General features: G+C 48.6%; 1 protein-coding gene and 3 long non-coding RNA genes across 6 annotated transcripts in view; all 4 read left to right on the top strand.

Moving 5' to 3' along the window:
• LOC111932376 (uncharacterized) overlaps positions 1 to 294 on the top strand; it is a 954-nt gene extending 660 nt beyond the window's left edge. Inside the window, exon 3 of the long non-coding RNA XR_002866115.2 lies at positions 256 to 294. This is a non-coding gene — a long non-coding RNA (uncharacterized LOC111932376). The remainder of the gene's footprint in view (positions 1 to 255) is intronic.
• A 14,096-nt stretch (positions 295 to 14,390) lies between these two features.
• On the top strand, positions 14,391 to 19,178 carry LOC111932377 (uncharacterized). The gene is made up of 4 exons (XR_015289309.1): positions 14,391 to 14,915; positions 15,038 to 15,259; positions 15,357 to 15,456; positions 15,650 to 19,178. It is a non-coding gene; the product is annotated as an uncharacterized LOC111932377 (long non-coding RNA).
• Positions 19,179 to 35,114: 15,936 nt separating this feature from the next.
• RND3 (Rho family GTPase 3) lies at positions 35,115 to 47,708 on the top strand. The gene is made up of 5 exons (XM_023931427.2): positions 35,115 to 35,502; positions 35,591 to 35,678; positions 42,142 to 42,251; positions 43,653 to 43,787; positions 45,701 to 47,708. Exons 1-5 carry the CDS (start codon positions 35,353 to 35,355, stop codon positions 45,950 to 45,952), a joined length of 735 nt encoding a protein of 244 aa, XP_023787195.2. The 5' UTR covers positions 35,115 to 35,352; the 3' UTR covers positions 45,953 to 47,708.
• Positions 47,709 to 57,093: 9,385 nt separating this feature from the next.
• On the top strand, positions 57,094 to 63,733 carry LOC111932378 (uncharacterized). Of its 3 annotated transcripts, XR_002866117.2 has the most exons (5): positions 57,094 to 57,205; positions 59,792 to 60,157; positions 60,704 to 62,276; positions 62,485 to 62,704; positions 63,387 to 63,733. It is a non-coding gene; the product is annotated as an uncharacterized LOC111932378 (long non-coding RNA). The 3 variants fall into 3 exon arrangements; XR_015289390.1 differs by lacking the exons at positions 57,094 to 57,205; positions 62,485 to 62,704; positions 63,387 to 63,733 and adding an exon at positions 59,433 to 59,658 and having other exon boundaries at positions 59,792 to 60,929; XR_015289391.1 differs by lacking the exons at positions 57,094 to 57,205; positions 62,485 to 62,704; positions 63,387 to 63,733 and adding an exon at positions 59,433 to 59,658 and having other exon boundaries at positions 59,741 to 60,929.
• Positions 63,734 to 69,848: the final 6,115 nt, after the last annotated feature.

Here is a 69,848-nt window from a genome sequence, read left to right as displayed (position 1 = left end):
TTATTATTATTATTGTTGTTGTTGTTGTTGTTGTTGTTGTTGTTGTTGTTGTTGTTGTTAATGTTATTATTGTTATTATTGTTATTATTATTATTATCATTATCATCATTATCATTATCATCATTATCATTATCAATATAAAAATTTAAATTTAAATTTAAATTTAAATTTAAATAAAAATAAAAATAAAAATAAAATAAAAATTAATCCCATCCCTCAGGATGTGTCTTCTGTATTTTGCTCTTTGATTCACAGCATCCTGCAATATCCTGATTTGGAATTGGATCCCACAAGGATCAAGTTCAACTCTTCCACCTTCGTGGGACTGCACCAAGAATCCTTCCATGTTTAATTCATGTTTTCCCACCCAAATCCTGCCCTTCCCTTTCCTGCATGTCCTGCTTCCCATGAGGCAGCTTTTCCCAACATCCCATCCCAGGAAAAGCTGCACCCTTAACCTATTTAACTTCATTTTCTGCTGGAATTCTCTCTATCTAAGCTGGGACATGAGGTAATATAACCCAGTTATTAACGTAATTACCCAGATAATTAAGTCCCAGTTGGAATTTGGGGTTTTTTTGGGGGTCACTCCATAGGATCAAACACATGGGGCTGTTCAGGGGATGATTTTGAGTGACTGTGAGGGAAAGAACCCCTGGATATCCCATGGGATATGGAATGAAACTTCTGGCTGGGGGAGGAAGAGCTTCTTCCTCTTCCTCTTCCTCTCTGCATAACATCTGGCCACAGCTGTAGGATGAAAACAAATAATTTGTGGGGTTTTTTTTATTGAGCAGATCAATAGAACAGCAATGAATTCATGTCTTGAACCCCCCTGTGAACGCCCTCACCACAAGATTCCCAAAGACACAGAATTTGGGCAAATCACATCTCTGCTTCCATGGCAAGCCCAAAATAATGATCATTTCAGTGCAAAAAATAATCTTATTTCCCCTCTGCACCTGGGATCACTGGTCTTTCCTCCAAAGGTAGCAGATCCTCTTTAGACAGAAACTGGTTTTAAATAAAGGTGGGCAAAGATCTTTTCAAAGTCATTTGTGCAAAGCCTGGTGTTCCTTTACTCCTGGTCAAACCTCATGAACTCATTTCTGTGTATCAGTGCTCCTGACTTGGGAAAAACAGAACAAATAAGCAAAGAAAATTTAAAAAAATAGAAAAATGAGAGAAATGAGAAGAATTTTCACCTCTGATGAGGTGTGGGAAGAAAATGAGCTGGAAAATAAGTGTGTGGTGTCCCAGATTATGCTCAGTGCCCGTGCCAGGATCCATCCTCTGCCTCTGACCCTGCTGGCTGGGGAAACATCGGGGTTAAACCCACCCTGCCTGTGTTTTCTTCCCTTTCCTAAGGGTAATTCCTGGTTCTGCTGGGGTTGAGAAGCAGCCAGTAGCAAACAGCAGCTATAAATAAAAGTGAGGCAAAGCAGATCGTTCTTACATGTGGCCCTGGAAAAAAAACCTCCCAGGCTGGGGCTGGAGGAGCAAAGGAAGAGCTGTGCTATATTTAAACTTGGCTTAATTAGACTGAAGTGCATCAAAAACAACAACAGAGGGCTTGGAATGTGCTGGGAAAGGTGAATGGATGCTTGGGATGGATCCTAAACCCCCTTGGTGGGGGCTTTCCTTCTGGTGCTCATCCAAAGCAGTTTGTGATGGATTTTCACTTGAGGAGAAGTTTGCCAGCTGTGCCAGGAGGGGTTTAGGCCTGAGTTTAGGGAAAGATTTTTGCCCCAGAGGGTGCTGGGCGCTGCCCAGGCTCCCCAGGGAATGGTGACATACCCAAGGCTGCTGGAGCTCCAGGGATGCCCAGGGTGGGATTGTTGGGGTGTCTGTGCAGGGCCAGGGGTTGGATTTATGATCCTGTGGGTTTTTTCCAGCTCAGGATATTCTGTGGTTGTTTGTAATGCTCAACCAGCCTGGAATGGAGCAGGGAATCCCTCATGGATCCCTCAGGATGTGTCAAATCCAGCCCTGGCCCTCTGGAGCAGGACACAGGGACCTGACCCTCCAGCAGGCTCTGGGCACAAGCAGCAGCTCCAAGGACTTTCCTTCACCCTGCTCCAAGCTCAGGATTTAAAAATAAACGAGAGCAGCAAGCAGCACAGTCAGATGGACTCAAGATCACCATCAAACTTGTTTTGTTCTTTTTTTCTCTCTTCTTAACTTTAACCCCTGGGTTCTGCAAACAGCACTGACAAAATGGATGGCTCCTCTAAGCTGCTGTCTTTTATTTTTAGGGTAAAAATAGTGGTTTAATGTCCTTTTGAACCAGAGGAACATCTGGCTCATCTCTGTGACGCCTTGAGCCAGGTTTTTTTTTTTTGGATGGGGCAAGTGCCTGCCTGGATTTTATTCCTGGTCTACGTGGGAAGCTCTCCCGTGTGATATTGCAGCTCCAGCTCGTTGCCATCTCCTCACCCCTCTGGAGTCTGGACAGAGCTGAGCTCCAGCCACGTGATTTATCCTCCCTGGTGCTTGCTTTGACAAAGCTAATCTTTCAGAAATGTTTGAGCAATCAAACAGTCTGGGGCTCATGTTCTTCCCCGGCTCCAAACCTCTTCGGTTTCCAGCTGCTGCCAGGGGTCTCCGGGCCAGCTGGAGAGAACTTAAAGGAAAACAAGCAAAAAAAAAAAAAAAAAAGAAAAAAAAAATTAAAAAAAAATCCCTCCTCTGTGTCTGGGTCATTTACAGTTATAATATTTCTTAATAAATGTTTTTCTTTGCTCCAGGCTGCGCTCCCCAGTGCTGCTGCACCTTCCCTCCTCTTTCCGTGCTCTCCAGGCAGGGCCTGTCCTGGCTCCAGGTGGGGGAATTCCTGCTCATTCCCTCCATTCATCCCACCTTCTGTCACAGGAGCTGGACACGTCCCAGCTGTGTCCTCTGGCACCCAGAATCCCCCAAATCCTGGGCTGATCCTGGTGTGGGCAGCAGGAAAGGGGAGATTCTGCTGCTCTGCCCCCTCAGCTGAGACCCCACCTGCAGAGCTGCCCCAGCTCAGGGATCCCAGCACCTCCAGGAAGGACCTGGAGCTGCTGGAATGAATCCAGAGGAGCCACAGAGCTGGAGCCCCTCTGGAGCCAGGCTGGGAGAGCTGGGAATGTTCCCCTGGAGAAGGGAAGGATCCAGGGAGAGCTGGGAATGTTCCCCTGGAGAAGGGAAGGATCCAGGGAGAGCTGGGAATGTTCCCCTGGAGAAGGGAAGGATCCAGGGAGAGCTGGGAATGTTCCCCTGGAGAAGGGAAGGATCCAGGGAGAGCTGGGAATGTTCCCCTGGAGAAGGGAAGGATCCAGGGAGAGCTCAGAGCCTTTCCAGGGCCTGAAGGGGCTCCAGGAGAGCTGGAGAGGGACTGGGGACAAGGGATGGAGGGACAGGAGCCAGGGAATGGCTCCCAGTGCCAGAGGGCAGGGATGGGTGGGATATTGGGAATTGGGAATTCCTGGCTGGGAGGGTGGGGAGGCTCTGGCAGAGGGTGCCCAGAGCAGCTTCTCCACATCTCCAGAAAAAATTAATCCCATTTTTCTGTGTTCTTCATTCACACACCTCTGAGCCGGCTGGTTCTGAGGGTTTGGATTCCAAAAGAAGCTGAGGGAAACCCCTCCCTGGAGTGCACAGCCTCTAAAAACCCCGATGGAAGAGGGGAATTATTTGGGACAATCATCAGCATCCCCTAAACACAACTCGGAGCTTTCACACCCACTCATCTCTTTTCTTTTTTATTCCCACCCTTTATTATTATTTTTTTTTTTTTTACAACGTGGCTTTTCTCCCCTTCTCTGTTTGTTATTGTTTTCCTTTCCCAGCCTTTAATGTTCCCTCACACCCTGACTCCAGCCCAGCTGTGGAAGAGGGATCTGACACCTTCCCCCAGCTGTGGTGAAGTGTGAACTCCTCATTATCCCAGATTCCAGCCCAGGAAAGGGGGAACAGGAGTTCCTATCCCTAAATCTCCCTGACTCCCTGGCCCGGCTCTCTGGGTAAGGAGAGCACAGGAAATCGTTGATTTTAGTGCTCTCTTGAAAAATGTAAACTTTGGGTCTTCTCCTGGCTGCTTGGCGGGGGAGAAGCGATGTGAGGTCTGGGGAGGGAGGTTGGAGGGAAATGAAAAGGAGTTTAGTGCCGTGGAGCTCTCGGACAGCCTGGAAAAAAGGATTCCTGGGAGACCCAGTTCCTCGGGCCACGCAGCCATCCTGGCCCCACAGCCCCATCCCAGGGGCACACGGGACACAGGATGGTCCCCAAATCCTCACAGACCGACAGCTGAGCATGGAACACAGCCTGGAAAAATATCCAGAGCCATTCCCAGCGATCCTGGGCTCCTGCCAGGCTGAACAGATCCAGGGAACTCAGCTCCACCGTGTCCCTGCAGGAGGATCTTCATCCCCTCTTGACCTTCCCATCCTCAGGCTGAGCTCCCTGTGTTTATCACCAGCTCTAAAGAGATAAAAATTATTAATGAATCCTCACATTTTACAAATTAAATTGGGTAAAAGGGCCACAATAAAAACTGAGGAGTGATCAGGAGGTGTAAGAGAAGCGAATGCATCTGTGGGAGTTTGTCCATGGAGGTGCTCAGAGGCTTTCTCAACAACAAATTCATCTCCAGGAGTCAAATCTGACTGCAGGGGAAAAAATGGGCAGAATAATAGATGGAATTTGTACATAAAAAATACCAAAATTAGGAGAAGGAGAAGGAGAAGGAGAAGGAGAAGGAGAAGGAGAAGGAGAAGGAGAAGGAGAAGGAGAAGGAGAAGGAACAGAAGAAAAAGAAAAAGTTCAAATATAACATTTTCCCTATGGAATTGTGGACAAGGCCATGGAGATAAGAGCACCTCTTCTCTCCAGAGAATAAATGTGGAGTGAAAAACCTACAGAGCTCAGTTTAACTAGGCTTGGCTCAAAGGCTGGACCTCCAGCAGTTTCCTGGAGCTGATTTAAGGATCTCTGTACTTTCTGTTGCCTGATCTCAGGGTTATTTCACCCAAAGTCAGTATTTTGCATTGTCCATTACACCTGGAATGTTGTTAATTATGATAATCCCAGTAAATGAAATAATTTTCAGGTTTTGGCTTTCTCCAGCCCCTGGTGGCCATTGACTTGTGTTGACACCAGGTTCTGAGGTGGGGGGATGTCCAAGCCCTGAAGCCACGTTTCCATTGGACTTCCCATGTGTGCATGAAGAATCCCAGGATGGCAGAGGCTGGAAAAGCCCTCCAAGGTCATCGAGTCCAAGCTGTTCCCGATCCCCACCTTGTCACCAGCGCCACGTCCAGTGGTTCCTTGGACGCCTCCAGGGATGGGGACTCCAAACCTCCCTGGGCAGTTCCAATCCCTGCTCATCCTTTCCATGAAGAAATTCCACCTGAGAAGGGAGGGAGCAGGATCTGGATCTTCGCCTTTCCCTGCTTTCTGTCACTTGTCTTCAGCACACAGAGCAAACCCCAAATGGTTAAAAGTTCATTTGGAGTGGAAAACAAACCCCTCTTCCCAAAGGCTGGGGAAGCAGCTCCACAGCCACCCCAGGGATTCCTGGCCCCGCTCAGAATCCCAGCAGCTCCCAGGCAACATCTGCAACCCATAATTCTGTCAGGGCAGCCTCCAGCTGCGGGATGTTTCGCTGACCTGCCAGTTGGACCATTCCGACGACTTCCTATTAAAAAAAAAAATTAAAAAAAAAATAAATTAAAAAGTGAGTTAAGGTCAAAGCTGAGTGAACTCCGTTTATTTGCTGGAAAAGGAGCTGGCTGGGCAGGGAATGCAGCCCAGGGGGTTGGATGGGCTCCCACTTCCCCCAGCCTTGGGTGGGGATCCCATTGCAACATCGTTGTGTAACATCTCCCTTCGTTTTCCTAAACTTCAGGAATGTTATTGAATCGCAGCGTTCATGATCTAGAGCTCTTCTGTTTGGTAGAGCACGAAAAAAAATATTAAATATTGAATTTAATCTTTTCATACACTCCTGTTTTTTAATATTTTTTTCTAATTCAATAGCCAGAATTAATTCCTTTCCTGACTTGCTGACTGTCAGCTCTTTCAGCCCTGCCAAAACACCCAGCTCATGGATTCGAGCAGCAGTTGGATGCATCTTCTGCTTTTTTGGGATTTTATTTAAAGCTCCTTTCCCGGGCAGCTCTCCATGCTGGGAAGCATCTCCGGATTCTATAGAATAGTTTGGGTTTGGCCATAAGTTTTGCTTCATGTCTCTTCCAAACACAGATGTAAATAGGAGCCGGTGGCAAATGGAAGAAAAAGCTGAGGAAAAACGTGGTGACACATGGAGGAAGCAGAGAAAAGCTCCCATTATGGATGAGGTTTAAAATTAGATGGGGAATTAGCAAGGAGGAGGTAGAGAAAAAGCTGCTTTAAATATCAGGAAGAGCTTTGGATGCGGATCACAGGGAGAAACGTGGATGTTGGGAGTGATGAGTGACAAGGGGAAGGAATTGGAGTGGGATGGGAGGTTGGTGCCATCTGCAGCAGCTCTGGATCTCCCCCCACCTTCCTAAGGGCCAGGAATATCCTTGGAGGGCCTGGACAATGCCCTCAGGCACATGGTGGGATTTTGGGGTTGTCCTGTGCAGGACTCCTGAAGGATGGATGATCCTTTGGGTCACTTCCAACCCAATTCCATGATTCCATGATAATTATCCGCCCAATCCCCCCTGAGGGGACGAGTCATGCAGAGAGCAAAGGTTAAATTGTAACGTTTTCACAACAAAACCCCCAAACCACCCTCAGAAATCCTTCCCTGCCTTTGTTCTCCGAGCTGACCTCGGAAAGCCAGAAGGAAATCCGATGGTGGGAGACTCGTGAAGGTTCTGTGGGAGGGAGGGGCAGCTGCACCCCATAAATACCCCTGTGCCACCACCGCGCCTCTCCGGCTGGAAATCCAACCCCAGCTCGCTCCAAAACATTTCTGCAACCAAGATAAACTCTGGGAAGAGCGGCTCTGCTTCCTCCCCGAGGGCTGGGATCCACAAAACCCTTCTGGAAATTCATCCCGCCACGGAGCAGGGATTGCAGGGATTCTTCCCGAGCATCCGACATCTGCTCCGCGCCGCGGCAGCGTTTTCCTGCCGCACTCCCAGTCATCCACGGAATTTATTCATTGGAAAATTGTCTTGTAGTTGGGTTTTTAACACGTGTTTGGCACAGCACGTGAAGCACATCCCGTCGGATCCACCTGGAATGTTTTGTCTCCCGGAATTCAGCGCTGGAAAATGAATGGATGCCGTCAGCAAAGTTGTTTGGGAATGGAGGGGGATATAAATCATTCCTGAGCTGTTCCTGCATGGAATTCAGGCTGGCATCTCACACCACACGCCCCGCATCTGCTTCCTGGGGTATCCTTCCATGGAATAATGGGAAATGGCCTGTGGGGTTTAGGGATGAATGGAAAAATATCCATGGATGGGACTGGATGCTAATTAGCATCCAGGAATCACTCATTAGGAATGGGAGTGATTAGAGGCAGAGCCAAAAGCAAAGGGACAGATGGTTCTGGAAAAATGGGGAAAATGAAGGAATTCTGTGGAGCATGGAGATGAAACGTGGTGCAGAAAATGCAGCATCCCAGAAAATACTCCAGCGGCCTCTGTGGATCCTGGGAATGGCTTTGGGGTTGGGCTTGTGGGAGAATTTGGGAACAAATCCATAATCCCAAGGTTTAGGATGGAGTCAGCACTGGGCAATGCTCTGGAGCAGCCTGGAGTTGTGGGAATCCCTCTGGATTTTGGCTTGGGAAAGTTGGGTTGGAAACCCGAACAGATCCCTGAGAGTCACCTGGGGGTGGAGAGGGAGCTTAGCCCCGTGAAGTGGCTGGATCCAGAATCCGTGTAGGGATCACATCCCACACCTGATGCCTTGCCAAGGTCTTGGGATGACCCAGCTTTAACCCCAGGCTGCTCCATGCCCTGCTTTTCCAGGAGCATCCAGCTCCACACCTCTGGTTTTGGAGGAAAAGTCAAATCTCTCTGTTGGGAGCACCCGAGGCTCCAGTTCCTGGAATTCACACCTGGGATCGCTTCCCACCAAGCATTCCTGGTTTTTTACAGACCTCACCAGGCTCCCACTGCCCCCCACCAGCACAAAATGAACCACAGACACCAAATTTCACCCTTCTTTCCCCCAAAAGCTCATTCCTTTTATTCAGATGGATTTGGTGCCTTGATGTGGATGCAAAAACCCCAAATTTGGATCTCCCACAGATCCCACAGTCCTTGGTGACTCCAAGTGCTTCCCAAACACTTTAACTGTCTTTTCCATGCAAGCTTGATCCCAAATAATTCAGGATCTGGCAGGAACCTGTGGATTACCATCCTACAGCATGGCTGGAATGGGATATGAACCCTCAAACTGGGAAAACCTCAATGCCCCCATCCTGACATTGGGCAGGAGAATTTATCCCAAAAGACCTCAAACAGCTACAGAACTCCTAAAAATATCCTGGATTAAACCATTTGTCCTGTTCATCCCTCAGTCCAGGAGGGGACGGAAGCTGAGGGAAGAACCTGGGATTTAGGATTTGTTGTGGATAATTAAAGAGCAGATGGAATTAATGCAGGCTTTTTTTCCCTTCTCCCCTCAGCTCCACTAAGCTCTGTCTTATCGACAGCCTTAGGCTGCCTTTGGGGTTTATTTTATAGGAATTCTAGGGTTTATCAGAGCACCAACACTTCCAGGGTTTTATCCCAAGTTTAAAGGATTCATCCATTGAAGGACTCATTCCCTCAGCTCGATTCTCACCATATGAAAGGAGCAGCTCTCCCTGGAAGGGTTTAAATTGTTTTTCCATGGAATTTTTTACGTAATCATGGCTGAGGAGGTCAGTGTCCACGAGGCTGAACTTTGGGATGGGATGGAGGAGCTCGTTTGCCTCTCCCTGTTTGGGATCCGAGGGAAGGGTCAGGTCGGAGCCAGATTTTGCCAGCTCCTCACTCTGATCCAAGAGCATAAATCAGCATCACAGCAGCACAGAGGTGCCCTGGGACAGCCCTTTCCCAACTTCCAGCCCTCTCCAAGCTGCTCCCAAAAGCCTGGAAAACACCAGGAGATCCGAATAAACTGCTTGGGTTTGAACTCCATGAGTGTGGCCATGAGGAGCTGAGTTTTAAACATCGATTTCCTTCTTTTTCCAAAAGAAACAGCTCCAGAGCACTCTGCCACCCCACCTCACCTCTTCCCCAGGGATTTGCTCTCTAAGGATATTCCCTGTGCTCTGAAAAGCTGGGAAAGGGACATTTCTCCCCTCAGATCAGCCCAGGAGGTGAATCCAGCACGAATCAGTGGAAAATTCAGCTTTTAGACAACACTCACTGCATGTCTCTCAGTGTTTCACTTTTCCCTCAGCTCCTTTTTATGAATTTATTTATTTCCTTTCTTTTCTTCTCCTGATTTCCTTGATTTCCTTTTCCTGCCTTCTCCTTCCTCTTGTCCTCCTCTCTCCATTCAGCCTGGAAGAGCAGCACACAGGATACTCTGTCCCTCCATCCCAGGGTACATTCCTCTTCCTCATCCTCATCCTCATCCTCATCCTCATCCTCATCCTCATCCTCATCCTCATCCTCATCCTCATCCTCATCCTCATCCTCATCCTCACTTCATCCTCATCCCTGTTCTTCCATCTCTGAATTTTACAGCTTTAAACACTGAGATATAAACATGTGAAGGCTGGAATTTGATAAATTCCCTGTTATTTTATATTATGATGTGATATTATTGCTGTAAATAAAGCTCTGAACACCTTCTCAGTCCTGTCGAGGAAATTGAGGAAAAAATTCAAGCTTCTCCTCCTTTTACAGGGGATTTTTTCTGATTTTTTACTTGCTTTTTTTAAATTTACTTTCCTTTTTTTACTGCTTTTTTCTCCTGGCTGAAATTCCCAGAAAAGACTGGTTTGGACAGAAATATTATTGAAGAGAGAGATTTAATATTTAGTCTTTATTTATATTATTTATTATTTATTTATTTATTATATAATTTATTTATATTATTTACTATTACATATATTACTATAATATATTTCTATAATATAATAGGTATAATATACTTAATATAGTATATGCAATATAATAATACATTATAATTATTATATTATTCAATAATTAATAATTAATATGGTAATATTAATATAATATTTTATATAGTCTAATTATATCATGTAATCAATATATATTATAATATTATATGTAATATAATTAATACTATAATATATTATCATATAATATATATTATATATTATATTGTATATTATATAATATAATATAATATATATTATATATTATATTGTATAATATATAATATATAATATATAATATATAATATATAATATATAATATATAATATATAATATATAATATTATTAATTATTATCATTATCATTATTATCATTATTATTATTATTAGCCATCATAATTTTCTCACAGAATGGACTTGGACATTTTTGGTTTTTCAAAATTTATTTTTTTTAATGAAAAACTTGCAATGGAACCTTTCCCATCCAAATAAATCCAACTCCTTCCAGCACTTCCCAAACCCATTTATCCCCAGGAGCAGCAGAGGGCTCAGAAATCTCAGTTTCGGGTTTGTTTAGTTGGTTTTTTTCCCACTTTAGGACTCAATCAAAATTCCATTTAATTCAACTTTAATCCAAGCTTTCCTATTGATTCCAGCTGGATTCCTACCGGAGGATAAAAGGGAAGGGTCTGGTCTAAAAGGCTGCTGACCTTTGGTGGGTGATCAATACCTGAAATTCTCATCAATACCAATAATTAATTAATTAATCAATTAATCAATTAAGCCACCACCTGTCCCCTTTGATAGGATTTGCTGTGCAAACATCTCCGGCTCAGAGACAATAAAGGGAAATTATTCTGGGATTTGTTCATTTTGCTTTATTATCCCAGAATCAGCTCCTTGCACCACCCAAGAGGGATTTGGCTCCGTCCCTGAGATTATTTCTAAATTTATGGTCCTTTTTTTCCCACTTCTGACCCAAATTCCATGGGCAGGGATCCTCAACAGCAAAACCCCACAGAAACGGTTTTAATCACCCACATCCCTCTTTTCCTCCACACCTGAACCTCTGCTGGGAAAACCATATTAATTCCCAAAAAATAACCCAAACTCTCTGGCTGGAGACTGTTTTACCCCAAAAAAATGGCTTTTACACTACTTTTATTCCCATTTCTCCCAGGTTTTACCACCAAAACATGATTTTACCACCAAAATATAGTTTTACTCTCCTTTTATTCCCATTTCTCCCAGTTTTTACCACCAAAAGAATATTTTACACTCATTTTATTCCCATTTCTCCCAGTTTTTCCACCAAAACACGATTTTACACTCATTTTACTCCCATTTCTCCCAGTTTTTACCACCAAAACATGGTTTTACCCTCCTTTTATTCCCATTTCTCCCAGGTTTTACCACCAAAATATTATTTTACCCTCCTTTTATTCCCATTTCTCCCAGGTTTTACCACCAAAATATTATTTTACCCTCCTTTTATTCCCATTTCTCCCAGGTTTTATCACCAAAACATGGTTTTACCACCAAAACATGATTTTACACTCATTTTATTCCCATTTCTCCAAGTTTTTACCACCAAAACATGATTTTACACTCCTTTTACTCCCATTTCTCGTGGTGAAACATTTACCACAGTGGCCAAGGGGCCGTGCTGCCTCCACCTCTGTATTTTTATATCCATATTTATATTTCTGTGTTTATATTTGTGTTGCCTCCACCTCTCTATTTAGACAGAAAACAAAACTGTCCCAGCTGAACAAGCTGCTGATGTTTGAGATAATAAAACCAGGCCTGATGACATCACCCTCACTTTTTCCTGCTTTTCCCCCTCTATTTTTTTCCCCCTTTTCTCAGAGAACTCATTAAAACACCGAAAAAAAATGAATGGGAGGAATGGTGACAGCTTGGAAAATTCCCTTCCCAAAGATTTAGGGCTGAGCTCAGGGATTTCTCCCGGCCCAGGGATGTGGGGGATTGTTCTGCCAGCCATAAAGGTGGGGAAAGCGGAGCCCCCCGGGATCAGGGATAATTGGGAATGGGGTAATTGCTCCCTCCACTCTTCCCAAAGGCAGCTTTTGGATTCTTGCCCAGAAAAAAATGGATATTAATGGGGTCGGGTGCAATTTTTTCTGATATTATCAGGATAATAGGCTGAGTTTGGAAAGGCTTTTTTTTCCCTGTTTGTCCTGAGGGAAAGAAGTGCAGCTGCAGGTCAGGGAGCTGGAAAAGCCAGGAGTGGGATTTGCTGTGGTTTTGAGGATACCAAAACCAGGGATATTTTCCTTGTGTCCCCCTTTTTAAAGCGGAGCCCAAAAAACTCGTGGAGAGGAGGCATCAGAAATCACGGAATCACGATTTGGGTTGGAAAAGCTCCTTTCCCACAGCCTTTCCCCACCAGTTCTGCAGCTCTCAGCATGCTGGGCACACCAGAGGATGGATTCAAGGCTGGAATTCCATCAAAACTCGGGAATTTTCCCTCCTGGAATCACTCTCCGGGCTGCAGCTCAACCCCGTTCGTGTCTCCGGTCTCATCCTGAGGTTTCAGCTGGATAAAGGAGTTTTTTAAGGGGGGAAAATGCTGCTTTTGGAATTCTCTGCTGGATAACAGGGAGGGGCAGCGTCACCCAGAGATGGAGTTAATCACAGGGCTCTGTGATTAGTAATTAACATTAATCATCCTTCATTGTACCCAAGCAGATCCCCTCTAAATTGTGACAAACACCCCGGAAAGAAACGGGGGAAAAAAAAAGAAAAAAGCAAAACTTTTCCTTCTTTGCTTCCCCAGACATGAATAATTTGTTTTAAATTTATTTTTATTTAGCCATTTTTGGGGCTAACCTTGAGGTTTATTACCATTTTCTCTATTTTCAGAACCCAGGCCCCGATGTTTTCTCCCCAGTGTTCCAACAGAGCTCAGCCCTGGGCACCGAGGGGGCTCCAATCCCCAGCAATTCCTGCTCTTTCCATGATGGGAACGATATAAATTATAAAAGAGACGTTTTAATTGCCATTAATCTTGAGCCCAGCCCGTGTTTGACCCGCAGGAGGGATTTGGGGAGGGATTTGGGATGGGGAGGATGTCAGGCTGTGCTGCAGAGGGATGATTGATGCCAGGAGCAGTTTGAGGAATGCTTTTCCAAAGGGCAGGAATCCCTGCCTGCTCCACAGGGTTGTCCTTGCTCCGGGAAAGGGAAATTTGGAGCATCATTAGGGCTTCAAATCCTGCTGGGATAACCTGAAGCCTCAGGATTTAACTGGGCAGAGCCTTGGGAAGAGTGGATGAGGATTTTTTTTCCCCTGACTTGCTGGCTCCTCAAATATTCCCCCATCTCCACAAGTTGTTTTATCCTCAGGAAAGGATCTCCAGAGGGGATTTTCCTTAAATTCTTTCCCATTTCCCATTACTTTGCAAAGCAAAGTGTGCACTTTGTTGAGCAGAGGAAACAATATTTGGTTATCTGAAAAACGGGCAAATTTTAGGGGAAAACAGTGAGAAATTCCAAGATTTTTGTTTGCCTTGAGAGCCCTGGCCAGGAGAATATTTGAGGGAGTCATAAAAACACGGATCAAGCGAGGAGTCTGTGGTTGAAAGGTGCAGAAAAACCCCGTGCTGTGCTCCACCCTTCCCCACTCCTCCTTCCCCAAAAGGGTTTTCCTGGTATTAAGGGATCCCAGTGGATTCTGGGATGAATCTCCACAGGCAGACGCCGTGTTTGACACCTCCCTCTCACGAGTCTGGCAGCGGGAAGAGGCCACAGAATGCAGAATTCCCAATATTTTGACTCGGCTCCTCACCAGGCTCTCCCAAATCTGCTCGGCAGAATGGATGGGAGGGGGGGAATTTTCTCACTTGGGAAGCTTGAACGTGATGTTGGAAAACTCCGTTCTCATCGAGGGCTGGGATTGGGATGGCATCCCAAGGATGTTTCTTCTTGGGATGAGCACAAAGACAAGGCCTTGGAAGGAGGATTTTCCCCTGGCATGGGGAAATCCTGAAAAATCCATCCCTATGGAGAGTGGGAAAGACTTCCAGGCTCTTCCCCTGCTGAAATCTGCCCTGTGGAATGGTTTGGAATTCTTCTCCCTGGGTGGGGAACCTCCATGACTGAGCTGGGCCGGCTTCCCTGGATGTGCTGCCCACAGAGCATTCCCACTGGAGCCCGTCCCTGGGAATTCCAGGATTCTCTGGCTCATTTTGAGCTCCAATCCAGCAGTTTGAGGAGCTGTGGATGCAGCAGCCAGAACCACTCACAACTGAGGGCTCCTTTTACGTTTATATTAATTCCTGTTTTGCAAAGGGGATTTTGATTGGCTCCTCCTAATTAGCCTTGCTAATGAAGCTGAGAGGAGCAGAGGATTTCACTGGGCTTTGCATTCTCAGGCAGCCACTGGGGTTGGCGTTTCCAGCCCTGTGAGGAGACAGAGGGACGCAGGAAAACGCCCCCTCAGCCACAGAGAACTTTGATATCTGGGGCAGGGAAAACATGCAGGGGATGTCTGGGACCCACTGAGGAGGTTTTGGTGCCAAATTTAGGGAATCTTGGAATGGTTTGGTTTGGGAAGAGACCTCAAAGCTCATTCACTTCCAGGGGCAGGGACACTTTGCCATCCCAGCTTTCTCCAACCTGGCCTGGGACACTTCCAGGGATCCACAGCTGCTCTGGGAATTCCAGCCCAGACCCTTCCCCACACTCCCAGCCGGGAATTCCCAATTCCCAGTATCCCATCCAGCCCTGCCCTCTGGCACTGGGAGCCATTCCCTGGCTCCTGTCCCTCCATCCCTTGTCCCCAGTCCCTCTCCAGCTCTCCTGGAGCCCCTTCAGGCCCTGCAAGGGGCTCGGAGCTCTCCCTGGATCCTTCCCTTCTCCAGGGCAACATTCCCAGCTCTCCCTGGATCCTTCCCTTCTCCAGGGGAACATTCCCAGCTCTCCCTGGATCCTTCCCTTCTCCAGGGGAACATTCCCAGCTCTCCCTGGATCCTTCCCTTCTCCAGGGGAACATTCCCAGCTCTCCCTGGATCCTTCCCTTCTCCAGGGGAACATTCCCAGCTCTCCCTGGATCCTTCCCTTCTCCAGGGGAACATTCCCAGCTCTCCCAGTCTGGCTCCAGAGCATCAGAACATCTCCATGTCCTCCTCTCAATCCAGCAGCTCCACATCCTTATTTTTGGGTTTCCAGAGCTGGGGGCAGCTCTGCAGGTGGGATCTTAGGAGAAGGTGAGAATTCCTTTTTTCCTCTGATCTGCTGCTGTGGTAAAAACATGGAAAAACCAAAATGATTTATCACCAGCACATTCCTGATTTTTTTTCCCAGTCTCAAAACCCATCAGGTTCTTGAGATCCACAGCACCCAAAACTCATCTCTGGGGATGCAGCTCCAGGAGAAGGAGGGAATTGTCTCAGGAGACTCAGAGGTAATTATTATTCCCATTTCTCGGTGTTGATCTGATCTGCTCCCAGCTGCCCGTGGGAACAGAGAAATCCTGGCCCCCTTCCCGCCCTCCTGTCCCTCAGTTATCTCAGAGGGATCAGGGTGGGTGGCAGCACCTCAGGTTTTTCTGGTCCGACTTGAAGGATCCCAGGTCTATCAGGGCTCTTCTCCTGCAGGCACCACATCAAACCCTCTGCTCCTCCACCTGAGGATGGAGTCACCCAGGCCTGAGCAGAGGTGGCTCCTTGGTTGCCCAGCTGGCCACCAGAACAGTGCTGTGGCCTTTGGAACCTGCAGATCTCGGAGGGTTCCTCCGGTTCCCACTGTGAGAAATTCGCCTCTGCCTCCTTATCTGGCCCTTAAATATCTTCAGAGATTTTCTCAGGCGTTGCTTTGCCCAGGTTTTGGAGGATTAAACGCACCAAGTTCCTGGAGTCTGGGACAGCTCCTTTTTGTGGATCAGAGCTGTACCCAACCTCTCAGCTCAGTGAGATCCTTGTGCATCTCCTGGGATCTCTCCCCTCCCATCATTTTGGGCTGATTCACTCTTCCCACACAGCTCAGATCTTCACTGGGAGGTCCTCAGAGCTTTATTTCAATCCTTAAGATTCCAAATTGTCCACGTTTCCCCTTCAGTTGGGGCCATCAGCAGGTTTGAACAGGGAATTTCACCAGAAAACCCCTCCACACACTTTCTTCTCTTTTTTATGGTTGTTAATGAAAATATCAAATATTGCTTTCTATGTGGGTTTGGAAGGAATTGGCTCCTCGGGTTGTCACCCGTCCCCGCTCAATTCCTTACCTGCATTTTCCATCCCCTCCCTGTCCCTGTGCCCTCCTTTTCCTGCTGTCCAATCTCCTGCATTCCCTTTGCCTGAGAATCCCATTTTTCTTCCAAAGCCAGGCCCAATTATCCTTTGTTTCACCTTTGCTCCACTTTTCCATCATTTCCCATTTACCAACTCCTTCCCTCATCATTTTCCTAAATAAAATTGGATTAATCAACCTTTAATTACCCAATCACCATTTGTAAGTGCCAGGATTAATTTTAACGCTATTCCCCACTAAAATGCAGAGCAGGGATCAAATTTCCCGTAATTCCTCTCTCCCAAATCACCAGGATAAACCACCAAGAGTGGTTTATCACTTTGGCCCTTCCACATAATACATTTGTGCTTTCTCAGAGCTTTATTGCCATTAAGAGGTCATCAATTAGTTGGGAATAACTCCGGGAGCTTCATTAATTCCCTTCCTGGGTGTGGGTGGAAAAGGCGACCTGGATAAGGCCATGGTTTTCCTGGATGTACTCATCCATCCTTGGAGATTGGATGCCTTTTCTCCTCCTCACAGCTCCCCTTTCCTTGGGGGAATATTCTCCATAAACCTCAGATGTCCTGAAAACCCTCAGGAATGAGGGGGTTTGCCTCTGGAATGGGAGACAAGTGGAAGGAAAAATGGGATGTAAACACTGTCCCAATGTCCATGGCTCCAGTTCTGAATCCAGGGTGGTGCAAGGAAGGAGCCCTGGATTTCTGATGGATCAGAATTCCATCACCGGATTCCTGTGGCGTTGAGAGGTGTCCAGGGAGGTGACACTGGTTCAGATGTCCTGAAAACCCTCAGGAATGGGGGGATTTGCCTCTGGAATGGGAGAAAAATGGAAGGAAAAATGAGATGTAAACCTTGTCCTGATCCTGGTGGGATGTAAACATTGTCCTGATGTCCACAGCTCCTGTCCTGAATCCAGGGTGGTGCTGCTGGCTGGGACACAGGGAAGGAGCTCTGGATTTGGGACACAGGGAAGGAGCTCTGGATTTCTGCTGGATTATGAGCAGCACCGGGTTCCTGCGGCCCTGGGAGGTGACACCAGCCAGATGTCCCAGGCCACGTGCCTGGCACTGAAACCTTGCCTTGGGGGCTGTTGTCCTCCTTTCCAGAGCTCTTCCCATGTGGAATTCCCAGCTCTGGGAGATGACTACTGGCTGGGAGGCAGAAAGCCCAGGAATTTCACAGCAGGCCGTTCCCGAGGGATTAACGAGCGGAGTTTGCATTCCTGCCTGGCTTGGACAAGTCCTGAATCCTCCCTGTGTGTCCCCAACCCAAACCCAAACGCTGGATTTCCTGCTCCAATTCCCACCTTCATCCTTAGGGAAAAGGGAATAATTCCCTCACCTTCCCAGGAGCAGATTGACCCCTGGCCGTGTCCTGCTCCACAGATCCCGCTGCTCAAGGATGACATTTTGGGAAGGGAGCTGGATAAAGTAGGTCAGGTGTGTATTTTAGGACACTGTTCCTGCAGAACGGAGTTATTTTAAAAAGTGGAATTCCGGGTCAGGGGAGTGGAGATGTACAGGAGATGGAAAGGAGCTGGATTTTTCATTCCTATCCCAAAAAAGCCTCAGTGAAGTGAGCAGTGCTGGCATTTCCACCTTCATCGGTGCCACCCCACCGTGGGCTCCTTTCCTGGACTCCACATCTTGTTTGTGGGGGAAGGAATTTGGGATAAATCCCCAAACAGGATAGCAGAGGGAGCAGGATTCAAACACCAGCCCTGCAGTGGCAGCTCTGGGAGACCTCAGGTCCCATCCCAGGAGAGATCTGGGGCTCATGGAGCTGCAAAAACAGGGAATTTGCTGCTGCTGCCATTGGAGGGGAGATCCAGGATGGAGCCATCTGGAATTTGGAGCAATCCCAAACTCACCTTTAGTCACACTGGCTGCTCTGGGAGGACGATGCTGTGGAGGCAGGATTGGGAATGCAGAGCTCCAGAATGTCCATCCAGGTGTCCCTGGCACCAGAAACCCTTCAGAGGCTGCCAGGAACCACAGGCTGTGTCCCATTCCCAGATTCCCGAGGAAACACGGGATAAATGACCCAAGGTGACTGCATCCACAGTGGGTGGCCGGCCTCAGGGAGGCTCAGCAGCCACGGAAATGACTCAAATTAAATCAAATCAAACCAAATTCCGCATTCCCTCAGCTGCAGGGGAGCAGGGTGATGCCTCTCTGCTCCCTTCAGGAGCATCCTCTTCCCAGCAGGAATTTGCTGGGACAGCAAAGGAAGCAGGTTTGCTGGGCAGCGTGCCCAGAGCGAGGGCAGCTCAGTGGCACTCGTGGCAGCTCTGCTCCAGCCTGGAAAACATTTGGAAGTGGTTTGGAGCACATTGTTGGAATGTTTTTGCACATCTGTCACTGGCAGAGAGGCCACAGAGGGAATGGGAGGCTCCAAGAGCAGGTTTTCCATGTTTGCATCCCTGTTTGCTGCAGCCTGAACGAGCCCTGAGTGGGATTCCCTCACCAAAACTCCCTCCCCATCCCAAAGGAGCCCCCACCAGGAGCTCCCAACCCTCTGTGCCCCACCTTTCCTGGCAATCCTTGGAGTATTTCTCATCCCACAGCAGATGCATGGAGAGAAATGTACATTTTGTGCAGCACTTAGCTCATCTTTAACCGGGTTTCCAATGTGAAAAAGCTCCATCAGCACTTCCTCCCTTACATTTCATGAACACACCCTGCCTCCAGCCACCAATTCCCATTTTCTGCCCATGTTTTCCTTTTCTCCTCGTGTGGGGCTGAGGGACCTGGCAACTCCTGTCCCTGAGAGAAGTCCTGAATGTCCTGTAATTATGTTTTAATGGCTATGAAAAAACATTTAAACGAAAAAAAAAAAGGCTTTTAATACATTAATAAAAAGGCAAAACCATCAATTCTTGATCCAGTGGTGATGCTGCAGTACAGGGACCCCATCCCTGTCCCCATTCCCTGCACACCCCTTTCCTGGGGGGAACCCCACAGCTTGGGGCCGATGAAATGCTTGCTAAATACCCCAAAACCATAAAATAAACTCCCCGTGGAGCACAAAATATTTCTGTTTTATGAGTTCATCCTAAAGCCGAGGTGGTGAAGACACCAAAGGTGTGAATAACCCGGCGGTGGCTGCAGGGAAGGGGAAGGGCAGAGGCTTGGGAAGGCATTTTCCTTCTCCACCTCTTGTTATTTAAAGAGGGGACTCGGGGCAGAGCACTCAGGAAATTCAGTTTAAAATGAATTTCAGCTCAAAGATGGGCTGAAATCAGCTGGTGGCCCATGGAGCAGCACAGGGCAGACTCCCACAGCCCAGCAAGGTAGAAAATCAATCAGTCAAATCATTTTCTACCTCCCAAAAATGTGATAGTGAGGAAGCAGCGCATCCCTGCTGCCTGGGGCAGGGGTGGTGAGCAGTGCTGAGACAGAGGAGTGCTGGAAATGTGGATTTGGGAATTCAGGAGCTAAATCACCCCAATTTTGTCCCCCCAGTAGGCAGGAGAAGGGATTTTGACCCTTCCCAACGCGGGTAGGGCTGAGCACAGGCTCCTCTGCTCGGTGATAAGAGGAAGGTGATAACAGGGGAAGGCCCCGGCTGCTCCAGGTTGGAAGAACACACAGAAATATGGATGTGCAGCATTCCTGCCGGCTGCTTTATCCCGGAAAAAACCTTCTCCTGGGAGCTCCGAGGGGACACAGGGTGACAGCAGGGACAGTCACCCAAGTGTCCCCAGCCAATCCCTCCCACCCCCTCCGCTCCCTCCAGCCGGGCTGGGCTCCGCTTTCAGGGATTTTCACGCCAGACTGGAATATTTTATCGCTTGGATAATTCCGTTTACAAACCCATTGCATGGGCTGGTAACATTCATCTCACCCAAACCGATTTGAGTCCCCAGGCGGGGATAAAACCAAAAATTCTTCTGGGACGTGGCTGTGCAGACAAACACGAGGCTAAAAATCTCCCTGTGCAAACCTTTGTGCTCCTCACACAAAGCTCCAGCTCCTCGGGGTGCCCAACCACATTTCTGAAATATCAGCACGCAGGGAGTGGTTCCTGACCGGGAAAAACTGAATAAATATTGGTTTAGCACGGCTGAATTTGAATAGAAAGGTGAGGGCGAGCGAAAAGAGCAGCTTTTGGAGGCTGTGGGTGGGAGGTGGATGCGCTGGGTTCTCCTCGTTCCATGGATTTTGGATGATTTTCCTTCGTGCCTTGGGCACGGGCAGCCCCCAGGAGCTCCAGGATTTCCTCCTCCCACCTTGTCCCTCGTGGATTTACACCAGAGCATGAATGGGACTGACTCTGACAGATAAAATAAGGGGTTTTTTTTCACTTTATTCCCTGAATAAATAAGATTCTGGCTGGGTTTTTTTCCCTTTTTCCCTCTTTTTAGCGCCCAGAAGCGCTCCCGGGGAAAGCTGAGATGTGTGGAGCCTCTGGCTGGCTTGGGGAGGGCTGAAAAAATCCAACATTTTGTGTTTCCAGAGCCTTCCCCAGCCCTTCAGAGCAGTGATTTCCACACAGCCAACAACCCCACGTGGTGGATATTCCGCTAAAAAAAGTTATTTTGGGACAAACTGCGGCCGTGTGGTTTATCCAGAGCGCTTTTGCTGAGCGCAGAGCAGAGGAAAAGCGATGTTTGTACACGCAGGGAGCTCCAGGTTGATCATTTTTTGCTGGAATTTTGTGTTTTTTCCATGCAAACCTCCTGTCCCCGCGTTGCTCCTGGAGCATTACGAAACCTGGCCAGGAGCCTGCAGATTTCCGCTCGGTATTAATGAGCTGTTCCAAGAAAAAGCGACTTTTCCTGACAAACTCTGGGAAAATTTCACAGCGAGGGCATCGGGAACAGCCGGGGCTGTGCTGCCCCATCCCGGGATATCTCCAGGAATGGGACACGGCCACCCCCCAATCCCTCGGGGCTGCCATCCAGGAATTTTTCCCAATTTTAAAAGAAAAAAAAAAAAAAAAAGAAAATAATCCGGATGTCTCAAAAGTCCTGAAGCCTGAGGAGTGCCGGGCTGGGAGGGTGGGAATGCTCTGCTTGACTCCAGGGGCGTTCCCAGCTCTCTGCTTTTTTGGGATGACGCCGGGAATGTCCCTGATTTTGATGATGTATTGAAGGCACTCACCCCGAGCTCCAGACACAATTCACATCGGCTTTAACACCAAGGAATTGCTCCGTGTTCATGTGGGAGGACAAAAGGATGAGGGGGGCATCACCTGGGCAGATACTTGACTTTTGTATAGATTAATGATGATGTTGATGATATAGGATTATTCCAATTTGTACTCCAGGACAGGCGGTTTGGGAATTGTCAGGGGTGACATCTCCGCCCCTGGGTGCCGTGCAAGCACCAACAGCGAGGATTTGAGTGATCCCCACACCAAGGATTCCTCATCCTCCAGCAGCATCCGTGTCCCTGGCAGCCCCATCCATGAACAAACCCCGAGGGGCAGCCAGGATGGAGCTGAGCCTCGCAGACTCGGCAGCACACGGGAGGAAACAGCAATATTTACCAGCTGGGAGGCGAGGATGGGATTCTTTCCAGGAAAAAAACAAACAGGAGGAAGGTGAAGCACGTGGGTCAGGTACTCAGTCACGAGCGCTTCCTGCCTGGTGACATTCCTGCTTTGGGAACTGCCTTTGGGAACTGGCTGGGCTTAAAAAAGAAATAAAATTACACTTGAGTATCCCCCACCTTTCGTTTTCTCTTCCTGGCTGCTGTAACCATAGCGAAGGATCCTCGCTAGCCTGGGAGATGGTGAATTCCTGCCATGCTCCTGTTAAACCTCCCCAGCTTTGGAGCCTGTGGCTGGGAAAACATCAGGATTTTGCTCCTGGGCGGAGAAGGTGCCACGCTTTGCTGCGGTTGGGGAAGGATTCCTGCTCCTGGGTGCAGCTCATTGATGGGAGAATGGGAATGGCAGGGAGAGCCCACGCAGGCAGCTGGCAGAGCTCGAGCTTACTATGAGAGCAACATATGCTGAGTTACGAGACCTTCAAATCACTACAAGTGCTTAAAATACTCCGGGATTTAATTACAAGCCTGTCTGTGCTTTAAATGCATGAATGTGAAATGCAGGCTCGGGCTGTGACAAGGGAAACCTTCTTCATCTGCAGGCAAAAGGCTGGAAGGGAAAATCCTGCCAGGCCGGAGGGTTGGGATGTGTGGAGCCACGCTGGGAGCAGCCAGGATGTCACCAGGGGTGGGTGGCACTGGCTGTGCCCTGTGCCAGGGGCTGCTGGGCCAAACAGGGAATGCTCACGCTGAGGGCGGGTGGAAATCATGGAATCCCAGAGTGGCTGGGGTTGGAATCTTAAATCCCATCCTGTTTTATGCCCTGATTTGGGAGGGACACCTTCCACCATCCCAGGGTGCTCCAAGCTCCGTCCAGCCTGGCCTTGGACACTTCCAGACACTTCCTATTCCAAAGCTTCACCATCCTCACAGGGAACAATTTCTTCCTAATCATAACCCACTCTCTTCCAGTCCTAAGTCATTCCCCCTTGTCCTGTCACCCCATACTCTTGTAAACCTAAATAATCAAAAGAATTTGTGTTGAACACCTTCAAAAATGCTTTTATTCCTGAAAAAACTTCCACGTACTGGACAAGTCACCCCTTTTCTCTGTCACCTGTCCTGATCTCCTGAGGTGTCCCACAAGGGACAAGGGTTCATCCCTGGCTACAACGGATTTAAATCTTCCCCCGAGTTGAAAGCCTGGGGTATTGTGCCTCCAAAAATGAAGATGCACTTAAAACAATGGGGTTATTAACTTAATGACAGGAGATTTAGGGATGGGAATTAAAGCCCTGGAAGGATCCCTGTGTCCTGGGTAGGGAAGGCTACTCATTCCCCAAAGTTTCCTGGCAGGCATCCCACTGGGAATTAGCATTGCAGCGATTGGGATATGAGATGGGGAACCTGCAGGGATATCACACTGGTTTTTAGAAGATTATTATTCTTTTAATTAATCCAATTCTGTGGATTTTCTAAGCAGAGAAGCAACAGTTTGGTGAAAGGTTTTGGTCCGTGAGCAGGGATGCGGGACTGGACTGGAAAATTGATCCACAGGAGCCAGAGCATCCTCCATCAAAATATTCCCACCCACAGAATTACGGCTGGAAAAGACCTCCAAGATCAAGTCCAGCATCAGTGGAGAGGCCAGGGTGAGTGCGAGCAGGAGGCTGAGGGTTTTTAGGATGCAGAACAACCCCAGAGCCTTCATCCCACATTTGACAGCGGGATATTTGCCGGTCTGCCGCGACTTTCCATCACTCAGCATTCCCAGCAGCGCTTCCCTGGCAGAGACAGCACCAGGCTGGGAATCATTTCACTCCGAGTCATGGAGGAGGTGACAACCAGCCCAGAAATGAGGGGAGAGGCGTCACCATGGGGACAGAGCCCGCAGTGGTGCCAGGTAACCCCACAGCGGCTCACCGGAGCCGCTCGGGATCTTCCTGCAGGAAGTGTTTTCCATGGAAAGCGGCGGCCACCGCTGTGTTTGGGTTATTTTAAGGCTGGAGAGAAGTCAGGGCTACAGCTGAGACAGCTCCTCAGGGCTTGCCAGGGCTTTTAGCACTTGGACACTTCCAAAGCTCTCAGGACACTCTGCGGGGTCAGGGAGTTTTGGCAAGAGATGAGAAATTGCAGGAGTGTCCCTGCTGTGTCTCACCTGAATGTGGAACCTCTGGTGTCCCAAATCAAACTTGGTGGCACCTGAGGGCTGCAGAGACGGGGCTAGAACGGGGATTTGGGGTTGGAACAGGAATCTGGGGCTGGAACAGGGATTTGGGGCTGGAACAGGAATTTGGGGTTGAAACAGGGATTTAGGGCTGAAACAGATTTGGGGCTGAAATAGGGCTTTTGGGGCTGTAACAGGAATTTGGGTATGAAACAGGAATTTGAGGCTGAAAGGGGTATTTGGGGATAAAACAGGGATTTGGGGCTGTACCCCCATGTCTTGCCCACAGTCATGATTCCATGATTCCAGCCAGAGGCTGGGCTCCAGTGCTGGAGCTTCCAAAACACCAGGCCCTTCCTAAGGAGGAGGGACTCAGCCTGACTAACAACTGCTTTAATTAAATCCAGCAATATCATTAACCCGCTGGAGTTCATCAAATTAGTGTTGCAAATGAAAACTGCATTGGCCTCATTTTCAGGAGGCTGTTCCAAGAGGGAAAACAGCATTTTGCTCCCGAACAGGGTGTTTGGTTTGCTGATAAAACAAAACCTCTTCTTGCTCCCCTCTTGGAGCTTTGACTCCATTTCATTCTAGACAAAATATTTGGTTTGGCCTTTCCTTGGTTGTTTATTTTTTTTGGGGGGGGGTGCCCATAGTGAAGGTATCGACACCTCAGGGAGAATGTGGAGGGAGAAATGGAGGACTTTGAAAAAGGACTTTGAGAGGAGGAGGAGGAGGAGGTGTTTGGATCCTTCCTCGAGCACATAAATCATTTGTGGAGTTCAAAATAAGGCAGCATCTGTGCAGGCTGGAGGGCTGCCAGCCCTGTCCTTATCTCTGCTTTGCTCAGGGGTGACTCGGTACAAAGCTCCCGAGGCGCCCACGGCAGCGCTGCCGGGAATGTGCCCATGCCAAGGGCTCCAGGGCTGGGAGGGGGATTCCCACCTGCTGGAGAGGAAGGAAGAGGAAGGATTGGGATCCCCCCACCAGCAGCCTGGCTCTCAGCCCAGGCCACTTTCCTCGCTGCACTTGGAGGAGAGGCTCTTTAATAAATAGTTCAGTACACGAGGTCTGGTGTCCTGCTGGCACAGGGACAGGGGGATGTCCCTCTGCCCAGGCTGGTCACAGCTGACTGAAAGCTGGGCTTTTCCTTGGGAAAAAAATCTCCTTTTATCCATAGCTTATCCCCAAATCCAAGGGGTTTATACTCCCTGTGAGCAGCATGGATTTAAATCTTGCCCCAAGATGAGACTCTGAGGTATTGTGCCTCCAAAAATGAAGGTGTGGGGATGTGGTGTGTCGGGATCCCGAGGATTTCTGAGGATGAAATGCCTGGATTGTGTTATACCCACCAGGCTGAGATGATGGGAGCTGCTCAGCTTTGGTTCCACCTCCCTCTTAATCACCCCCCTCATCCCCAGTGGAAAATTCACGGTGGTTTTGCAAGGCTGAGTAAAACGAAGGAGTTGTGGAATAAAAATCCCTTCAGGTGGAAAGGTCTCCAAAGGAGATGCTCCTCTGTTTTTGGGCATTGCAGGGGCATCACTAAAACCAGGATCTGAGCTTCTCCTATGAACAGACTGAGGAGCCAACACTAACCTGGCTCCATCAGCAGCTCCTAGAGGGAATTCTGTGCCTCGGGAAGGGATAGGAATGGATCCCATGGATCCAGCCAGCCCCACATCACTGGAACACAGAGGCCTTAACCCCAGAGATGAAGCAACCTCCTGCCTTTGGGAACTCTTGGAACAGTTTCCAAGCTGATTTCTACACCTCTGGCCCTGCTAAGCTCGAGAGGCCTCAGCTGCAGCGTGGAGGCATCTCCACCATCTCCTGAGGGCTTTTATCACGACATGCAGCCCCCTCACATCTGCTCCAGGCACAGGAGGGTTTAACTCCAGCAAAATCCTGCTGGTTTTCCAGTTATTACAGCTATTTTCTCCATCAGGAGCTGGTGCTGTGCTGCTCCAAGGCTCTGGATGTGGCACTGCCACCCCTGGGGGACATCCCACCTCAGAGAGATGCAGCTCCTCGCTCTCCATGGTGACCAGGTGTTAAACCCCCAAAATTCACACAGCTGGGAAATCCTCCACTGGGGAAAGGGGGGATTCTCCAGGCTGGATTCACGGTGGCTTTGGGAAGGTCAGGGATGTGAGCTGGTTTGTCTGGAGCTCCAGGTGTGGCTAAACTGGCACCGGGGCAGGGATGGCAGCGTGTGAATGGCATCACCCTCCTCGCCCAAGCCCAGGGGCTGCCTGTGCTCACTGCTCCCACCCTCCGGCCTTTCCCAGCTGGAAAAGCACTGGAGAATGCCCCTGGTTTTCCTGGAGCTTTGTAGGTTGGCACCACCACGACCTTCTGGCCCAGGATTTGTTTCCTGGTTGTTCCATCTGGTGCTGGGATCGGTTCACTTGGGTTTGGAGTCTCATGGTCCTGGGAATACACATGGAATGTGCCTGGCAGCAGGGATGGGACAGCACCAGCTCCTGCCAGCAGCACCTGAGAATCCATCAGGAAGGACATTTTCCAGCTGAATTCCAGGCTCCCAGGAGGAACCAGGGATCTTTGGGAGGTGGTGATGATGAATTCACCCTCACAGTGCCCTTTTGAGCCTGGGAGTTACTGCAAGCCTCAGATAAGGAAAGGCACGGAGACATGAACTGGCTTGTCCCACATCCCATTGGAAAACTGGCAGGAGAACCAGGAACAGAGCAAGGTTCTCTTCTTCTTGGACCAGAAAATTCCAGAAAGCTGAAAATTTAACTGTTTTAGTGTCTAAAATGAACTTTTAGTTATTGTCAGCCCTCTCTGTCATCCTCATTTCCACAGGGGAAAACTGTGGCAGGACCATCCTTCTCATTCCCCAAGTGACATAATTCCAAAGCTGAATTCCCAATTCCTTTTTTCCAAAAAGATTTCTCGTCCGTCCCCTGCTGATTTTCACAAGGATGAAAATGTGGAGCAGTGCTGTGACCCTGAGCCCCGAGCAGGGATGGTGACCTATGCTGGCATCCCATTCCCACCAGGAATAACCCCTCAAACCCCCTCAGGAACACATTTGGCTGCTGGATAATCCTCTCTTCCCATCATTATTTATTAGCAGGAGGTCAGAAGAGATCCCTGTGCCGGATTTCCCCCCAAGAACTGTGAAAACTCTGGACTGCTCCAATTAATTTGGAAAATTCAGCGGGATAAAACCCATGTAAGCACGGAGAGAACCAGACCTGGCTTCTGCAGGTATCTCTCTTGATGAGAGGTAATTATATCCTTCTAATTAATTGTTGGCTCATGGCAGTAAAGGTCTGACTTGCAGGGACAAGTCGGGAAGAGGGAAGGAGCCTTGGGATGGGAAGCAGCGACGTGGGAGGACGCAGCATTCTTTTCCCACGTGGAGGAGCAGCAGGACGTGTTAATTCAGCTCTGGAATTTCGCTCCCAACCTTTTATGGTGAAAAAATGAGGCTCTCCTTGGACTTTGCAAATACATGTTCCAGCTGAAATCCAGGCTGTGCGTGAACTCCCGGCCGGCAGCCGCTCACTTGGATGTGCTGAGCACGGGATATGCAAAAGTTTGGGAAGCTCCAGGCTCCTGGAGGCTTCCAGACCGCCCCATGCGAGCTGATGTCATGGTTTTATCTGAGGACAGCTTCTCCTGGCTCTGCCTTGTCTTCCCAATGAAATAACTGAGCGAAGGAATTCATTTTTGGTGCATCCAACGAGAGTTTTGGAGGGATTTGTTCTCACTCCTGCTTCCAGGCTGTTCCTGAAAGCCCAGAAATCCTGGATCTGGCTGCTTTGTGGGGTTTGGAGGTGAAGGGATAGAGCAGCAGCTTCCTTCAGGCTCCCTTCAACCCTTCTTCTACAATGCACATCCCGCCAAGTCGGGAATAAAGTGAAGCCCTCCTTTTCTGCAGCCTTCCAATAATTCCTTAACTCCCTAATTCAGTAAACAGTGGTGTAGGAAGAAGAGATTTCCAACCTCGGATCATTCCTGTGGAAACACCTGACAACAAAAGCAGAGCTAGGATGCGTTAGAAGACCAGTTGGGCTCTTCTGAGTCATTTAATTAGAGCGAGGAACTTTCCCTGCCTGTGGAAATCTCGGGGTGGAAAGGGTGTGAAACCTGCTGCAACCAACACTTGCCTAATTAGCCTCGCTCAGAAGGGAGTCCAAGGCTGTGTGTGATCCAGGGATGTTCACACTTTTCCAGGGAAATCTGCTTTAGGAGCTGCTGGAATGGGAGATGCTCTCACCGTGGTGTGGAAGCCCCAAATCGCCGACCACCAGCACCATCCATCCATCCATTTCCATGCTCCAGCTCCTGGAGACGTCTCCTTTTCCCCCACACCACAGCAGCAGCTCAAAGGAAGCAGAGAAAGGGAGCAGAGCTCTGCGTTTCATCTCGCTGGCTGCAGGCAGAGCTGCTGAAAATCCAGGCCAGGGCCCCCATGACCCAGAAATGTCCTGTTTGACCCGGGGCTTGGTTGAAATCTCATTTTTGTGCAGCCTCCCTCCGAGAGCTCTGGAGAGCTCTGGCTCCTCCCGAAGCCAATCTCTCGTGCAGGAGCTGCCTCCACGATTTGAGTTAATTAGAAATCTGGGAATCTGGGAGCCAGGACTTGCTGGAGCAGCTTTTGCTTTCGCAGCAATCGGGAGTTTCCTAAAGTGGAACATTTGCTGTTCTTGTTTTTCAGCTGCCCCATTCCCATGGATCTTGCATCTCCCAAATTCCAGGAAAATTATTCTCCCAGAGGATTTCTCCTCTCTGTATTTGCTTTGCAGGAGCTCCAGGCTCTGTCCAATCCTCACTTCTCTGCTTGGTGCTTTCCCCTCAAGGATGCCCATGGCCATCCTGCTTTTCCCCCCCGAAATTCCTGAGGTTTTTCCACAGCTCAGAGCCAGATTAATCCCAGCCTGGCACCCTCCAAGCCCCACAAATGGTGAAATGCAGCTCTGAACTCGTCCCCACAATTTGATGGTGGGAAATGTAGTGCCTGAGGGACAGAAAACAATAAAAATCAACGCCCGAGCGCGTGAAGAGTTTCAAATGGCTCCCAAAAAATTCCTGCAATGTTTCCAGGGGTCTGTGCTGCTGTTACTCATTCACACGGGCAGGAATTACAAATATGCGTGTGCAGCCAGGAAAGCTTTGGGTCGCTGAATATTTGAGGCTCGGGGTGGAATGGTGGGGGTTGGGGGAGGAGAAACGCTCCGAACTTCCTCGGGATAACGAATCCACCTTGGTGGTGCCGCAGCCAAAAAAAATGACATTTCTGATTCTCCGAGTTTTGTGCTCTTCAGCAATAATTCCGAGCTGCTTTGCCTTCGGGGAAGTGGGAGGAATTCAGAGGAATGGGTAAGGACATGCAGTACTGACCTAATCCTGTGCACTTTTCCCTGGAAGCTGCTCCCAGAGTTTGGCCCCCAGCACCCGCTGGGATCGGCCAGAGCTGGGTGAGGACTGGGGATTACACAATTTCACTCCCTCTTTTCCAGCCCAAAATGGGATGCAGGCAGAAGGATTTCAAAATTCCTTGTGAAATGAACTCCATCCTTTGACTAAAAATGTTCCAAATTTACTCATTTCCTGTCCGTTTCAGAAACTACATAATAAATAAATCTTGGAATTTAATATCTCATTATAAAAAGAGGTTACACCTGAAAGTTGCAGCCTGAGCAGAGAATTTCAACTCAGCAAGTTCCTAATACCAAATTCCACTGAAATCCAAGTAGCTCTGCAAAACAAGCTGCCTTCAGCATATCGATATTTCTGATGGAAAACCATCCTGTCAGAAAATTTTAATGCTGCTCCAGGCTAGAATTCCCTAACAAACACTTTTCCTGTCTCCCCAGCAACTGGCACTGCTGATCCTGTGTAAGGAATTTCCATAATTAACCTGCAGGAACCGAGAGGGAAATCTTTTTGTCTGCAGGATATTCTCCAACAACATCTAGGAATCATTTCACTCTGAGCCAAAAGCACAAGAAATTCAGCGGGATTTCTCCATGAATTTCTATGGATCTTCAGGCCTAGTTCAGTTCAGAGTTCAGAGCCAGATCAATGTAATGCAACTCTGGTGTTCCTTCAAATTCCAACAGGGGAAAAAAAAAACCCTCAAAACAATTCTTCCTTGTTGTTGAAATCCAATCCTGTGTTATCATCCAGATTAAGGACTCCCGGGCTTTGATCCCTGTGGATACAATTCCTTCCCAAGATGTTTGTGCTGGTTTTGTAGGAGCCAGGAATGCACAACGGCAGCAGGAATTCAGACAAAATCCCGGAATTCCAGCTGTGGGTTGGGAATGAGGAGTTTTGGTGTTCCTGCTCACCGGAGGCTGTTCCTGCCCCACCATCCCGAGGCAGGGAATGTCCTTGAGCTCCGTGTGATTTCATGGATGGCAGAGCAGCCCCGACGTGCAATTTGTTCTTCCTGCGAGCGCTAACAAATCATAAATATGGAACAGCAGAGCTGGATCTGCACCAGATCGTTGTGCTGCGATTATCCAGGAGTTCTCCTGGTTTGGAAGCGTTCATCCAAAAGGAATAATTTTGCAGGAGAGGTGGTTTGATCTGAGGTGATTCCCCAGCTGGTGGGGTAAGGTCAAACAGCCCTAAGGAACAGCGTGTCTGAACTTGACCCCTCACAAGAATCCCCTTGTCCCATCCCTGAAATGTCCAAGGCCAGATTGGATGAGGCTTGGAGCAGCCTGGGACAGTGGAAGGTGTCCCTGCCATGGCAGGGGTGGGATGGGATGAGCTTTAATGTCCTTTCCAACCCAAACCATTCTGGGATTCTCTGATTCTACACGACCCCAGAGCATTTCTCTCTGGCTCCTAAAAGATGCTTTCTATTCCCAAAACATGAAGCTTTTCCAGAGGCAGAATTCAGATATATCTGAATAATCCACGTGATTTTTGTGGCTTTTACAGAGCCTCTTTGGCTGGGTGGTGTGATGGGAAGGGAGTGATCATCTCCCACACGTCCTCACTTCACTGGCGCTGCCGCAGACTCCTGGAAAAATAATTTCTCCACCGTATTATCCCTCTGGAAAGGGGATAGAACCTCACACCTGCAATCCCCCAAATGCCTTGGGACAGCCTCTGGATACGGCCAAGGAGCTGCAGGCCCTGCAGGACAGATCCCAGGGCTGGCAGCAGAGATGGGATTCCATCCTGCCTCTGAGTAATGACCCCACAGCCAGGATTTTAAATCATCTCGGCCTCTGTCTTAATAGCCTGCCCTCATTAAGGGCTTTTAAAAACATTTTGGCTTTGGTAAAGCTTTGCCCTCAGCTCCTGAAACTTGGAATAGCTGAGCTTTCGTTCTCATCCAAGGCTTAGCACCCAAGGACCTGTCAGTCAGGTGAGGGAGACTCTCTGGTGTCTCGAGCTGATTTTATGGATTTATGCAGTTCTCTCCCAGCACTGGAGTCACAGCCGGATTTCTAAATGCCAAAATAGAGATTATAAGAGCGTCAAGCTTCATTTTGTTTTCAGTTCACAGCTAATTAGCATTGATTTTCATGCCGTTTTTCCTGCATAGTATTCCACCGACATCACGGCACGGGAGAGGCTCGTTCTCACCCTGCCACCATCAATTTTAAACCCTCCTTGGAACAGAAGGACTTTGGGGTTTGGGTTTGGCAGCCAAAGCTCCGTCCCTTGGCAGGGTCTGAGCCACACGTGGCAGTCGAGCTCCTTGAAGCTGATTTTTCCCGAAGTGAGAATTCCCTGGGCAGGCAGTGCGGTCTGCGATTTGAAGTCCTAACGGGAAAGCAGCGGGAGCTCCTTTTCCAACATCTGCAGAACGTTAGGGATCGGGAATGATCCCTTTGCGGGCACTTGTGACCTCGCTGCTTCTCTGCTGTCGAACAGGCCAGCTCAGCTCAGGCATCTCACAAGGCAGAGGTGAGAAGAGAAATCATCTCTTTTTGTCCGTTAAGAAGTTGAATTTGACATTGGAAGAGAGAACAAATGGGTCTGGGTTCAGGAGAATAGCGGCCCTAAATGAGGCCCTGAACGAGGTGGAGATTCCAAGCTGGCCCCAAAGAGGTGCAGCTGCTTGTTAAGGTGACAAAATCACTCCTGGGTTCTGGAACAACAACAAAAAATTAGAAATCAGGTGTGATCATGGAATTAATGCCCATCCTCACGTATTCCCGAGGGAGCCGCCACACAGGAAACACGCATTTCCTAATCTGCAAATGTCTGACCTTAAACCTCGATAATGTTCTTTTAATGTGTGTTTAGCTGCACACCAGCAGCGCAGAGGAGGGGTGGGATGTGTAAAATCCATGTTTTATGTATATTATTCAATATTTTCCATGGATGCTTTAGTGGTTGGCATTGCGGGGAGAGAGATCTGGAGAGCAATTTTAGATTTAAATCATCGAGCAGTTTTTCTGAAACTAAAAGCACTTGTTCTCAGCTGGTTTATTACAGTCATAGAAAGCGCTCAGGGAGATTATTTGCGAGGGGAGAAAAATGTATTTTGATATTCCCATGAAATCTTAGATGGGATCAGGAGTCATTACCACGCCAATCCCAAATTGTGAGTGTGTTATTAATATACACATCATGGTTTCTGGGATGGAAAGAGGAGAAACTGTGAAAGGCTCTGATCAGATCTGGAGAAAAATGAGGAATTTGAATGAAGCAAAGCACGAAACTCGGCCCTACAAATCAAAAATCCAGACTGCGTGTGAAAAATGCTGGTGGAAGCATCAACCCCTGCTGCGTTATCCCCGTAGTTATCCCTGAGAGATGGGAAAAGGCATTAAACTTAAGGGTTTGACATGAATAATGGGTTTATGGGGATTAACGGATCTGGAGCAGCTTCCCCAAGGAATTCCAACAAGCTGGTGGCTTCCAAGGGTTGTCCCGAGTGCCCAAAGCACCCGAAATCCCTGGGGATGGGCTGGGTGATGTTGGCAGTGAACAAATGATGGAGAGATGGGATCACCAGGAGCTGCTGATGGAAGCTCTCTGCTGACGATGAGTAAGGACTCCTTGTGCATTAAAGTTCCCACATTCCAAGCATAGCTGGATGCAGGTGGATTTTCCACGGGAGCTGTGTGAGGGAGATGTCTCCTCCAGGACCCCGGAGGAGACCAGTTCCTCCTCTGAGGAATCCCAAACCAGCAAGGAACGGGCAGCATCAGCACAGGCTTTGGTCCATCTTGTGTCCATCTGTGTGGAGGTGCCCGATGGATTGATCAGGAGCAGATGTTCACACCCAGCTCCTACTCAGGATGAACAAAGAGTTCTTTCAACCCCATCTTCTCTCCTTAGGTCCAATGTATTCCTCGGCTGGTGCGTTGGACTCCCAAAGAACTGGAGCTGAAACTCCAGAGCTCGATCCCACCTTCCTCTGCCCATGAGGCTGCCTCGTGATCCAGTGTGGAGCACAGGGAAAGGCAGAAAAATCAGGATTTTCTGCCCTTTGGAGAACACCTGAGAGCATTTACATAATTTTATTTTTCCAGATTTATCTCCTGTTCCAATATTGAACAAAAGGGGGAAACCCAGCTTCCTGTGAGCATTAATTTTCTTCATTGCTTATTCCTCCCATTCCACCATTTTTCTAAAGGGCTGGTGGACAGCAGGGATGGATGGAGACTGCAGAGGAGCAGCTTTTAATTTAAAAACATAAAAAAGAGATGGAAATCTGTCTGCTCCAGGGCCTTACAAATAAAGCACACAGAGCAAATTTTAGTGCTTTGTACATTGTTTCCAAACAGAAACCAATTCTTGGGAAATGAGTAATTTGACCAGTGAAAGACGTGACGTGTCGGAACAAACCCCAAAAATATCAGCACTGAATTTTGAAATGTCATGTTTGGGATTCTCTCATGTGAGTCAGGGCAGCATCTCCCCATGGTCAAACAGGCACGAGCCAATATCCTTTTTCCAGGATGTTGTTTTAAAACTTGATGAATTGCTCACGTTTCAGCCCAGAACTGACGCGGCGCGGGTTCGTGACCCGGATGACTCAAGAGATAAGGCCAAGGCCGCACCTTCAGGGAGGCCACCCCTGTGTCCGGCTGCTCCAGGCAAAGGCAGGAAGGGAGGTTGGAGGCAGGAGGGGAGGCAGGCTCTGCTCCAGCCCCTTTTCCAGGGATCCGGCTGCCGTACGGAGCCGTATGGGAAAGGAGAGGAGCTCTTGAGGGAGATGAGTGCTACGAGCGGCTCACAAACCATCCCTTGTTCAGAGCTCTCCTTTCAGGAGCGATGCTCAATCCTCTGCTGAACCTCAGCCAGCTTTGCTTGGGGCTGTGTCCAGGAAGAGAAAAAATAGGAGGATGCTGATGGTTGGGAGGCACTGATCTCTGCTCTTTGGGACAGGGACGGGAGCGAGGGAATGGCTGGAGATGTGTCCGGGCATGTCCAGGGTGGCTGTCAGGGCAAGGGTTCTTCCCCCAGAGGTGCCCCAGGGAATGAGCACATTCCCAAGGCTGCCAGAGCTCCAGGAGCATTTGGACAGCGCTGCCAGGGATGCCCAGGGTGGGATTTTGGGGTGTCTGGGCAGGGCCAGGAGTTGGATGCATGATCCCTGTGGTACCTTCCCACTCAGAGTATTCCACGATTCTGTGTTCCTGTGATGTGCCGACACACTCCTTGTGACCAGGTTTTGAGGGAAAAGCCCCTTTTCCCACCATCACAAGCACCATCCCTTCTCATCTCTCTTCATCCCTTCTCATCTCTCCTCATCCCTTCTCAGCTCTCCTCATCCCTTCTCAGCTCTCCTCATCCTTTTTCAGCCCTGACTTTTCATCCCTCTCACCCCCTGCTCTCCTCAGCTCTCCCCAGCATCTCTCATCCCAGCCCGAGGCACTGGGCACCCCCTGAGGGACCCCAGACCACCTCTGGAGGCCGCACAGCCCCAGATCCCGCGGTTCCCCTTCACACCGCTGACATTTACAGATAAAATCCATCAATAAACGCCACAACCTCCTCCTTTATCGCCCTCATCGCTCTGAGGGCGCCGGGCCCCCACTCAGTGCCGCCCTCCCCCCGCTCCCGGCGCCCCCCTCCTCCCCTAGGGGGCGCACTGCCCCGGCGGCGCGCGGCGAGGGGGCGTGGCCCACGCGGCGGCGGGCGGTGATTGGCGGGCGCGAGGCTATAAATAGAGGCGGGCGGCGGGGGGACAAAGCAGTGAGCGCGGGACCGGCGGGCGGGCGGGCGGCGGCGGGGTCCGCGGCTCTGCCTCTTCCACCGCAGCGGCTCTCTTGTGTTCTTCACATTTATTTTTGCGTTTTCGCCAGGAACCCGGGTGTGGTTTGTTTCTTGGCTGGGTTTTTTTCTTTTTTTTTTTTTTTTCTTTTTTTTTTTTTTTTTTTTTCCTCCCGTTCTGCTGTGACCGGCCGGAGGGATTAAGGGGAGATCAATGAAGGAAAGAAGAGCGAGCCAGAAGTTATCGAGCAAGGCGGTGATGGATCCCAACCAGAACGTGAAGTGCAAGATCGTGGTGGTGGGGGACAGCCAGTGCGGGAAGACGGCGCTGCTCCACGTCTTTGCCAAGGACTGCTTCCCCGAGGTGAGGGGATGGGAGCGGGCTCGGCCCGGGGGTCGCGGCCGGGGGGGCGGCGATGGGCTCGGGCTGACCGTGCCGTGTCTCCCGGCAGAGCTACGTCCCCACCGTGTTCGAGAACTACACGGCCAGCTTCGAGATCGACACGCAGCGCATCGAGCTCAGCCTCTGGGACACCTCGGGTGAGCGCTCCCGTTCGCATCCCGGGAATTCGGGGGGTGGGAATCGGGAGGATTCAGCCTGGCCGGGCTCCGCATGCGGCTGCTTCTGAAGGCTTTCTGACAAAAATCTCGGCTATCCTTGAAGGATCTCCTTGGCTGAGGGTGTGGGCAAGGCTCCGGGAAGCGGTTTGTCAGCATTGCAGGGGAATGCGTTCTCACCTGCCTGGCTGGAAGGAGCTTTGTGAGGAGCTCCGGGGGTACCTGGGCTCCTCTGCCGCCTGCAGAGCTCCCGTGGCCTTGTAGGAGAGGGAAAAAGGTGTTCATGTGCTGATGGTGAATTATTCCAGAGCTCCTTAACGCCTCTTCGGTTTTTTAACAAAACACAGCACTTTTCTTCCCAGTGTTTTAGAGAGTCTTTGAGGCCAGGAGCGGCTTTTAGGGAAAACCTTTAGAATTTATCTCTGATTCTCTGGGGTGCAGAGGGAACCATCCTTTCCCCCATCAGGGCTGAAGGTCGTCTTCATCCTTCCAGTTTTACCTGGAAGAAACCGGCTCAGACTCAGCCTCAAAGGTTGAGGGCTTTGGTGTTTGGCTGGCTCTGCTCACATGTTGAGACAGGAGCTCCTCTAGATCCGCCTGTCGTTGATAATTTGGATAATTGGGCTGCACTTACAGCCAGGGGGGTGAGGGAGCACCTCAAAATTGCTGCCTCAGTGCTGGAGAGGAGAATGGGGAAGCCAGTGTGGCTCTGCCCGTGGAGAACTGAGGATTTCCATGGGGGAATGACACCAGGAACCATTACCAGAGGTGTGGATCAACATCATCTGCAGAGCTGATTGAAAAGGGAAAAAAAAACCTGCAGGAACTTGGCAGAACACGCAGTCCCTCTCTTTCTATGTGTAGATGGCTCGTTAATGCCGAATTTGGACCCGACAGTTTCTCCTCAGTGCGACAGCAGCTCTTTTACCAGGAATGAAAATGTTAATCCCCGATTTAAAAGAGGAGTTTAGGCGGCGGGTTGGCTTTCCTCTTGCTGTTGAGGAAATGATTCCAAATTCTTGCAACACGATTACTGGGAAAAGGCAGCCTCTGCCCACAACCAGTATCAGCTTTGCTCTGAGCTGATTTTTTTTACTTCATCTTATGCCAAGTGAGACTTGCAGATTTCTGGAGTATGTCTGGTTGGAGCTTTCATGCTGATTATTACTAAGCTGGCTTGGGACTGTGGAGCAAGGGCTTATTATAAATTAATAGTTATTTTGGAAAATGTTATCTTTATTAAAATACAGCACACACGCGGTCTGGACATGGGGAAGGTTTGGAATCTGTTTGTCAAAGGCTGGAGACACCCATGGAGTGAAATATTCCCTAGCACTTCAAAAGACAAAAGCAGTGGAAGAAAAAACACCTGCCAGCCTTTGTCCTGGAACTCAGAGAAAATGTGGTTGAGTCACAAGCTTGAGATCAAGTGGGTGATTTGTCTGACATCCCAAACTGAAGAGGAAGTATTTGAAAGATCCAGTGCTTGCTTTTACACAGTGTTACTGAGTGGATCCTTTGGCTTTGGGAATCTGGATGAGGAATTTTGGCTCCATGAACATCCCTTCTCACCCACTGCAAAAAAACCAGCACTGCCCAAGCCCATTAACCCAGAACAAAATCACATCAGCAGATAAGAGACAGCAGAAGATAAGGGAGTGCTTTAGCCTTATCTGAAAGTCTTGGTAATTTAATTTTTACAAGTCTTTGTCCTGGTCCTCTACTGAGTTAGAAGAGATGTCTGAATGGCATTTTGAAAGTAGGACTAAATCTAATTAACTTAAAAAGATGACTGATCATTGCAACACGGGGGAGGTGGTGGCTGCACTTTTTGTGGTGCTTGAATGTCTTGGGAGGGGGGAAAAGATGCTCTTTAATTGAGTTTATTGCTATATGCTGCAGATACTTCCAAGATTACTCAAGCAGTATTTTGTCTTCCTCTTTAACTCTTTTTTAGCTGGGAGCATTTAACAGCCTTGCCAATTAACCCCTTGAATTAAAATTGATAATTGGGTTTTGCAGCGAATCCTTTGGAAGGATGTATTGCCACTTCCAACTCTTTTTTTTTTCTTCTTTTTTTCTCACTGGGAAAATCAGAAGAGCTGTGGGCATTGGTTAAAATAGTTGTGTTAGGGTGAGAAGAGGCCCTGCTGCCACAGTTTTGGTTTATAATTCTTTATATGCCAACAATAATAACATGTTTTTATTCGAGAACTTTCAGGTGTCGTGCAACTGATTTTAAATCAGTTTAAAATTGAATTTAAAATTTTAAATTCATCGGGGAGTTGTTGTTGCATCTTGGATTTGCCCACAGGAATATGGGACAAGTAAGAGTGGAATGGAACGGGGAGATTCATTATTCAAATGTTTGCTGGTGCTGTCTAGTTCTGCAAGTCATTAGAAGGATTTAAATTAGCCACAGCATTAAGGGAAGCACTTGCCAAGTTGAATTTCAATGGGGTTTGGGACTAGCAGCCCTCTCTCAAAGCAGGAATGGCTGGTTGCAATCTCACTACACCATAAATTACTCTGCTCTGTGGTTACATGTGGCAGTCTTGAGCTGTTTGGGAACTCTGCGTGTTGTGTGAGGCGGAATATTAAAAGTTTCTCCAGGTTAAAGCTTCGTCTTGGACTTTCAAGGCCACTGCAAAGGGAAAAAAAATCAGTATTAGTTGCCTTTATCTACCATCTAATCTGCATTTATCAAGTTTCTTGGCTCCTTTGATATTTATATTTCTCGTTAGGACAACAGCAGCTGTGGATTAGAAATACCATTAATTAGGTGCACATACCTGTGTCTCCCTAAAATGTGTTTTAGGGGGTTTCTTCATTGCTTGAACCGTGGCTACTCCAATAAAATAATTCTCAGCAGGGCCAGAAATACTTACAACTGGTGGGGATTAGCAAGTAATTAAATCCAGAAGGGCCTTGGAGCTGGGAGTCAAGTTAGTTTTGCCTTAATTTTTGACTCTATACAATGTACTCAGTGTCCATATAGAAACAGAAATCAATTGGAAAGTTTAGTGCTGAAAACTTCCAGGAGAAAGCTGAAACTTGGGGGAATTCAAGTTGTTAATTCCCCAAATTCCCTGGCAGTAAGGATTGTGAAGAAAAAGTCTGATTGCTGTCTTTGCCTCCTGGTTCTCTTGCAGCTTGGAATTCTGTGACTTTCTGGTTTTAAATGCCAATCTTCACAGCGTTTTCTTATTACTTTTACAAGGGAATTAATTAGAATTGATACCTGGGAATGCCAAGTGCCCTCCCAAAGTTTTTCCTTGGAGGTGTGATCACACAAAAAGCTGGGAATATTTTGATATTTCTGTCAGCCATCCCAGGGGTTTTTTTTATTTTTATTTTTTTTTCCCCTTTTGGAAGGAGGAAAACCATCAGCACTGAATCGGCTCCTTGGAGCAGGCAGTGTTTGCTGTGTTTTCTGTGATAATTAGTGAGCCCAAGGGTTTGGGAGTGAGAATGCTGCTGTTCATCTGTTGTTCTTTCACTTGACTGGGCTCCAAAAGGTTCCAAAGCCTAATTCCTGGTGGCTGCTTGCTGGTGTGGAAATAGGAAAGTCTTGCCTGTTACTGAGCCCTCCTGGCCTCAGGATGTGGAGCTGAACCCTCCTGGTGCCTTTGGATCTTCCAGCCAAACACCTCTCCCTGATCCAGCGCCTTCAAGTAGTGCTAAACCACCCAAAAAATTAAATTTTCTTCAGTTTTTAATGATGTAATTCCGTTCTTTATTAAGTTAGCAATATTTAAACCTAAGCTTGGCATCCCCTGTAGGCCAAACCCAGCCATATTGCTGGGGTGGGTTTTTATTTCAGTCTAAAAGCTGAATTTCTGTTGGACTCTGCGTGAAACATAAGGTTTCAAAAGCAGATCATCCTTAATGTTGCAAGTATTTTTGGCTGAAATTATTGAAGCTGCCAAACAAATTTAAAAAAAAAAAGAAAAAGGAGGATTGCATCTGGAATAAATGTCCAGCACGAAGGAAAATGAGCTACAGCCTTATCAGCAACTCCTAGATAAAGCTGAAAAACCACCCATGTTGTCCTAGCCAAAAATGTTTTATTTTGCAGGAACAGAATCCCAAACACAAATAGGCTTTTTTTTTTTGCTATTTTTTTTTTTCTCCCCACAAATACCATGGCTCCAGTTCCACATTCTCCTTCTGTTTTCGAGGGTTGGCACGGCTTCAAATCCGCAAAGGAACATGAAAAAAGAGGGAGCAGCAGCCTGGAGTTGTCTGTTGAGACTTGAGCGAGCCTCATTCCTGACATTCCTGCCTTCTGAGGGTTTCTCTGGGCAAAGGGATGAAAATGCCAGCTTGAATAGGCCTGCACAGCGAGGGCTGCAGCCCCTCTTTATTTGCACAGGAATAAAGGTTTGGTTATAAATGAGAGCAGGAAATTTCCTTTGTGGATCCTGCAGCTCGAGGAGTTGAAATGGGCTCTGTTTGTTCTGCCACACACCAGCTTGGAGAAAAGCTGGGGAATATCCCTCCTGAGCTTGCTACAAGTGCTTTTATTCCAGCTCAGTGCCTGAAATAGGAGAAATTCAGAGTTGGGGGGGAAAGAAAAAACTTCCAAGCAAAGTAGCTCCAGCTGCTGGGCTGGGAAGGAGTCTCGGGGCTGGAGGTGGGGACTCAATGTGTACATAAATACATCTCCTGGACATATATGGGATCCCTGGAGCTGCTGAGTGAGCCCATAGGTATTTGTGTGAGGAATGAGTTTCTGGGTGAGGCTTTGCTGAGACTCCTTTCTAGCCAGAAAGCATTAAGGATTCCTTCAGTCCTGCTCTTCTTGCTTGCTGGAGCTCATGGAGATGTGGTTTTTGTGTCACCTGGGTGGCTCTTGGTGGCACTTGGTGCTGCAGTTCCTCTGTCCAGGAGCAATAACCCAGCCCTGGGGCTGCAGGATAAATAACCCAGCCCTGGGGCTGCAGGACAGAGCTGTAATAGCAGTGCTGGAGATAGTGGGGTGCAATTAGCAGGGAAAAACGCTTATTGATAGCTGCACTGAGTGGTTGAGTCCAGGTCACCTCGCTGAGGTTTGTGTCATTTGTGCTGAATTCGGCTGAAGTGGGGTGTGAAGAGCCTTTGCTGACAGCTGCCTCTGTCAGATTGACATCATTTACAGACATGAGCGTTCAAATTAAATCCTTCTCGTTCACCAAATTACCTTCTGCTACCTACTTTGGTAATGCTTCACTCCCCATGTGTTATTCCTCATTTCAAAAACAACATTCCTGGGATTCTTGCCTCCTTCCCCGAGTGAAGTCATCTGCGAGCCCTTCACACCATTCCCAGCTCGCCTTGTGCGACAGCCTGAGCTGTCTGTCAGGGAAAAACTGCAGGAATTCCTCTAATCCCGTTAATAATCAGAGACCTTCCAGCCAATTAGTTCTGGAGAGCTGGGAAATTGCTGGGATAATGAGCTGATAACCCCCTCCCCAAACTCCTGGAAATTGGGTTCTTGTGGTGGGTGCTCCATGCTGTGTTTTGGGGTCTGCTGGATTTTAGGATTTCTGAAAGGAAAATAAGGATGTGTGATGGCTGAGAAAATGAACTTTCAGTTGCCCAAGCCCAGGCCCTTGCCCTGCTTGGCCACTAAACTGGTTTAAATGCCCTTTTAAATACATTAAGAAATGTATTTTCCTCAGGAAGTGAAGCTCAGCACAGTTAAGGCCAAACCTAATGGTGATTGAGTGATTGCAACTTCTTAGAAAAAAACTAAGCTTTTTTTTCTGGCTTTTTTTCCCTCCCAGCATGTCGCCAAATTCACCAGATGATTAAAATGTGATTTTTAACTCTTCACATGATGATTGTTGTTAAGGAAAGCAGAAAATCCCTTCAAAGGCCTGCAAGTAAAACAAGCACAAAGTACTGTACCTACATCTGTTCCCCCAGATTACTAAATTAGCTTTGATCTTGTTGATAAAAATCTGGTTTATGGGCTAAACATAAACATTTATTGCAAGCTTTATTGGTTTACAGATTAATGAGGCTTTTTGTGACAGATAACTTGCGTGCCTGCCTACAGGATTGGGATTTTTCCCTGCTGGAAATCTGTTTCCTGCAACAAGTTCTTTAATTTGAAGCAAGAGTTTCATCTAAACATTGCCAATGTGACAGCTAAAGATGCTATTTGCACTTGGAGCTATTTGTTTTAAATTAACTGTTAGGCAAATCAAAACTGAGGCATTTCAAAGCTGCTTTAGGAAAAAAAGCCTTTTTGGAGTTCCAAGGATTTGTTCCCCCTGCAGGTAAATGCTGGGCCTTAAACTTGGGCTGGCCCCGTTTCCCTCTCTTTGGGAGCATCCCCAGCTTTTGGTGGGTGATGGATCACTGTGGGGGCATCCCTGGAAGCCTCTCCAGGCTTCCTGAATGACTGCAGGAAGAGGAAAGCAGCAATTAATGAAGATGTTGTTTGTTTTCCCTGCAGGGTCTCCTTATTACGACAACGTCCGCCCGCTCTCCTACCCGGACTCGGATGCTGTCCTGATCTGCTTTGACATCAGTCGGCCAGAAACCCTGGATAGTGTCCTAAAAAAGGCAAGTTTGAGCAAGGTTTGAGCCCTGAGCACTTTGCTCCTCTTTAAATCCCTGCAGTGGTGCTGCTCCTACACTGGAAACTTCCACTTTGTTTTTTTTTTTTAATGGAGCGGTGACAGGAGGGTGCTTTAATTTGAGGTCATTTGTTTGAAAAGGGCTGGATATTAATTGGAAACAAAAACTTGCTAATGGACACTTGGAGCTGAAGGGAAATTCTCATTCCTCAGCCCTGAGACAGCAAGGAATTGTGTCCTTGCTGTGAGGGTAGTGTGAGGTGCTGTAAGAAATTGTCTCTCACATGTTCCTGTAACAGGATTGGGAAACTTTGCTGGGTTGTAGGGATGGCTAAAAATTTTCCTGCCAAGTGTTTGGACTTCTGCCACGGCCTTACATAATTTGAGAGCCAGTGACAAATGCCTCTGGAAGGCACCAGCAGAGCTTGCAGTGGCACAGAAATGCAGCCCTGCCCCAAACCCTTCATGAGATCACTGATCCGAGCTTGTGTCAGACTTCCCATGAGCTCAGACACGGAATTGTCATAATCAAGTTCTGTTTGCAGGGTGGTCGTGGTCCCCTCCTTGGCTGCTGAGCATGACACAACTTCACAGTGGTTTTGGGGCTTAGTGACCTGAAGTTCCTTTTCATTTTTCCTGAGGCTGGGGCCAGTGATTCTTGTCTCACTGGGATAAAATGCCTCAAAATGCTCTGAATAGCCTACAAAAAATACTTCAAAACTACTCCCTCTGTGTCAGAAAGCAGCCAGAACTGTGGTTTTTCTGTCCCTGCTCGTGCTGGTTACTTAATTCTACAAGAGATTTTTGGTAGTATGCTTTTAAACCCTAATTACAGCCTTCAGTTTTAGGGAGTATCATCTGTGTGGATTATGCTGTGAAGTTTTTGGCTTTGAGTTCTCAACATAACCTTGTTTCACCTTGGGTGGAACCCAATGAATTTATCCCAAGTTCAGCGTGAAGGGCTCGTTGCTGGCTCCCCTGGGACAGATTTGTGTAGTTTCAGGTGTGAGAAGGCAGCAGTGAGCCCACATTTAGCCCTGCTGGTGTTGTTGTGGTTGTACCAGAGCTGCCTCTGGAGGTGGGGACACCATCCCTGCACCTGGCTGGGGCTGGGTGTGAGAAACAGCAGCTCTGCAAACCTTTGCTCATGTGGGTAAACAATCTCAACTCATTCCCTCCTGATTAGTAAGCCAGTGGAATTCATGAGTGTGTGAGATAGGAAGATTTCATCCTTGACCAAGTTCTGCTGGAGTGCCTTCCAGAAAATTACCTTGAGGGCAAACCCAGCCATTACATAAAAACGCTTCAGCGTGGGACGTCAGGACTGATGAAACTTGTACCCCTTGCTTCTTTGGATTTAAACATGAACAACTTCCCAATTTTCCAGTGGAAAGGGGAGATCCAGGAGTTCTGCCCCAACACCAAGATGCTTCTGGTGGGCTGCAAGTCGGACCTGCGCACCGATGTCAGCACGCTGGTGGAGCTCTCCAACCACAGGCAGACCCCCGTGTCCTACGACCAGGTAGGGGCCAGCTCCTCTTTTGTCCTTCAGGAGGGAAGAAAAACCCCTTTTTCTCTGTCCCTGGAGCCCTCACTGTGACCAGCTTCTCCCTCCTGGTGACACCAGCCTGGCCTGAAAGGCAGATTGGCACCTGTGGTGTGGGTGGAGGTGGGTTTGAAAATGATTTAGGACTAAAGGAAATCCTGCAGCCCCACAACACATCATAAGATCATCCCTTTAAACATCATAAATTGTCGTCTTTTTGCTTGCAAATTGCTTTTTTTTAGGTGAGTTGTTCAAAAACTTCCTGCTTTTTGGTGCCTGCACACACCAAAAATGTAGCTAAAAGGTGGCACATCCTGTTTATTCACTGACAAATTGGTAAAATTGCTGGCTGCAGACTTCAGATTTGAATGTTGTTTGACTTTAGAATCCTGACATTATATTGGAATATCACCTGTCCCCAGTGCCTTAAGAAAACACCTCATCCCTCCTTCTGAAGGTGCAGCAAAGCCAGAAGGCATCTGAGTTCTTGATGAGTTCTTTGCTCCTGGGGAAGGGAGAAGCTCGGAGGCAGGAGAGAGAGAAAGGGAAAGGAATCAGGTCATGGGAGAGAGCAGGATGTGGGGAGCAGGGAAGCTTGCCTTTATTACTCACATGTGTGTGATCATTCGTGGCAGCTGAATCACGCTGCTGGTGGCAGATCCACCCTGTGGCAGGGACAGTGGCACCTCCACCTCACCTCAGTGTCCTCAGCAGCCACTTTGGGGTGCTTTATCCTCAGCTTTTCCAAACCAGCAGCTCCTGATGTGGGGGGGGGGGGTGGTTACTAAGGGTGCAGCATTTTGGAAAATGGCAGGACTTGAGTAAAATTGAGTCTTCTCCCATGAGAGTGACCAAAAATCTGCTGGCAGGTGGATTTTTTTTTTTAAAAATTTATATTTTTCTCCCTGGATTCACAGCTCAGCCTGTACTCTTGAGGAGCAGGAGATGGAATCAGAGCTTTCCCATTGCTCTGAGCTCCAGCAGGAAGGGCCAGGACAGGCTGGAGACCCCGAGCTGCAGCCTCCCAGTTGATGAGCAAACACTGCTGAGGCTCAGCTCAGCAGGGCTGAGATGTTGAGCTTTGGGGAGAGCTCTCAGGAGCTCCTGCTGCCTTATCAACCTCTCCCCATTGCTGCATCACTGCAGGGCAAACAGGAGCTGGTGCCCAGGAGGGGCTGGAGGCAGGCACGGGGTGTGGGAGGAGTGGCACATCAAGGATGTGTGGCTGGATTTCGTAACTTTGTCAAGATTCATCCCTCAGAAATCAAAATTCCCTTGGAACAGCTCCCCTTTCTGCACATAATGCTGCATTGTGTTCCAGGAGCAAAATCCACCACGGGACACTGGGCTATTGTCATCTGTCACATGTTGGGCTGTTTGCTTTGTGCTGCAGGAACAAATATCCCTGCTTTGACTTCTTAAAATCACAAAAGAAGAGCTCCTATAACCCCCAAATGCTCTTTTTTCCCTTTTTTTTTCATTTCCCTAAGAACTTTGCCCTCTTCCTGGAGCTGTAACAGGGACTCTGCTCCAGCTGCTTGTTCCTTTAGGCACAGAATTTCTCTTTGGAGATTTCAGGCTGGAAGCTGCCACATTTTCCAGGAAATTCCCAGGTTCAAGTCAGGGTGAAACTGCTGGAAAGGCCTCGCTCAGACACTTCAGCTTTTCGCAGTTATTCATTTGCAGTCACTGAGCTGCTCTTCTCTCCCAATTTGGGTTTATCAGCGCAGCAGATAAGGCTTGGACACTTGTTTAAATCCATTTATTTTCCAAAATTAGCCGTTGGAGCTTTGTGTTTTCCAGGGAAACAGCGCAGAGCTGGAATGGTGAGGATTGCTGGGGATTTTGCACAACTCTGTATTGATCACATGTTCCTTTTTTCCCCTCAGGGTGCAAATATGGCCAAACAGATTGGAGCAGCCACATACATCGAATGCTCAGCCTTACAGTCAGAAAACAGTGTCAGAGACATTTTTCACGTCGCCACCCTGGCGTGTGTGAACAAAACAAACAAAAATGTGAAACGAAACAAATCTCAGAGGGCCACAAAGCGAATTTCACACATGCCTGGCAGGCCAGAACTGTCCACAGTGGCCACGGACTTGAGAAAGGACAAAGCAAAGAGCTGCACGGTGATGTGAAGGAGCTGGGATTTCCTGGAGGAGGAGGAGGAGGAGGAAGATGATCCAGGAGGGGTTGGAGCTCAATGAAGTCACAGCCACAGGGTGTTTAATGAGGGCTTTGCCAGTGCTTTCATGGAGACTTCTCCTGTTGTGTGAGACTGTACTAAAGGACTGAGCAGCAGGAAGAAAAGGCTCTGAGAGAGGTGGCATCAGGAATTTCTGTTGAAGACAATGCCAAAAAAAAAAATAATAATAAAAGGGAAAATGTTTGAATGTGCTGAGAGAATGATTGGGAAAATAACCCTGCAAAGGAGAGATGTCATGGACAGTGCTCGTTTCTTTTAGCAATGCTCTGCTCCTGGATGCTGCCACTTTGATTTCATTCAAATAATACTTTAATGGGATTTTTTTTTGTAATGAAGACATTATTAATACGCCCTTCTCATTAAGGAACTATCCCCGTGACCTTAGAGTTGGTTTTCCAAAGGATTTGATCTCATTTTTTTTTTTTTTAAGTAGCTGATTGTGAAAATGGAGAGGATACCGAGTGTCACTTAGAGGAAAACTTTGGAGCAGTCTGTGGAGTTGTGCCCTCCTGATCCGCGGTGGGGATGAAGACATGGCTGTTTGAGGATTCCCAGAATTGCCGTGGAAATGAGCTGGATGGAATCTGGGGGGCAGGGGAGCGTGGGGGGGGCCCTGCAGGGCTGTGGGTCGGCTGTTCCTCTCTGTGGTTGTGATGTGGAAGTGGTGCCCAGTGCTGGTGTTGTGTGTGGGTTCAGCTGGGAGGTGCCGAGAGCTGTGATGGCAAATGATCCGTGCTTTCCTTTAAGCCTTACTTGCCCACCTGGGGAAGCCCCCCAAAAGAAACCACCCCCCCCCACTTTGGGCTTCTCCCAGGAGCTGGAGAGCCCACGGATCCTGCAGGAAACGCTTTGCTGGGATGTGTGGTTGACAAAAACCCACAAAACAAAAATACCCCTCCAAAAGCTGCGAATGAGCCTTCTGTCACCCTCCTGATTTCTGGGAGGAGAACGGGCTCTGAAGAACTGTGAGGCCTTAAAGGGGTCCCCAGTGGGAACTGGATGCTGCCCTTAGTTTTAGGATTAACACAAAAGTATCCAGCCCCCAATCCTGAAATGGGGTGAACTGCTTCAGTCCAATCCCTTTTTCTTGCTGTTGTTACACTGAATTAAATCAGCCTTTTTTCCAATGGTTTGTGACTCTTCCTGACCCACCAAACTTCTCCCAAAGGAAGGAGACAAAGCTCTGAGCAGGCTGGTTTTTGCTTGTGGAGGACAAGCATTTCATTCCCAAATGGTGATGCTTCATTTTTGAAGTGTTTAAAAAGCTCTGTTCACTCGTGCAAAAGGTAAAGATGAAATCATAATTAAATCTCAGTTCTGTGTGTTCCCAGCACTTTGTTTCATCTGAGAAAAGAAGACAAATCTCATTCCCCATTCTGGTTATTTCCCACAAAAATTAAAAAAAAAAGAGAGAAAAAAAAAAAGACATTTTTGACCACCATAATAAGCTTTTAACTGATGCAACAGTGCTCTTAGGGCAGTATTACAAAATAGCTGGTAAGTGCTTCTTTCTGTATTTAAATATTGTGGAAAAAATAAGTTATAACTGTTATAAAGCAGGACATTCATTACTTTTGTTTTTTTTTTTAAATTGTTGAAGTCACTTTGTATGTTTGGTTAATGTTTCTGCAGTATTTATTAAAATTACATTTTTTTCTTTGAATTAAAAAAAAAAACAACAAAAAAAATGAATTTTCTTGTAGTGGGAATGGCCTTTGTGTGGTAGTTCATTAATAATTTTGTGTTTTGGGGCATAATTGTGCTGGGGTTTGGGTAGGAAAACAGCCTTTTGGGCATTAACATTTTCCACTTTGCTGTGGGTTCGTTCTTGGAGCTGTTTCCCAAAACTGCCAGAGGCAGAGGAGCAAAGCAAACACGTGGGGGATGCTTTGCTTTGCCTCTCAAGCCGAATTTTCACATCTTCAAATTCAGCTTTCAGCTTGTTCTTTGCCAAAAAAAAAACCTCATTCCCAGCTGAGGGCTGCTCCTGGCTGGAGATCGTTGGAATTCTGAGCTGTCCTGGAATTGCTGTGTCCTGTTGGGATACAGAACCTGCAGCTCATCCTCCCATCCCATCCCGAGGGTTTCTCCCAGTGTCAGTCCAGGCAGGAAAGCTTGGAATTGTCTCCCTGTGGTGTTCTCATCTCACAATTGCATCTCAGAATTCCCAGCAGTTCCATCTCCCTCTTCCCTGGGACTGCCCTGATGGTTCTGTGCTGTTCCCAATGACCCAGGAGCTCTGTAGGTGCTGTAATTAATGACTGAGGTGTTAATTAATTATCCCAACTCTCACCATCTGAAGGTGTTTCCATCTGTGCCGGGTCGAGGAGCCCTTGACTGCTGGATTTTATCTCGTGGGTCACTGACCCAAAACTGAGCCAGCAGCAGATCCACTCTTTCCTCCTTGGAATCCCTTTCCATAAAGGATTTTTCCCAATATTTTGGAGGGTTTGTGGCATCTTTATCAGAGCTGCAAACCCCTGGAGCTGGAGGAGCAGTTGCCTCATTCTCTTTTGTCTTCATCCCAACCCAAGCCAGGCTCCTGCTGCTTTTCCTGCCATTTCCCATCTTGGAATTCTGCAAACTTGGTTTTGTGGTTCCTCTGCTGTTCCCTGGCTCCTGCTGAGGCTCAGGAATGGAAATGTCTCTTCCTGCTGCCTCCAGTTTTGAGATTCCCCCAAATTTTATAGGAATTTTGGATGTTTTGTGGCGCTCCTGGATCGTGCAGTGGTCGCAACTCAGGGTGGGTTAGGAAAGAGCTGTTAAAAGACTCTTAAACCCAAATTTAACGTGCTGAAGTTGGGTTTTTGGATGGAAATTTTGGGGTTTTTCCACCCAGATCGGTCATGGCTTAAAGCTCCAAGGGTATTTTGGGATTCTGGTGGGTTTTGCCTCATGTAGCCTCTCCTAAGGGAGGGATTATTTGCTGAAAATCAAGTAATTATTAATTCTCAGCTCATTTACTTTCTTCCAAACTCCTTAAAAGATTTATGAACCTGTTTTTCCATGGATTCTCCATCTCATCCCTCTCTTGTGCCAGCCTTCCTGAAAAAGCCATGGAGAGGCTGAAGTTACAACAAATATTGCAAATTTAAAAGCTAAAATAGAGATTTTTTTTTTGTTGTTGATGTTAATGTATTTTCCTTCAGCTCCTTCATCTTCCCAGCAGGTCCTAAAGCGTCCAAAATTATTTTGGATCCAAATCCTTGGGATCTGGCAGAAGGAATGTTCTGCCAAGTGCTTTTTTTTTCATCCTTCCTAAATGAGTTTGGAGGGTGAGAAATAATCTGAGGAGGAAAGATCTCACCCAGGTTTTCCAAAGGATCTGTGAAGAAGGAATTCCAAGTGGGGAAATGGGTTTTTAACCCTCTGCCCAGCTCGTGGCACAGATTCTGGGATGAGCTCCTAAATCTCATTCCCTTGCAAAATTCCTGTGGAATTTGGGGAGGAATTCCCTGTTTTCCACTTGTGGAAAGCGGTTGGATCCCTTCAGGATGGTTCCTGCTCTGGAGGTGGCACCAACACCGGGATCATTCCCATGGGAACAGCCCTTAAACCAGATTGAACAGAGCCATTCCCTGCTTAAAGCACATTCCTGGGCTCCTTTTCCTGGGAACAGCCCCCTTGGAGCCGGTCCTGAGCCTCCAGGTGCCACTTTGGGATAAAAATTACCATTTCACTCACTTTTACAGCAAAACATAAAATATGGGGGTGAGGAGGTAGCAGTAACCCCCCATGCAGTGTGAGTTTCTGAAATGAGGGGGAACTTCGGTGTGTTCACAATGAGATAATAGTTATCACATTTAATATGATGAAAAAAAATTAATATATATTATATATATAAATATATCTCATTATATTAATTTAAATATATTAAATATATTAAATATAAATTATATCAGTATAAATTATACAATTATCATGGGAATATGTGTATATTGTAGGAATATATGTGTGATATATGTAGATATAAAAAGATGTAACTCTTACATAAATATAAATTATATAAGATTAATAATTAACATATATAAAATATATAAATTAACTATATAGGTGTTGGGGTCTGTGGGCCTGGGAATGTGGCCTCAGGCAGGTTCATGTGGAATTTTGAGGGAAAACCCCAAGGAAATTCTTCATCCCCAGCACGAGGAGACTCGACTTGAGCAAACACCCAAAGGGAAGGAGCAGAAGGATAAATAAACAACAAGGGCTGGAATTCCAGGGCTGGAACTGGGAGTGCCTTGGGGTGTCCCAGTGGGGGCAGAGGATGCCATGGAGCTGCTCCATTTTCCAGAGAACAAGAGCAGATCCTGGCGCTGCTGGGCATTTTCTGCCCCCAAACTCGGGAGCTCCCAAGTCAGGGAGCTGGAGGTGGCTGTGCTGAGTCCCTGGTTACTCCGAGCAGATCCATTAACCTCAGCCTGGCTGGAAGAGCTGTGAATGGGATCCAGGACTTGCCTTGGAGCAGACGTGACTCATGTCTTTTCTCCCGGTGCTGCTGCCAGGTGCCACATCCGTGACGTGGGAACGGGCTCTGCCCTCTGCCCTGCCCTGCCACCCGCTCCTGGCTGGCACCGCAGCATGGGTTTGCTGCTCAGGAGGGGTTTGGTGCCCTTTGTCCTGCTGAGGAGGTGTCTGGTGCTCTTTGACCTTCTCAGGAGGTGTTTGGTGCCCTTTGGCCTCCTCAGGAGGTGTTTGGTGCCCTTTGGCCTCCTCAGGAGGTGTTTGGTGCTCCTTGTTCTTCTCAGGAGGAGTTTTGAGCTCTTTGGCCTCCTCAGGAGGTGTTTGGTGCTCCTTGTTCTTCTCAGGAGGAGTTTTGAGCTCTTTGGCCTCCTCAGGAGGTGTTTGGTGCTCCTTGTTCTTCTCAGGAGGAGTTTTGAGCTCTTTGGCCTGCTCTGGAGGGGTTTGTTGCTCTTTGGCCTCCTCAGAAGGTGTTTTGAGCTCTTTGACCTCCTCAGGAGGAGTTTGGTGCTCCTTGTTCTTCTCAGGAAATATTTGGTGCTCTCTGTCCCGCTCAGGGGGGGTTCTGGTGCCATTTGTTCTGTTTTGGAGATGTTTCGGTGCTCTCTGTCCTTCTCAGGATGTGTTTGGTGCTGTTTGTCCTGCTCATTTTCCATAGTCCAGGGATGGATGGATGGATGGATGGATGGAATCCATGGATGGATGGAATCCATGGATGGATGGATGGACAGCTCTGCCTATGGGCAGAACCCCTTCTCCTGCCCAGAGCAGCTGTGGCTGTCCCTGCATCCCTGGCAGTGTCCCAGGCCAGGCTGGATGGGGCTGGGAGCAGCCTGGGACAGTGGGAGATGTCCCTGGACACGGCAGAGGGATGGAATGAGATGAGCTTTAACGTTCCAACCCAAAGGGTACCAAAATGCCCTTTCTCTGCCACCTCCGGTTTTGTAGTTTTGCCCTTCCCTGACAAACCTGGGCTCACCCCCCGAGGAACCCCCTGAGATGTTCTCCTCCATCCAAACCCGGCTGCTCTGCCCCTTCCCTGGAGCTGAGGCACATCCCAGCTCCAGGATCCGTTCCTCCGGAGCTGCCAGAGGCAATTCCATCCCAAAACACCACCCCAGGGGCTGCTGTGCCTCTGCGGGGCTTTTGTCTCCTCGCTCCCTTTGTCCCTTCCTCCGTGCTCCCATGGTGACCCCAAGACCCCCGTGCCGGCTGCTCCTCTCCCTCTCCCTCTCCCTCTCCCTCTCCCTCTCCCTCTCCCTCTCCCTCTCCCTCTCCCTCTCCCTCTCCCTCTCCCTCTCCCTCTCCCTCTCCCTCTCCCTCTCCCTCTCCCTCTCCCTCTCCCTCTCCCTCTCCCTCTCCCTCTCCCTCTCCTCTCATTTTTAATGATGTTTTGGGATGCTGCGGGTGGATTCTGGTGGTTTTTTGGTGCCCCGCGGGGAGGAGGAGGGCAGGGCAGCGTTTGGAGTGTGTGATTTGCGTGTCGCTGGCGCTGGGAAGGCGGGGAGGGGGTGGCAGGAGAGCGCAGAGGGCTCAGCTGGTGTCAGCATCATTGATGTGCAAAGCAGGGAGCGGGGCTGCAGCCCAGACTTCCCCGGGATGCTGCACACCCCGAGCTCCGTTATTACTTCCAAACGCTGCGGCAGCATCTGCTCTCAACTAGCCCGAAATCGTGTTTAATAACAAGAAAATCTACTCCAGCCAAATCCCTGTTGGGAGGGCTTTAGGCCGAACAAAAGGCCCCGCTAGCCCTGATTTCCATAACAGATGCAGCATGCGATGCATGACAGCCCAGCGCCGGGGAGCGCCTTTATTCCCGCATCTCCATCTGCAAGCCCCGGCCCTTTCATTGCATTAATTACTCTGCCCGGCCTTTGTGTCCCTCGGGAGGAAGGGTTTGTGTTTCATGCTACAATGCCCGTGCTAATGGCTTGGGTTGGGGGCGCTTTTATTTTTATTTATTTTTTTTTATTATTATTTTTGGGGACTTTTCTAATTTTAGTGGTAAAAGGGCGTTCTCCATCCTCTCCTCCATTTCCCCGCGTATGGCACAGTCGGGAAAACACCAGCGGCTCCCTGCGGTGCCAAACTTCTCCTGACAGGCACCCACAGGAGGCACCGGGAATGTGCTCCCTGCCAGCCGGGAATGAGGCTTCTGCTCCATCCTCAAAATCCCCCCCAGCTCCCAGATTTTACAGCCAGGGCAAAGTCGGAGCAGCCTGGGATGGTGGGAGGTGTCCGTGCCCATGGAGCTGGATGAGCCCGGAGGTCCCTTCCAACCTCAACTTCAAATCAATTAATTCTTCTCTTTTTCCCTTCCTTTCCCTTCCCTTCCCTTCCCTTCCCTTCCCTTCCCTTCCCTTCCCTTCCCTTCCCTTCCCTTCCCTTCCCTTCCCTTCCCTTCCCTTCCCTTCCCTTCCCTTCCCTTCCCTTCCCTTCCCTTCCCTTCCCTTCCCTTCCCTTCCCTTCCCTTCCCTTCCCTTCCCTTCCCTTCCCTTCCCTTCCCTTCCCTTCCCTTCCCTTCCCTTCCCTTCCCTTCCCTTCCCTTCCCTTCCCTTCCCTTCCCTTCCCTTCCCTTCCCTTCCCTTCTCCCCTTTTCCCATCTTTTCCTAGTTTTTTTCCCAATATATTTTGTTTTCTCACCATGACTACAGCTCCGAGCCGTCACTTTTTGAAGCCCTCACTGGAGGTTTGAGCGTGAGATTTCTGTGCTCCAGGACTGGATCCTTTCCAGCCTTTCCAAAGCATTTCCAAGATGTTCACATTTCCAGCACTCAGGGATATTAAAAGTATTTTTTGTTTTTTTAATTTAATGGCAGAATGGAAGAGGAAAATAACTTTGCAGGGATCATTTGAGCTGTTCGTATCTGCAGCAGATTAATCACAACCCTGGTTTTATCTCTCACAGCGTGAGTTCAGTGGGATCCATCCTGCTCCCTCTCCTCGATGCCCAGCAGGAGAATTCCCAGCTAGTTTGGGTGCTGGAGCTTGTCCAGAGAAGGACAAGAGACCTTGGGAAGGGTCTGGAGCAAAGGAATGCCTGAGGAAATAATGGATGTATTTCTTTTAAAAGGGGATCTATATCTGATACATTCCATATTCAATATATCCATCCCAAGAAAGTGCTGCAGCATCCCAAAAAAAAAGTGCCAATCCTGGAATTTTCACCCCTGCTGACAGCAAGGACAAGAAATTCCCCCTACTCTGGTGCCACCACCAAGGGAGCAGGAGAGAAATCCCAGGAATTCCCACTTTCACACCTTATTTCCCTCCTGGAGTCTCCCAGCACAGCAAAGGCCACGAGGATTTCACTGGGATATAACTCAGCTCTGCCCAAATGTTTCCCCAGAGCTCCCAGATTTTTTTCCAGCTGCTGGGATGGGAAATCCATGGAATTCTGGGGACCACCCCAGAGCAGGAAGCAGCACCCATCCCTCTCCTGATCATCCCAGCAGAGCACTGGAGCAGGGATATCCAAAGGCAGGGAATCGGTTCATTCTCAAATTTTGGGAGTGGGGAGGTGAAAGTCCATCCCTGGCAGCTCCAGGACAGATGGGAAGAGCTTGGGAAGCTTTTCATGGATTTAACATCCTCTCCAATTCATCCTGTTCCCTCCAGGGCAGAGAGTGGTCATGGAGCCTCCAGCTGAATTCCTGAGGGGAAGGGCCAGGAGCTGACTCTGGACACAAAGCCCTGGAAAGCCACAGAAATTCCTGGTTTTCCAGTGAGACAGAGCAAAAAAGAAGGAAAAAAGAAGGAAAAAAAGAAGGAAAAAAAGAAGGAAAAGAAGAAGGAAAAGAAGAAGGAAAAAAAGAAGGAAAAGAAGAAGGAACGAAGCCCTCCAAATGATCAGCATTAGAAACTTCAAGTTGATTTTTTTTTTTCCTAGACCTTTTTTCCACTGAGCAGAGGCTCTGAATTTCCAGGAGCAGCTTGCAGAGGGAATTCTTTTCTCCCAGATTTTGCCTTGCCCAGGAGAAATGCTGCCTCCCACTTTTTCCAGAGGCATCTCCTTCCAGGCCTCTCCCAGGCCTTGGAGCAACCTGGGCTCTGGGAGGTGTCCGTGCCCAGGGCAGGGGGTGGAATTCCATTTAAATCCCAACCCAACCCAACCAGTCCGTGATCCTGAAGGGATTTTGGTGCTGTTTGTTGGAAAACAGCTTTTCCAGTTGCATTTTTCACTGGATGAAACCTAAGGGCTGGAATTCCAGGCCTGGAATGCAGGGCTCAGGGTCTGAGGGACGAGATGGGAGCAGGGTTGGCCGAAATGCCATCCCTGAGGAAAAGCAGATGAAAATATTTGCCTTTATCCCGAATTCTCTGGCTGTTTTTACCTTGAAAGCGTCTCCAGAGCCAGCTCTGAATGGATATAAGGAATGAGGGAGCCTTTGGAATAAATTCAGCCCTTCAGTCTACCGCACACGTGTGCAGGGAATTTTAACAGCCTGTGCAAGAGCAGATCCTTCCCCTCTCCCAAGCCCCTCGTGGCACCTGGGCAGCACCAGGAAAAAGCAGGGATTTCTTTTTCCAAGCGTTTTGCAGAGGTCCTTCTGATTTCTCTGTGATTTCTGGACAGCTCTGGGTGTTTCCCCCGTGGATTTGAAGCATCACAGGGAAGTCATCAGTGCCTGTGGGATAAATAAATGAAGGGCAGGTTGGGCAGGTCCCTGCTGGGAGAGGTGGGAGAGCTGGAGCAGTGCTTTGGGATTTGGGATGGGCTGAGTGTGTACAGAGATAAATCAGAGCCAGTTCCCCTGCTCCCTCTGTGATCTGGTTTTAGGAGCTGCTGAGATGAGGCTTTTCCTCAGTCCCTGATCCAGCAGAAACGCTGATTCCGTGCAGTGGCTGCTCCCCAATCCATCATTTGGGATTTTCCAGCAGCTCTTTCCCATTTTCACATTTCTGCTGCGGGGGCAGGCCGGCAAAGCGAGGCTTTCACCCTGAAACAGAGCATGGGGTGGGTGAGCAGAGCTCATCCTGACCCGCTGCCAGGCAGGAATTGCTCCGGGAATGGGGCAGGGCTGGGATGCAGGGATGCGGCAGGAGCAGGAGCGCAGGTGCCAGCGGCTCCCGGGGCACCTCTTGGCTCATTCCTCCTCACTCCTGGGGCGTTAATCCCCACCAGATTCCCCGGGATTGTTTGATCCGGGGGTTATTGCCATGACAACCCTTCCATCCGAGCTGGAGTGGCTTTGGGGACAAAACCCGGGGGAGCGCCTGGCACGGCTCGGCTCCCTCCCTGCGTCCCTTTTCCAGCAGAAAGATTGGAAAGCAGCACGTTTCCCCGAGCCAGATGGTCGCTTTCTTCCATGCCTTGTTTAAAAAGGCTCTGTTTAACATTCCCGGCAGATGAGGCCGGCGTTTCCCCGTGAGTCAGCTCCCAAAGATTAAACAGGGATGGGTGGGACCGGGAGCAGATGCGGGAGAGGTCCCCAGGCAGGGATGGATCCTGGAAAAAAGCAGGATCGGGGTGGCTGCTTGTCCTGGATGCAGCAGGAGCTCCGGGGGGAGCCTCTCTGGGAGGCTGGAGGTGGAGGGAATTCATTGGAATAGGAGGATGCACTGAAATAGGAGAGGGATTTGAAGCAGGAGGATGCATTAGATTGGAAAAATGGAAATAGCTGGATGTGTTCTTAAGGGAAAATGTATTAACATGGAAAAATACATGGATGTGTTGGATAGGAAATAAAAGGATGGCTCTGCTCTGCACCTGCAGGGGTTTGGGTCCTGCTGGTTTATGGAAGGTGTCCCTGCCCATCAATGGGATGGGTTTGAAACCCCTTCCATCCCAAACCATCCCGGGATTCTGGGATGCAGGAACAGCACCAAACTTTTTTCCCTGTGATGCAGAAGACAAGGAGGATTTATAAAGGTGTTTGGGCTCCAGAGGTGTGAAACTCTGGCTGCCTTTCCAGAGCTGGATCTGCTCCCAGCCTGAGCTGGATCCCAGGGATCAAAGGGCAGGAATAAACCCAAGCACAGCCAGGATTTGTGTTTGATGGGAAAACAAACACATCTCGCTGGGTTCATAACCCTAAAATCTCCAGAGAAATGGATCTGCAGGAATTCACTGCCCAGGTCTCCTGAAACAAGGACATGGTGGCCAAGCCAGCACACTCCCAGGCTGGAATTTTCCTTGGGAAAACAGCTCCAAGCCAGGCTCAGCCCCTGGACCAGCACCCCTCCACTCCCCATTCCCTTAGGAATTTTCCCAATCCATCAGGGGAATCTCTGAGGATTTTGAGTTTACTTTGGAGTTGTGCATCCTCATGAATTAAGCATGGGCCTGGAACTGTTTGGATGCTGCTAAGTCAGTTGTTAAATGAGAGTTGGCAATTAGAGCTGAGCTGTGTAATTACATTTACAGATCTGCATCTCTGCACAACTTTAATGGGCAGATGTCGGGCACGGGCATGGACAGGATGCATCTGGCATTTGGAAGCTCCAAAAGGAATTAATCCTGATTTATTTTAGCTCCAGAGCAGGGAAAAGCCACGTTCCTGCTGCAAGAGGTGGTGTCCACATCTCTGGCCTAGCAGGGGTCCCTATTTACATTCCTGGGAGGGTGAGGAGTGCCACACCACAGGCTTCAATCAACCCCCTAATAAATGAGCTAATGAGCAGCTGAAATTCAGAGCTGATTGAGGCTGCCCTGCCTGCCAGGGTGGATTTGCCTTTGCACCAGACCTGCAGCCCGTTCTCCTGCTCCTTTTCCCCAGCACAGGTAGGAAGGAGCTGCTCCAGCAGGATTTCCCGGTGGGCTGCGTTTCTCAGGGATGTGTAGATCATTCTTATCTCTGTGTTTACTCAGTTTGTACAAAAATCAACATTTCTGGGGCAGCCTGGGCGCCTCCACCTTTCCCAGGCCTGGCTTTGCTGTGTGTGGCCGTGTTCCTGCAGCCACTGAGTGCATTTGGGAAAACCAGACCTTCCCCAGCCAGGCTTTTCCTTAAACATCCCTTTCCCAGGCTTGTAAATCAGCAGAGGAACTGGAGCTCTGCTTCCAGCAGTCTCCCAGAGTCATTCCAGACCTTCAGGGACAGGAGGGGATGATGCAGTGAAGGAAAAAAACCCTTCCAGACTTAATTTACTTCCAACTCCTCCATTAGCAATGCTGGAGGAGGCTTTTCCCTGCCTGGCACAGCCCGCAGGAGCATCCCTGGTGTGGAAAACCGGGATAAATCCAGCTCCTGGTGTGACAGGACAATGACATCAGTGCCACCAGCAGTGTGGGGCAGCCTTGCAGCCAGACACAGCTCCAGGAGGGAAGGCAGGTTTTCCCCTCTGTCCTTATCCTTTATTCCAAGATAATCCTGAGGGCCCAGATTAGCGAGGCTGGGCTGTTGGGGATGAGCTGGGCCTGACTCTGCAGCTTTAAACCAAGCCAAGAACCTGGGTTTGGGGGAGGTTCATGAGAAGGTTTCCTCTGGCTCTGGCTCGGGGCCCAGCAGTGATTTTGGATCTCCCTTCCCGCTGGGATCCGGCTTCGATCCCTTCACGGAGGATCAGGGAAACTCGGGATGGTTTGGGGTCAAAGGGACCTTTCAAGGTCATTTGGTGCCATGGGCAGTGACATTTCCACCAGCCCAGGTTGCTCCAAGCCCCATCCAACCTGGAATGACAACAGGGAGCCGCATCCATCATCCTCATTCATTCCATGGAAACCCTGCTGCTGACGGATGGGCAGCAGCTGGCCTGGGAGGGGGGAAAAACAGGGAAAAAAAGAAGGTTTCCACCCCCCCAAAAAAAAAGAAAAAAAGATTTTTGCTGTCCTGCTGCTGTTGGAGTGCAAAGATTCCAAACTCCTGCTGATCCCTATGGATACACTCTGGGCAGGGAAGACACGGATGTCGACACGGATGTTGACGTGTACAAGTGGCTCAGGAAATACCCAAGTGGTTTTTAAAGGATTTCTTTGGAAATGAACTTTTCCTGGTGATTCCCACCCTGCCTGAGCTCCTGGAGAGCCCTGAAATAGGGATGGGAAGCACAAATCCTGGTAATCTCACTCCTGTTCCCATCCTGGTGAGAAAAGTGCAACTGGAAGTGTCCCAGGCTGGATTGGATGAGGCTGGGAACAAACTGGGATGGTGGAAGGTGTCCCTGCCAGGGCAGGGCTGGGGCAGGAGGATCTTCACAGTCCCAATCCAAACCTCTCCATGATTCCAGGAATCATTCCCTGTTTCTTACTCAAGTGCTGCTTTGAAATCCCTCCAGGGATGGGGATTCCACCCCTGCTCTTCCTTTTCCCTGAAGAAATTCCTCCCGATATCCCACTAAACCTTCCCTGGCTTGACTCGAGCCCATTTCCTCCTTCCTCATCTTCATTTGGCCCCATGAATCCCCAATATTCATCCCTGTTAAACACAAATATTCACATCCCTCTCTCATCCTGTCACTCCCAAAATTCCCAGAATCCTTGAGGCTGGAAAAACTCTTGGATCATCGAGTCCAACCATTCCCCAGCACTGCCCAGGCCACCACTGCTCTGTGTCCCCAAGTGCCACATCCACATGGATTTTAAATCCCACCAGGAATGGGGACTCCACCTCTGCCCGGGGCAGCTCTGCCTTTTCCAGGAAGAAATTCCTCCCATTATCCAACCAAAACCTCCCCTGGCACAACTCCAGGCCATTCTCTCCTTCCTTAATTTCATTTTTACAGACGCACAGAGCACCCGTGAATTCACCTTTGAACGATCAAACCATCCATATCCCCCTCTGGAAAACACCAACATTCCCATCCCTCTCTCCCCCTGCATCCCAAATCCCAGTTTGGCCCTGGGAAATTGGGAAATGAGCTGATTGTGTGGAAAAGGAGAAGGTGCTGATCCTCTGGCGTCATCTTTGGGAGCTGCAGGGCTGAAGGTCGTTATCAAAGGTCGTTATCAATCGCTGATTAATTAATCAGCCAAGTCATGCAAGCAGGCAAAGGTTAACTGATAATTCCCATCCTAATAAAGCTGCTCTGATTGCACTTAACACCTGCTTTAAACCCAGCCTCATTAAGCCGGGGCTAATGAAAGGGGAACCTTCGAGCAAGGACAGAGTCAAAGACTCTTCCCTCCATGGCGCTTTCCCAGCAGGCAAAGCCATTCCAGGAGGAAATGCCTGGGAATAATTAATAATTGCCTGGGATATTTTAACTGAATTTTCAAAGCAAACAAACAAACAGATGGTGATTGCCTGGGAGGGGGCAGAGGTTGATGGGTTTGGGGGATGTGCTGTGTGGATTTTCCTGAGAGTTCCTCTGGTTTCAGCCCCAGGAATTCCAGGATGGTGCCGGGAGCTCATTCCCTGTTTTCTCACAGGTTTCCATCACTCCATCAAACACAACCCAGCGGGAAAAGTAGAATAAAATAGACACTTATCATCAGTATCCTTTGGAGCTTCGATTTTCCATGGCTCGTTTTCCATTGGGGCTGGAAGAGACTGTGAGGGACACCTCCCTCCACCCCAGGTTGCTCCAACCTGGCCTTGGACACCCCAGGGATGTGGCAGCTTCTCTGAAAATCCCATTCCTGTCCCTCTCCACCTTCACAGGGGAGAATTCCTTCCCAATATCCCACCTAAATTTCTCTTCTTTCAGTTAAAAAAAATCTCCCCACAACCCCCCTGTGATTCCCAGTGCCTCCAAATCCCGCTGGGATGGGTTCACTGGGAGCCAGCAGAGCCTGGTGAGCTGTTCTTTGCCTTTCAGTGGGGATTCTTTCTCTTCCCTCTTTATTTCACTCCTGCCTAAATGCAATAATCCCTCCCAGAGCCGGGGATTAGAGCTGGGCTGGCAGTGAGGCCCCGACACGAGCCAGAGCGGGGAGTGAGCGATGCCAGAGCTCCAGCAAATCCTCCCCACTTGGGATTGGGAAAACCAGACCAGACAAAACCTCGCTGGGACTATCACAGGGAAAAATCCTGCATTTTCTCAGGGAAAGGCACCACTGTGTGACCCCTTAGGGCTGGAGTTTCACTCCTTGGAGTGAAAAAACCTCATTTTTAACTCTTTTTTTAGAAAAAAAAGTGAGAGTTTTGCATAAAAAGGGGACAAATTCCAAGATTTTGTCATTGCTGGGATAAAACCCCCCTGGCTGGGATGTTCTGGTGGGGAAAGCCCAAGGGATTTGCACATTCCCAGTCTGGTTGTCTGTGGGCAAAGGGCAAAGCTCTGCTCCTGCATGGCCAGGGAGGAGCTGCCTGACTCAGCCCTGGACTTTGCCTGTTTGCAGGGAAAAATCAACCCCAGTTTGGGCTGAATCATCCCATCCCCACCCCGAGGACATCCCGGGATGTCCCTGCTGGAAGCACGGGAGCAAAGCCAGCCTTGAACCTGCCGGAATCTTCTGGAGATTCTGGAAATGATCCAAACCCAGAGATTTTCCTCTCTGTGAGGAAAAACTCCCTAACCCTCGATGTTCAAATATTGGAAAATGAGATTAAAGCGAGGAAAATCCGTTTTCTTTTCCAGCTTGACGGTGTCGCCGTGCACTTCCTCACGCTCCTGCTGCTTGGATCCTTTGAGCCATCCTATGTCCAATCCAAAACCCCACAGAGGTGGATAACAGATTGTTGAGACATCATTCCTGGTCTCCTCTGTTTCCAGCTCCAATTTGCGACTTTAAAATATAAAATTATTTTAAATTTATTCAATTAAAAAATTTAAATTTATTTAAATGTATTTTAAAATTTTAAAATAACCCTTAAATTAAAACTCCCAACAGGTAGAGCAAAGGATTTAATCCCAAACTGGGAGCGGTGCTAGCTGGAAACACCTGGGAATTTTGGCATTCTGCTTTGGGAAAACTCAGGGATTTCTTTCCTTCCCCAAACCACCAGAATTCCCACTTTAAAGTGTTCAAGGATCTTCTGCTGCTGTGCTGAGCAAGCTGCTTTCCCAGGATAACTCAATTCTGGAGAGCTGCAGCCATCAGGAATTGGTTTAGGAATTGAATCCATAATTAATATGTTTATATTAATGAGCATTGAAAATAAAGCTGAACTCTGCTGTGGTCAAAGTGCACCGGCTTTGCTGACCAAAAGTGTTTAAATACACCTCAAGTCAGGTTTAGCAGCAATTAAGCCAGAGAGGGAGGTGTTTAATTAGAATTTTAGGGATGAAACGGGCACAAAATCCAGCCTGGAAAAGGCTCCTGAATCCTGTGGGATGCTCCAGCTCTTTTAAACCTCATAAGAACGGGGTGCTGAGATTTCCCTGCCAGGCTGGAGCCGCTCCTTGCAAAGCCCCAGCTGAGGCTTTGCCAAGCCGGGCTCAGCTGCTCCGGGCCCAGCCTGGGGAGCTGATCAGACACATCCCAGTGGAGCTCCCTCCTCAAACCAATCCAAGCCATCCCTGGAGCAGCTGGGTGGGAATTCCAGCGGGGTGGGAGCTCCTGATCAGCAGTGGATGAACCTGGATAAATTCCTCTCTTTTTAGCAGCAGCTTTTCCAGATTTAACCTCCGGCTCAGCCACCACCAGCTGGGACTTCCACTGAAATTCAGGGCAGGGATACGATATAAAATTATATATATGATATAAAAATCCGAAGTTTTTGCCCCAAACCCATCCCTTTTCCATCGGGAGCACCACAGGGAAGCCACCATGAGGGACAAATTCCATTTTCCTGGGCAGAGAATTCTCCCTGTGTAGAATTGCAGGGCCCTGCACGGTGTTATCAGGGCACATTATCCCTGTGGGAAGGCTGGAATTATTTTTGTCAGGTTGTTCCAAGCTGTTCATTACCTGGGAGAGAATTTGAGGGAAGGTTTCTGCTGCTGCTGAGGAGAGCTCTGGATTTATGGATGTAAGAACAGCTCCTAAACAAAGGGAATTGTGAGCTAACACTGCTTTGGTTAAGCAGAGTTGAATTATTTTTGTGAAATGTTTTTATTCCATTTTTGCCTTCCAGTGCAAATGTTTGTTTTCTATTTCCTGATGTTTCCCTCCGTCATTTGATTCCATTCTGATATTTAAATATGTATTTGCAACTCTGCTGTGATTTCCACCTCCAGCGAGCCTTTCATTGGCCTCCTCACCACGAATTGGAGTCTTCAAAGCACTTCAAAGGCCAGGAAAAGGATGAAATCCTTCACCCCAAAGCCTTCCCAAAGAGAAGGAACATTTCCATTCCTCAGCAGAGGTTTCCACCTGCTCTCCAGCTGCCTCCAGAGGTGTTTTGTTTTCAGGGAGGGTGGAGGATGCAGGAATATTTAGCAAGGGATTGATCCAGAGGTGAGTGAAGAGCTTTGTTTTTCCCTCCTCTCCATCCCTGTGATCCCAACTCCTCAAGGACAAATCCTTTAACTGCGAGCAGGGAGCTGCTGTCATCTCCTCCTTCCAAACCAGCTGAAAACACGGCAGGGAAAAAAGGGAAGGACAAAAAAAACCACCCCAAAAGCCAGCAGGGATTTTAAGGCTGGGATTTAAATTCGGGACGGGGTCTCCAGGAGGTGCTGATATGGAGACATCTCCCCTTATCAGCATTCCAGGGATGGATAGATCTCCCTGAGCCAGCTCAGGAAAGGCATCTCACAGGAACATTTCCTTGGATTGTTTCCTTGGAACTCCCTGAGCCTTGGTGCTGCTGAGCGAGTCTCCAGCAGATCCCGGACATTTGGGGGTTTGGAAGCTCAGCTGAGACAGAGCAAACAAGAGCTGCGGAATTCCTGGGAGCAGTCACACATTTATCTCTGTTGACTCTGGCTTTGGGAGTGCCAGACACCTTTATTCCCAAAAAAACCACAAATCCAAACAGAGCTGGGCACCCTGGAGAGGGCTTTGCCTCCACTGGGAGGTGACCAGGTCAAGATCCGTGTGTGGAGGGTCCTCCAAAAGCACCTGGTTCCGAGAAAAACGGGAATTCTCCTGGGGAATTCTCACTTCCAGCCTGATCCTTATCTGTTTCTCCCTGCAGGAGGTGTCAGCAGAGGAATTTATATCTGGAATGTCCTGCTGGGGTGGTTATTCCAACCTGGAGCCGTGAGGATGTGCAGGAATTCCAGCAGTGAGGAGATGTTTGGTGGGAAGCAGCCCCAGGGATGCTGGGGAAGAGCTGCTGGAGCTCCTGGAGCTCAGCTCCATTCCCAGAGTGTTTTCTCATTGGGAAAGGGATTTTGGGGAGCCACTCCCATCCTCCAAGGCAGAACACCTGGGGTGGTGCCATTCCTCTTGTTCATCCCCCCATTCCAATGCTCCATCCTGCAGGAATTTTAAGTTTTCCTTGAAATTTTAAAATATTTGAAATATTTGATTCTGCTTAAATATTTCTCCTGTCTTTTCTCCCTCACAGACGAGCTGGGAATGTTCCCCTGGAGAAGGGAAGGATGCAGGGAGAGCTGGGAATGTTCCCCTGGAGAAGGGAAGGATCCAGGGAGAGCTGGGAATGTTCCCCTGGAGAAGGGAAGGATCCAGGCAGAGCTGGGAATGTTCCCCTGGAGAAGGGAAGGATCCAGGGAGAGCTGGGAATGTTCCCCTGGAGAAGGGAAGGGTCCAGGGAGAGCTGGGAATGTTCCCCTGGAGAAGGGAAGGATCCAGGGAGAGCTGGGAATGTTCCCCTGGAGAAGGGAAGGATCCAGGGAGAGCTCCGAGCCCCTTGCAGGGCCTGAAGGGGCTCCAGGAGAGCTGGAGAGGGACTGGGGACAAGGGATGGAGGGACAGGAGCCAGGGAATGGCTTTAGGGTGGAAAAGGGTGGATTTAGGTTGGATTTTGGGAAGGAATTCCTGTCTGGGAGGGTGGGGAGGGGCTGGGATGGAATTCCCAGAGCAGCTGTGACTGTCCCTGGATCCCTGGAATTGTCCAAGGCCAGGCTGGAACACCCTGGGATAAGTGGAAGGTGTCCCTGCCATGGCAGGGGTGGATTGGGATGAGCTTTAAGCTCCTTTCCAACCCAAACCATTCCATGATTCCATGAATGTTTTGGTTCTCCTGGCTGCGAGGGCTACAGGAGGATATTTAATGAAATTGGATAAAAAATCCTTTTACAGGAATAAAACCAAAATAGGAATCAGGATAAAACCACGGAAATAGTGGCTATAAATTATTTGGGATGGCTTTTCGTTCCACACATCATTATTATTATTATTATTATTATTATTATTATTATTATTATTATTTATTATTATTATTTATTATTATTACTATTACTATTGCTATTACTACTCTTACTATTATTATTTATTTATATTACTATTATAATTACTATATTATTACTATTATTACTATTATTATTACTATTATTACTAATATTTATTTCTATTATTATTACTATTATTACTAATATATATTTCTATTATTATTACTATTATTATTTTTGATATGCTGATATATTAATATATTGATATATTAATATATTACTACTAATAATATTACTACTATTATTATTTCCTGGTAATCCCAGAGGTGCTTGGGGCTGCGGATATTTCTCATTGGGATTTAAAGTATCCATCCCAAAAGTACAAAGAATTATTCAGAAATTCAATCTCAAGCCAAGGAGGACGATTTGAACGTGGAATTTTTTCGTTATCACCCAAATTTAATCTAAAAGCAGCGGAGCTGAGTGGGTTTCCTCTGCTTGGGGCCTCTTTTTTATCCCTCTTGGCCCAGCTTGGATGGTTTATTCCAGGAAAAAATGTGATTTTAGCCAAGTTTTGGCTCAGTTTGTGATACCCCTTTCCCTCACACTCCTGTTTCCAGCTCACCAGGAGCAGGCTGCAATTTTTCTGAGGAAGCTCAGCTCTGTTCCCACATCCTTCCCAACTCCTCCGGCTCTAATTCATTAAGGATTGATTAGCTGTGATGTCTTTGCTTGTCCCTCGTCCCAGAAGCCGTGGCTGGACATGGAGCAACTGCCACCACGGGAGGTCCCACAGGGGGTGGCCTTTTCCATGAGGACCCCCCACACTTCCCCTGCAATTTGGAATATTTTGGGAGGTCCCTGAACCCCAGCCAGAGCAGCCCCGAGCTCCGTCATCCTTTAGCCACGGGATAAAATGTTGGGAAATAGGAGAAATGAAGGCTCTCTTTGGGATTTGTGGCTCAGATGAGCCTCGTTTTCCCAAAAAAAAGCACAAAACTGGTTTGCCAATGGGATTTTCCAGAGCCGGAAGGGATGAATATTGTGGTTCTCTCACCCAGGTGGCGAGTGGGAAGGCTTGCCTGGTAAAATTAGCTTAAATTTGGGCTAAAAACCTCTCTTTTAGAGCAAAAGCCAGGCCAAAAGAGCTGGAGAATTGAGCCAGGATCTCAAGATTGAAGACAAAAGTCACCAGAACGAGGCCAGATCCCAAATCCAGCCTTCAGGTTTTGTTATTCCCACTCCCAGCCCTCCTCGGGAGCGATTCCCACGTGTAGCACCCCTCCCAAATCACCCTGCAAAGGATTTCCTCGGGAATGGGACGCCAGGAAATCAAATCCCTAAAAATCCCAGGATTTAGGGATGTCGTGGGAGGGAACTGCTGACCTTTGCTGGGACCCCGGGCTCAAACCAGGATTTAGGGAAGTTTAAAAGCAAAGCTCCGTCTCCGGGATGGATCATTTCTAATCCCTTGGGCTCGCTGGGAGACAAACGGAGGGGAGAGATTGGAAAAGAGGGATGAAAGCCCAGCTTGGGGTTTATCAGCCCTTCCCAGCTGAGCCAGGCTTAGATTAAAAACGATCTGAGGGAGCAGGGACTCGCTGCAGCCGGGAGCCCCTTCCAGGCTAATTACAAAGAGCATTTCCAGCAGCACGGAGCAGCTGCAGAGGGCTTTATCTCACTGAAGGGCCTGCTATTCCAGAGTGGGAATAATTATTAAGGAAGGAAACGTCAAAAAAGGAAATTGCACATCCATGGCGTTTCCCTAATCCCACGTTTCTCCAGCAGGACCCTTTCCTTGGCACCTCGGAGTTTTTCCAGCCTCACTGGGCACTGCAGCCCTTTCCAACATTGTTTTCTTTTATTTTCATACCAGGCATTCCCAATAAAAATCAGGGACTGGGGATGGAGTGCTTTTTCGGCTTGGTTTTTTTTAAGAGCAGAGCACCCCCAGCTCTGCTGCATTCCCTGGATTTGGAGGTGTCCAGAGGGACAGCAAAACCTGAGGGCTCTAATTCCTGATGAATTCATGGATTACCCTCTCAATCCCAGAAGATTTTACCGGCCCAAGACAATTGTAAAATAGAAAGATGTCAAAATACAGTGAAAATAAAACTGCAGGAGAAGAGCAAGCTACACTCCTTTTCTTCCTATGTATTTTGGGAATTTTTGGAGTCTGCTGACTCTAATCCCTGTTTTCCCAAGAAGTTGTAGGTGGGGATGCTCCTGGTTTATAAACTTAGGTTTTGTTAAGCCCATCCTAGAGGTTAAGGGATCCTGTTAATGCCTGTTCTTGGGGCTGCAGCCCTGCCCTGCTCCTTTCAGCATTCCAGGAGGAAAAGCTGCCCTTTCCAATCTTATTTCCTTTCATATTCATACGAGGTATTCCAAATAAAAATCAGAAATTTGGAACAGAGCAGTTTTTTGCTCAATTTTTAAGAGATCCTTCACCTTCATTTGCCCCACAGCACAAAAGGATCTGGTTTGGAGTAACCTGGGATAGCGGGAGGTGTCCCTGCCCATGGTGGAATGGGATGGGTTTAAGGTCCAACCCAAACCAGTCTGGGGTTCTGTGTCCCATGGGGATTGGGATGTGGAGGGAAGGTGGGATGGCAGAGGGGCCTTGAGGAATATGGGATTTATTGCGCTTCATCCCACAAATCCTGCCTCCAAACCTCGGCTGCGATGGGGTTTGGGACATCAGGAAAATCGTTCAGGCTCACTTGGGCTTCTCCTGCTGCATGATCCAGCAGGATTTACATTCCTTTTGGGAATACTCAGCAAATCTTCTCCTTCACAGCCCCAGTTTTCCACAACAGGGTGCTGAGGAGCCCCCACGGAAGACAGAAAATCCTGGAAGGCCCCAGCTCAGCTGCTGTGGGATATTTCCCAGGTGGCTGCCACAAGAAGGGCTCGTTTTCCTCAACCTCAGGGAAAATCCCCGGGGTTTTGTTCCCATGACAAACAACAATCCCAGCAGTGGGACAGGCCTGTGGGATCCCATCCCATCATCCAGACCCGGAATCTGCTGCTCCCATCTCCAAGAGAAAACTTGCTTGGCTCTGCACAGGAGGGGGAGGTGGCCTAAAAGTGCAATATTTGTGCAGCCTTGTTCCCATCTCCCCTGCCCAAAGCTGCCTGGGCCTGAGGGGATTTTCTTGGCGGCTCTGGATGGCACCAGGTGGGATTTGTTGGCTCGGAGTGAAGCAATCCCGGGATATCAGAGCCTCACGGTATCTCCAGCCCTGGCTGCAAACAAAGATTTGATTGTCTGTGTTTATCTGGGATGATTTATAAAGCAGCTTTTCAGGAAGAAAAACATTGGTGGGGTTTTGGATCTGGGATCTTCCCTCTCTTTTTTTGTGAGGGGGAAAAATGTTGGATCCGGTTGGGGAAAGGTGGGATCTGAGCCCTTTCCAGGGACACAGGTTGGGGAGGCCACAGATTGGGCACCCTGCTGCAAGGGATGAGGAAATTCCGGGGGAAAATCCTTCCCTGTGAAGGTGGGGAGGAATGGGAATGGAATTCCAGTGGCTGTCCCATCCCTGTCAGTGTCCAAGGCCAGGTTGGATGGGGCTCGGAGCACTGAGGTCATTGGGAATGACACAATCCTTAATGTTCTTCCCAACCCAAACCATTCAGGATTCTGGGATTGTGTCATTCCCAATGACCTCATCCCTGGTGAAACCACCACATCCAGGTGGGCAGGAGGATGGGACTGTGCACCAGGACTGTGGATGCGCTCGGCAAAATGGGAATGTTCTCCCTTTTCTCCCAGGAATGGGAAATTGGATGTCCCAGTGCCAGGCCAGGGGTGGCTTTGGGGGTCTCAGGCCTGGCAGCTGCTCCACAACACCCTGGGGCACAGGGATTGATGTTTTTTGGGATGTTCTGTGCAGGGCCAGGAGTGGGACTGGGTGATCCTTGTGGAACCCTTCCAACTCCGGGTATTCCCTGATCCCAGTGTGGATTTAGGGGTCTCTGCACACCTGGCAAACAAAAGAACGAGGCCCAAAAGCTGGAAAACCTCACAGGAAAGGAAATGACAGCATTCCCTCCATGGAGGGTTAAAATAACATCCTGGACTGGCGGCACCTGGAAGAACATTGTCCTTAGGGGGAATTGTTCCCACCTGGAAGAACATTGTCCTTAGTGGGAATTCCCAGGTTGGATGAATGGAGCTGGTGCCCAGAATGGGATCACTCAGCCAGGGGGGGCAAAAATCCCTGAGGGATTGGCAGGAGCTGGAGGTAAATTATGGATGCACAGCCCATAATATTCCCTCACAGCTGGCAGGAATTGTTGTCTATTTTCCCTGGCTGGGGGGGAATATTTTTATTTTTATTTATTTATTGGTGTTTTTATTACTGGCACACAAATCCTGGTCCTGGAGGGAACTGATGGCCCCACAGCTATTCCTATTCCTATTCCTATTCCTATTCCTATTCCTATTCCTATTCCTATTCCTATTCCTATTCCTATTCCTATTCCTATTCCTATTCCTATTCCTATTCCTATTCCTATTCCTATTCCCTATCCCTATCCCCATTTCCACTCACCTTCCACTGGTTTACACCTGGAAAAGCAGAGGGAAGAGGTTAATTATGGAATTAATTAGGGAATGGGTTATTAATGTTGAGGAGCTGTGGAGGGATGGAAGCACTTCCAGCAATCTCAGGGCTTTGCATCCAGCCAGGAATTCAGGGGAGACCTGGAGATTTGCCCATGGAAAAGCGATGGCACCACCAGTGATGCTTCCAGGTGGTCCCTGCTGCTTTCCCTCCCTTCCTTGGGATACATTCCCACCTGGAGAGGGCCTTTCCCATCCTCCTGTGTCCGTGAGCTCATGCAGGTGGGAATTAGTCAGCCCTGGAAATTAATCTAAAGCAGTTTTCAAATCCAGTATTGGAGTCTCTGGTAGAATTAATTAGCTGAGTTCCTTAATCCTGCTTTAAGTCCCTGATGATCCTGTGCTCCGCTGGAATTCCAGGATGTCCCCCCTGCTCCAGCACAGGTGGAATCTGAGGGGCTGTGAAGGAGCAGCTCCCGTGGGATCTGTGCTGCTGGGAGTCTCTGCTTCCCAAATTCCTACAAAACAGGTTATAAATCCCTGGGCCAGCCTTCCCTGCCCTCCTGGCTCCGTTGGAATTCCAGGAATGTCCCTCTTGCTGCTCAGCCCTGACTGCAGTGCAGGTGAAATCCGGGAAGAGAGGCAGGAACCACATCCCTGGCTCTGCGCTGCTGGGAGCCCCTGCTTCCCAAATTCCTATAAAACTGGTTATAAATCCCTGGGCCAGCCTTCA

The sequence above is a fragment of the Cyanistes caeruleus genome, chromosome 7 (genome assembly GCF_971803275.1).
Source record: "Cyanistes caeruleus chromosome 7, bCyaCae1.hap1.1, whole genome shotgun sequence".
Classification (NCBI taxonomy): domain Eukaryota; kingdom Metazoa; phylum Chordata; class Aves; order Passeriformes; family Paridae; genus Cyanistes; species Cyanistes caeruleus.
Note: the sequence above shows the minus strand (reverse complement) of the source record. Positions and strands in the feature narration are given on the sequence as shown.

What these genes read in the sequence shown, in the direction of transcription:
- RND3 (XM_023931427.2), top strand. Translation starts at nt 35,353, where the DNA reads ATGAAGGAAAGAAGAGCGAGCCAGAAGTTATCGAGCAAGGCGGTGATG. An exon ending in CAGCCTCTGGGACACCTCGG is followed by an intron (nt 35,679 to 42,141) that starts GTGAGCGCTCCC and finishes TTTTCCCTGCAG; the next exon opens with GGTCTCCTTATTACGACAAC. An exon ending in TGGATAGTGTCCTAAAAAAG is followed by an intron (nt 42,252 to 43,652) that starts GCAAGTTTGAGC and finishes CCAATTTTCCAG; the next exon opens with TGGAAAGGGGAGATCCAGGA.